We start from the raw sequence: 71,259 nt of genomic DNA on the forward strand, positions 1-71,259 counted from the left end.
CTGCGCCGCCTCCCCGGCCCCCTGGAGTCGCCCTCCCGGCTCCGGCCAGGTGTGGGGCCTCCTTTCAGCCGCGAGCGGCCAGGTGTGGACACCCTGAGTGACTGCTCGCCCCTTGCACGATTACTTGCGTTAAGTCTTTGTTTTCTGCGGAGCTCGTTTAGAGTCAAAACAAGTGGAGAGCAAACCTGATTTTATCTTCCCAGAGATTTGGTGTGGGCCAATAAACCTTTTCAGACCTCATTCTCCCTGGTGCTGATTATATTTTAATGATCTTCACAAAGCTTTGATGAGAGATTCTGAACAGCCAGCCCCGGAGACATTCAGAAGTGGATTCCAAACAGCTTGTCGCACCCTGAAGAGTGAACTGAGGTGTCTCAGCGTCTGTGCTCTCTCTATAGTGCCTTGATTTTTCCTGGTACAGTGAGAAAAAGACTTTGTAAACCTACGACAATATATTTTATATATTACCGTCTGGGCATGTCGTGCATCAGGTAGTCGACATACCATCATCGTACATGCACATATTTCATATATAACAAACCTGTAGGATTTAGGAGCAAACTGCTTTAAAGTAATAGGCCACTCTGCGAGCAGTTTGGTAATTCAGTTTTCTGCAAGTTCGAGCACTGGAGCCAGCTGAATTCTTCTGTGACCTGGAGGGAAGAGTTCCTGGGGAAGGGTGGAAGCAGAGGAGAGGATACAGAAGTGAGAGTGAAAATTCAAATGCCAGGCTCCAGGCGGGTGTGGGCGGGAGTGCAGGGACTGGAGCGGCTGAGGCCAGACCATGGCCGTGAATTGAGCCCCGTCTGGGCTGCACGGTGAGTTCAAGGCCAGCCTGGGCTGCACAGTGAGATGCTGTCTCAAAAACCCAGGGGCCCAAAATCGTCCTGGGAGTCCTAAACCTTCGGTTAGGATGATTCCATTTGGAAATAATTGTTGAGGCCGCACGGTTTGTGAAAAGCAACTCTGAAGTTATAATCCAGCCCACAGAGGAGGAACTTGGAGAAGGGGGAATTGAAGACACCAAAGGGAGACCTTTGGGCCTCCTCCAATGATGAAAGGATCCAGATCCCGGGCAGCCTGGAGACTCAAGGGGTTACAACAGACAGCTAAGGGTCACACCAGTCCTGCCAGACTCAGCCAGCTGAATTCTCCTGTTACTGGGGATTGAACCCAAGGTCTTCACGCTGAGCCACATCCCCACCCCTTTGTACATTTTATGCATTTTTAAATTTTTTAATGTATTTTTTAGTCTCGCTAAATCCCCTTACCAGCTTTCCATCAACCAATTTTTTATTCTTACAAACCCTGTGATGGTCCCAAAGGAGGAGGAGGAGGAGGGAAAGCTCCTCGAAGACAGTGAGGCCCTGTGTATCTGGTGTTCAGCCCAGGACCTTGATAAATTCTGTAGAGAAAATAAAATCAGACTCTCATCCAAGTGAGTCTAGGGGACAGCAGTGCCAAATACAGTCGCTTTGCGGGGAGCTTTAGCACATGAGTGCGGGACACAATCCAGTTCATCCCAGGTGTTTAACAGGTGTTGGTAGGTTTGCTGGAGAAAGAGAGAGGAGCGCGGCGAAGTGGTTTACATTCTGGGAAGCAGACTTTGAGGAAGCACTGCCAAGGTTTAACATATTGACAATTGCTAACATTTGTTCATTGCTTCCCACGGGCCAAGTACTGCCGCAAGGACTTTCCATTCTATTGTAACTAAGTCTCTAGACAGCACTCCAAAGTAGACACGACTGTTATTGTCATTTTACAGCTCAGGAAACTTAGACCCAGAGAGATGAACTGGCTTACCCAAGATTGCCGAGGAAAAAATTGTATTTTTACCCAGGAATCAAACCTTAGTAATCAGATCTAGAGTCAATATACTTAACTACAACACTGCAGTAGGGGCAAAGACAGGAAAAAGTTCAAAGACACAGGCTGGCCCCGTGTTTAGGAGGTTCGTAGAGATCACAATTAGTAAGAAACTTAGCCTAATTCCCAGTGATGGTTCAAGGAATGCAGAATTGACCTAACATTAATTTTGTATTATCCAGAGGCCCTGCTCTCTATTTCAGTTCTACTTATACAGACAAGATAGTAAGTTTTTCTTTTTCATTGCATCTCCAAATGCCTCAGAGGACTGGGAAAGATTTACTGATGTCTACTGACCCTAGAGCTTTGACTTCTTTCCATTTAGACAAACAAATAAAAAGTAGTATGCACATCTGTTTTCTCTCTTCTTATATAAATGTGACAGAATCAAAACTCTTCAGCAGTAATTAGAATGTATTTCCTAGAAGCCCTTTCCAAGATGGTCCTTCTTGTGTACTCTTTGGACATGCCAGTCAGGTCCTCCTTCTCCTCTGTAAGGCAGAAGGCAGTATCCATTGGGATTCTTTTCCTGGTAGAGCTGTTGGCACATCTTGCAGTGCCTCCTGGGAGACAGACTTCTAAGTAAGCGGAATGTAGCCAGAATGGGAAACTCAAGTTCCATGAATCAACTATTGGATTTAACACTGACCCATGCTATTTCCATCCCTTGATTCCTGGACTCATCTGTTTTGCCCAAGAAACAGGTAACGCTATTCTCTCTTCCAAAGAATGGATGGTGTCCTTCAAGACATCACCATCATTTCAGGGTGCTGACTGCCAACTGATACTATACTGAATCTTCCTCTGTACCTTTAAAACTTGCCCACTTGCTCCAAGATAGTGGAGCCATGAGGAGAGCAGTTAATTCTGTGGCCCTGAGCCCTTTGCTTTACTTCATGCCACATTTTGAGCATTGCTGGTGTGCCGTGAGAAATTCCATGCTGTGGACGAGCTATTCTGGGAGTCTATAGATAGCGCTACTGGCAAAAACATTAAAGGTGGGGGAGGCAAATCTATATCCAGAAAGTATCTATTCCACTGAGAATAAATGCCCGCCCCTTCTGAGATGGAAGCTGCTACTGGATGGGGGCTGGTTTCACGATGAATGGGATAATATGGGGGTCAGGGTTGCTGCCTATTGTCGACGTGTTAGCCCTCAGTGGCAGAATTAATCAGACCAGCCTTGGTAGGATGAAGTGGGTGCGGTTCAGCCAATGAATAGTCTGCCTCCCACCACTGCCACTCTGATCCTGGGCTTGTAAACATGCTCTGAGTGATTGATGGACATCCACGCAGTACACAGTCTGCCCACCTAATTATGCTACTAAGGATTTCCTCTTCTGTGAATGCACTTTGATTAACACACGCAACACAAACGGTCATTCTAAGAGGTCCATTCATATCCCTTTCCCAGATGTCCCAGTCACCAATTTTCTTAATGTCAACTGTCAACTTCCCGTGAATTAGTATCATTTGAACTACCAGCCATTTCTTAGTCCTGCCATATCATATAACTAAGTGTACTGCTCAAAGTACTATCCACGAGGACAAATTTCCTATAACAGCACCCTTCACTGCAAATAATGCAGTATGATCAGCAAACTGGGTCTGGCTTCTTTCTCCCTTGGTGGCTGGTCTGTGATAGTTTGGATGTGCTTTGTCTCCCAAGGGTCCATGTGTTGGGTTCTAGGTCTCCAGTGTAGCAGTATTAGAAGGTAGAATCTTTGAGAGGCGGAGACTAGTGTGAGGTAGTTAGGTCACTGGAAGCATCACCCCAGGAAAGGATTAATGCTGGTCTGTGGATGAGCTCAGTCTTGTGAGAGTGAATTGCTATAAAAGAGTAAGACTGAGCCTTCCTTAGTGTCTGGTTTTTCTTGCTTGGCTGTGATCTTCAGCTCTCCATATGCTGGTGCCACGATGCTAACTGCCATTAGGCCCTCATCAGAAGCTAAACTGACAGAGCGTCTGATCTGGAAATTTTAGTCTCTGAAACTGTGAGGAAAGCAACCCTGTTTCCTTTGGAAAATTCTCAGTCCCTGGTGTTTTGTTATAGCAACAGAAAAGGGGCTAACACATGGCCATAAGGAACATCCCCAAGAAACCATTAACTGCAGGAGGGAGAAGGGGCAAAGTACCCTTAGAATCAAAGGAATCTAAGTCACTTGCCCAGGGAACTTACTTGCACCTCCTGTGCCTGCCCAAGCGCAGGCTATTGTATACCATTACCTTCCCCTCATAGAGTCCTGTTGCCCACACAACCTAATTATGGCTGGGTGGATCAGACAACACCCTGTTCATGAGGAGAAGCTCAGCTCACGTGGTCAGCCAACACACCACGTGCAGCTATTCAGCCTCTATCAAGGCCTAGTGGCAGGGTGAAAGCTATTTGTCAAGAGAAAAGTAGTGATACCCAGATTGAAGCATAGATGTGTGCCGGAATCCTACAGGCTGCTGCGGTGGTTATCTGTCCGTGCCCGTAAGACACTCCACACAGCATTCTGTCTCCCATAGACATTCCAAGTATCACTGGACTTGGCAGACAAAGAGACTTGAGTGCACATGACTTGATCCACACCCGAACCTGCTGCAGACACTTCTGATGCCCCCCCTACTTCAAATTAGCAGCCTCATGGGCGACTTCATAGATGGGTCCAAGTAGCGCATTCAAATGTGGCATATGTGACTTCCCCCAACATGAAAAAGCTGACCAGCCTGTCCCCCATTTTCCACTGTAGTGGTCTAAGGAGCAGCCACTTCACCATCCCCTCAGAGGAGTGACCATTGAGCCAGAGGATGTCCTGAAACAGCGGGCCCTTGAATTCGGGGGAACTTACCTCCCACCTTCCAGTTCACTTACTATCCCACTAAGCCCCCTAAAATACCTGATCCTTCGTAAACATTAGGTCCATGTATCATGTCATCGGTGAAGTGACCTAGTGTGATGTGTGACTGTCGGGACAGTCGAGATCTCTGCAGATGGTAGAGAGCAGGAGTCTGAGGCAGGGGTACAAAAGTATATCATTATCCCCAACAAGTGCAAGCAAACCATTTCTGGTACGGAGGAAAAGGCAGCTCAGTAGGTACAAAGCAAAAACAAACGGTGGTCCTGAGTTGCTCCAGGGAAGACACTACATCTGGGCATTGCCTGGCGCTAGCATTTGTTACCACCCCATTAGATTCACAGTAGACCTCATTCATTCTTTAAGATTCACCCTGGGCAAGAACCACTGAGCTAAATCCCTGGCCCTGGGCACTGCTACTTTTCTCTTGAACATGGACCATGCTGGTGAATCCACTGGAGATGTGATGAGCACCTATGATATCACCACCTGTCGTTCTTTCGATGCTTTGATGGCAGCATTAATTTTGCAGTCTTCTCAAAGCTCAAGATTTGCTTCTCATTGACCCTCTTGGTAGAAACAGAAGTTTTAGGACCTTCCACTTAACCCTTCCTATGATAGTGGCTCTCACTCGTGGGTTAGAGAGCAAATGTGAGGATTCATTGATTGCCATTTATGCCCGTTTTGGTTTCACCTTCAAAATCCAGGGAAACAACCCCTGGGTGAATCTCTGGACCAGCCTGCCCCAATGTGGGTCTTCTTTACACTAAAATTCATCTATCTCATCTGAACATTGTAAGATCTTACCTTGGCTTGGGGCCGCATTGGTATTTTGGGTCCCTGTGGAATCAATATCATTTCAAAGCCAGTACCTTGTAATCTCCAAGAGGTCTGGGCATTTCCTCTTCCCAATGCACAGGCTTCCCCAAAAATCAACTTTGATCCTTCTGGAGGAGACTCATGGGAGATTTATGATGTGTGCCTGTGTAATAACGTAGGGTCCTTCCTCAAGGGGACCTGACCTTCTTCAAAGTTCTGCGTGTCTATGGATTTACATCTGGAAAATGGGTAAAAGTCTCTAACTCTTCTCCAGGGCAATTTAACTCAGGCTTTCAGCCACCAGACTTAGTGTTTCCTGTTATACAGGTTTTTACATAGGCCAGGCATCCCCTTAGTAAGCTGCTTATATATTTAGTTCCGAATGACATGATGATTGACTATCCACTGGCAAATGTCTCTGTGAACAAAACACTCTGATTTCTACTTTGACCCTCTTGCCCTTTGTGGTAGACTCCATTCATCAGCAGTTAGGTACTGCCACTTGGCCCATTATCCCATTTGAAACCAGGGAAGCCATCTCAATGGTGGCACCTTCTCTACTCCTATTTTGCCTATGGATACATTTTTCACTGGCTTCATGAAGTGAATTTTCCTGGATATCTTGTGAAATGTAATTGGGAAGTGGCTATGCAGGTGCCTTAGTTACTTTTCTCATTGCTGAGACAAAATACTTGACACCTAAAGTTAAAGAAGGAAAAGTTTATTTGGCTTACAGTTTGCAGAGGTTTTGGTCCATAGTTGGCTGGCTCCAAGGCAGGGTGGCTTGGCAGAGGGCGTCACAGAGGAGAAACAGTCCAGGGCAGGGCAGGCAGAAGGCAGCGAGCCTGCCTCTCTGTCCCTATATATTCTATCAAGACTATAAGCCTACTGATTGGTGATATCAAGCCCCAGGATGGGCTTCCATTATCCACACCCTTAATCACAGAGTCACACTCTTCACCACATTCACACACCCTGAATTCAGCCACCTCTAAAAGCCACACCTATGAGCCATGATATTTACCAGGTCACGTGTGAAACATCATTTCAGCATTTTAAACTCCCTAAACCTCTGGAGTCCCCTCCTTTACATTATGTCAGGAAAGTTCTGGCATTTTAACCTCACTGAACAGATGCCACCATCAAATCCAAATTTTAGGCAACCCAACAAGAAAGCCAATGGAAACCACCTCCAAAAGTACATTCAATCTGGACTTTCTAATGAATGCATCAATGTCATAAATTGGGCTAAAACTAGTGTTATTCTTCCTACTGAAGATCTGCACAGGATCTGTTGTATATGTTGGCAAAGCCTGGACTTCACTCAACATGTAGGATATTTCCCCCTGGATCATGGTGCATACCCGAGCCCTGACCTTAATGATTGTAGCAGTTGACCTTCATTATGGCTGCACCTGCCTTGCATGAGACACTGCCATAATAGTAGAGTGAAATTTTCTGAAGATAGACCTAGTCCTGTCAAAATGGCATTCGCTCCCAAAATAACTTTCACCAAATCTAAGTCAAAAATACTCTTTTAAGTTTGATTTGAAGATTATTCTGTTAATTATTTTTAAAAAAGTAGATCATTGCTTCCTTTTCCCTCTCCTCTTCGTCTTATTTCCTAAAAATACACAGTCCTAAGTCTTTCATTGGGGCCAGGCAAATTAGGTCTCTAGGATGGGGCAGGAGGAGGGATGAAAGTGGTGAAACAAGACAAAGGGGGCTTCTTCATCGGATCGCCCGCTACAGGTACAAGCCCTGAGAGCTGAGGACATCCACAAAGGGGAGTGACGCAACGCAAGAGGTCAGATCCCAGGCTGGACAGCGGAGCCCTTGCACAGACAGGTGTAGCCTGTTACAGGACTGTGGCGCTGGTCAGGGGAAAAGGCTTCACCTGTGGGAGTGCAGCCTTTGCAGAGATTTAATGTCTCTGTAGGGAAAGAGGGGCTCACAGGGATGCACCCCAGGGTTCTGGGCATGGAAAGGAAGAAGTCTGGAAGGACCCTATGGGGCTGAAATATGAATTTATGGGTTGTAATATTAACAATTGTAGCTGTGTGTGAATTTGTATGTCAATTTGCATCAGTGTCTACCCCAAAAGTTTTAGTAGTTTTGAGTTTTGATAAATTTAGAAATATGTGCTTACAGAGAGAGATGGGGACAGGAAGGGGGGAGGGAGAGAGAGAGAGAGAGAGAGAGAGAGAGAGAGAGAGAGGGAGAGAAAGAGAGAATTTCACTGAAAACCCCTCAGCAAACTAGGCACAGAAGGGAACTTCCTCACCCTGATAAAAGGATTTATGATAAGTGTGCTGCTAACATCGTACTGAATAGGAAGCACTGAGTTCTTTCCACTAAGATCAGGAAGAAGACAGGGATGTCCACCCACCCTTACCACCCTTCTGTTCAACATAGTACATCCTGGAAGGTCCAGCTGGTACAGTGAGTCAGTAAAAAGCCCCCAGACTGAAAACAAAGAAGTGAAAACCTACTTGCAGGTGACACAGTCATCTCTCTAGACTATCCAAGTGAGTCTACAAGATAACGCTACCAGAACTATTAAGCAAGCTTAATAGGTACAGAATACAAAATCAACATAAAAAATCATTTGTACTACATATACTAATGACAAGCCATTGGAAAATGAAATTTGAAAAATAATACCATATACAATAGCATCAAAATATATTAATTATTTATAAATAAATCTAATAAAATATGTGAAAGACCCATGCATTGCAAACTACTATGTGTCACTGAGACAAATTAAAGGAGACTTTGGATAATAGAGACATACTTTTTTTTTAGGTCAGGATACTCAATTTTAAGGTATCAGTCCTCACCAAACTGCTCTACAAATATAGTGCAATCTCAATAAAAGTCTCAGTGGAATTTTGGTAGAACTTGATAAACATATTTAAAATTTTTTATGAAATGCAAGAAGCTTATAATATCCCAACAGCATATATAACAACTTAGGAAAAAGAACAAAATTAGATGACTAACATTACCTGATTTCAAGGCTTACCACAAAGCTATAATCAGTGAAGTGTGCCATGGAACAAACACGGACACATAAGGCAACAACAGAATGGAACCCAGAAACAAACCCATTTGTATGGAGAATTGATTTGCTATAGAGCTGCAGTGGCAATTCACCGGAAAAGGGATGATCCTTTAAAGAAACAAGGACAGAACAACTATAAAACATAATTACAAAGCAGATCTTGATTCCTGTACAAAAATTAGGTCAAGATATAACATCAAAAACTATAAAACTTCTAGGAGGAAACCTTCCCTAACTGGATTTCATAAATATTTAAAACTGCTCTTCCAAAGATATTTTAAAGAAATGAAATGCTAAGCCAGACACTAGAAGAAAATATTGGCAAAGCATACATCTGATGAAGGATACCTCTCCACAGAACTCTCAAAACTCTGACAAGAAAGCAGCCCAATATGAAAAGTAGACAAAAGATTTGAACAGACATTTCACCAAAGAAGATGTATGGGCGGCAAATAAGGACATGAAAAGGCACGCAGTGTCAACAGTTATTAGGAGATGCAAATTTAAACCGTGCCGAGGTGCCTCTAAACATGTGCAGAATGGGAAAAAATGAAAGACAAATGAGGACCCCTTGAAGTACTGTTGAGAATGTGAAGGAACTGGAGCTCTTGTTCACGGCTGGGCAGGAGGCTAAATGGTACGCTCACTTTGGAAAACAATACGACAATCACAGAAAAAGCTAAGCTGATGATCAAGCCATTCCACCCCTCGGCATTTACTCAGAAGAAAGAAAGCATATTTCACACAGGAAATTGTGTATGAGTGTCCATAACTTAATAGGCAATAGCCCAAAACTGAACATTGCCCAAAAGTCCATCCACAAATAAACAAGTAAACAGACTTATACTGTGCGATGAAATACTATTCAGCAACAAAAAGCAATGAGCTATTAATGCAAAACATAGGTGATGCTCAAATATTAGTTTTCAAAGTCCTTCATTGACTTCTTTGATGTTGGACTTGTAATTTTCCCATAAGTTTGAGAATATTTCAAAATAAGAGAAAGAAAATTAATAAATCAATGAAAGTAAGTAGTGTTTGAAAGAGGATTGATACAATTTGCCTTTTTGGATATTGAAAAAGATTGTATAACTATAACGCTTGAAATAGTGTGTGATTGTGTGAAAATCTATCAGGAAGGCAAAACAAGATCTTGGTTTGTAAGAATTTAATATAATGTGAAGTAAATTTAAATTGCCAACTTTTGGGGAGTGGTACATAATGGCAGTACATTCCTATATTTGAATAGCATACCACACTTTTACACATTCTGAATGACAGGCATGTTACATACCTCAGTGAGGTGTAAAATGATCTATGGAGACTGGACGGGCTTTGTGGTGCTGGCAATGTCACATGCCTGACCTTGGTGGTAGTTACATGGCTATTCATTTTCAAAACTACATTTTATACATTTTCCTGATATAGCTGGAATGCAAAAACTGAAGGACATAAAAGATTTCATCATTGTGGATTATATTCTAAAAATCGAGCTGTCAAGTACATTAAGTTCTACCACCTTCCTATGCATACAAGGAACTAAGTTCCAAAAGGGTTATATCACTGCTCTCCAGGAACAGATACGAAACAAGGCCACACATGTGTCCATCCATACTGTCGTCTTGGCACTGTCTTGGCTAGTCAGGCATTCGTGATTTAAGAGTTAACAACCATCCCAACAGTTACCATGGTTGTGTGTCCATGCTGGCACTTACACAACAGCCCTGTAAAAGTGATTCTCTTACCCATCTTACAATTCTTGCCTCCAGTCTACAAAAAAGAAAAGGGGACACAAGCTGATAAGAATGATACTGCTGTTCTGATCCAATTCAATGCACTCATTAACAAGATCAAACTCAGTAGCAGCTGTGTGTCAGGCACTGGGAAGACACTGGAGATACAAAGACCCATAGGACACTATTCTTCAACCCCAGGAGTTTAGAATCCTGATGAACTCCAGACTGAGAACTCTCCATCTCTGCCTGTTGCTATTCTTCAATGGAGGAACCTATCTGCTGCTGTCTAAACAGGACCCCAAATCAGGTACTTCTCCCAGTAGCAAGCAAGTTATCTCCCCCAGATTCCCTCTCCCCAAAGCGAACAATGAATAAGCAAACCTTCGAGCAGCTATGAGCAGAGTTGCCCTATATCTGTCTGCTATTTTAATATCACATACTAAGTAATGGGCCCACAAGCCCAAACAGAGTTGAACAACTCCAAAATAGAGATTCTTCCTATTATAGCAGAATACATTTTCTGAAGGGCCTCTTTTGGAGGCTCCCAAAGCGCAATGTAAACATGAACTCATTCTTCCTTTTGGTATCCTTGGGAGGCAGGAAGCCAGTGTTATTTCATAGATAAAGAAGCTGGAGTCCCCAGAGGTGGAATGCCTTGCTGGGGACAGGCAGCTGGGGATGCTGGGAATGAGGGGTTAGGACCCCCTGCCTGGGGTCCCCTGGCTCCCAAATGGGGCCTCCTTCCTAAGAGATAATGTATGTTAAGCCTCTGCTGGAGTCTTCTTATGGGAATGCTGCATTTCCTCCGCCTGCACAACAATGCAATGTACGCTTTTGGGGGTGGCTGAACATGTATGACACTGTCTGTAATAGAAGCTAACATGACCCTTCCAGTACTCAGTCCGTGACAATCTGTTCTGTCCAGAGAGAAAAGAACAAGGGGACGCATCACACTTCATTAGCTGCTATCAGGCACTTCAGTGAGGCAGTTTGGTTGTAGCTGTGAGGAAGACACTGCCAAAGCCATTTTCCCAGCTGGTATAGTGGAGACGGGAGGGGGGGTTGAGTTGATTTTTCAAGGAAGGGAGGTGGAGTTCTAAGAATATTTGATTTAATTTTAAGTCCAGCAAACCAAATTCCCAACATCTTCGTGTTCGAAGTTTTAGATACCAAATGGAAATGGTAGGCATGGATTGGGCGTTTTGACACTCTCATTCAGTGTTTATGCCTCAGTAATAACGTCAGTGTTTGCGCCTCATCTACAGTGTGCCAGGTGTTATTCTAAGCACCAGATGTAGCAATGGATAAGGAGAGATGCTGCCCCATACATCCAGTAGTCCAGTGGTATAATGGAGCAGGTAGGGAGAACAAACCAGGCTCTGAAGACAACCTTTGCCTGGGAAAGAATTGTTTGAAAATCTTTTTATTCAACACCTTCATTTAAATGCCCATATAATGAGCTAGGCATGACAGTGCAGAGCTGTAATCTCAGCTACTTGGGAGGCTGAGACAAGAGGATCACAAGATTGAGGCCAGCTGGGGAAATTTATGGAAAGCTGTAAAATAAAAAGAGCTTGGGTTATCGCTCAGGGCTAGAGTGCTTGCCTAGCACGTGTGAGGCCCTAGATTCAATTCCCAGCATCACAAAACAAAAACACCAAAGCAAACAAAAATGTGTGCAGCACAGACAAGGCCGAGCCTCTGAGAAGACCCTTTATAAGTTAGAGCATAATAATCACTCACTGAGCTTGACATGAAAACAGTAATAAGCCCAAGTGGGAAAGACTGAACAGAAACAGTGTACAGTTATCCTAAAGCTGCTCTGGGCGTCCTTGAGATCTTGTCAGTGAGGGCCTCTTTCCCACGGGAAGTGGGGTCCCCGGGAGATGGGCAAAAGGGGCAGCCGTGGAGGAGAGAGTGACGTTCTCAGAGGGAGAGCCTTCCTGCTGCAGGGCGGACCACAGCTGACCTGCTCCCTAGCCTGGAAATACACAGTACACCAACGGCTGCGCGCCAGGCCCACCACCGCCTCTGACACACAGCTTCACATCCCAGAGCATCAGGATCTGCTCAGGAAATGTGCGAGGATGGCCAAACAGCAAACATGGGAAAGCTTATAAAACTCCAAGCACTGCACGCTTTTAATTTGCTGGTACAATGTCTCTGCCAGCTGCCCAGAAAACTTAAGATCCTGTTGAAAAGTTTATTGGAGGACCCCTTCTCATTCCAGAGCAATGATCTCATGGGATTTCCAGCCTGTAGGACTGGGTGATGGGCTGCTGAGGAATGAACAGAAAGCAGGGAAGAAGCGGGCGTGTTCTCGTGTTTGCTGTAAGAATAAGACATTAGAGGGGCTAATCAAGAGTGCCCTGAGACATAAATACAACTAGGAAATGCTGATTTCAACCTTTTTTTGGCATCAAAAAAAAAAAAAAAATTCCAACTGGCTCATTCGTAATGAAGCCCAAAGCCCTCAGGATCAGGGTGGTTTTGCCCAAGTAATTTTTCACTTGCATTCTGCACGCATTAGCTTTTCTATCTGTGGTCTCATTGCAAAGGCATAACTCCATCCGTATTCCAGCAATTTCTGCCCCTCCGGAGAAGTCCTTTGTAGGAGACTATCCACTGTTTCCAAATTTTCCATTACTAATTTTGTTCTATTTTAAAATATCATAACTTGGTGCCGGTGATTCCACACTACACATTACAGCTCTTAAAAATGTTTTCCAAACCTGCGTTAATAATATGAATACTAGATATAAGGACTGGCCCTGAACAGGCACTCAGATATTTGTTGAATGGATCAATAAATGAATACTTCCTGTAACTATAAATGTACAGCCTTAGCCCTCGGACGTTAACTTAGCACTAAACTATGTATTTAAATGTTCTCTTATCTGTCAGCCAGGTACAAGTCCAGCTGGGACAAGTGCACCGCTCGCGTGTCTCAGGCCTAGCTCATGCGTTGAGCCTTGTCTATGTCCAGCTATGGCCTCACCCGTCCCCCCTAGTTGGATGCCTCCATCACCCTTCCAAGGACACTCGAATAACCAATCCTGTTAAGCCAAATATATTACTCCTCCTTCGCCACTCCCTCTTTCAGAACTTTGTAATTTCTGGCTGAACTTATTAAAAGCAGAAGCGTTCCAGAAACCTCCCTGGGGTCTGCTTGGTGATGCTGCACCTTACCCTCCCAGTCCGAGTTCCTGAACCTTGCTCCGCGAGCAGGTTTGTGGACAACAGCGGGCTCCTGAACAGGGACTCAAGTGTACTGGGTAAATATTGAAGCCTGGGTAAGGACCCCTACCATGGGCAATCTCTTCAGTCAGGAGCAGCCGGTACAGGCCGCCTTGGTAAAGGCGTTGTTAAAGACCAGAGGAATGAACTCTCCAAAGAGCGTCTTGTTACCTTTGGGGAGACTATCCTTAAACCCGCCCCTTGGATGGAGGGAAGATGTGGTAGACGCTGAGCTGTGGGAGCGCGCAATACACAATTCACAGCGCGCTGAGAGACATGGGGAAGTTCGTCTCCCTCTGGGCTTCTTCCCCATCGCCTCGACGGTTATTCAATGTCTTGACCCTCACGCCGTAAAGGCATCCGAGTCATTCCGAAGGAGGGTCTCGACACTGCCCCAAAGATGGCAAACAGGAGTCTCCCTGGAGAGATGGTACAGGTGGACTTTCTCTCCTGCCTTCTTCTTCCCCTGAAGCGTCAGCCCTGCCCCCCGATACCCCACTTCCTGCAGCTGACGCATCTCCACCAAAACCCCGGTGTCACTGGAAGCCACACCCTGAGGACCCTGCCTGTTCCGGTCCAAGATGGTGGCCCCCGGCAGGCGCGCCTCTGTCTTCTGGATCCCATGGCTCCTCCGGTCCTTCTGATAGCGAGTGTTCTAATGATGAGGAGTCTTCTTCCAACAAGGCTTTCTTTCAAAATATGTTAAAAAAAAAAAAAAAAGACAGGGCCGCAGCCCTTCGCTGTGTACCCGGCTACACTAGGTAGTCCTGGAGTCCCGCCGTGGGTTCCCCACACCCTAAGGTGTGGAAGGAATCCCCTCAGGTGGTTCAAGATCGTGGGCCTCAAAGCTCTTTTGCTTTACAATCGCTATAAAATTTTTCATATGTTGTTAACTGTCCAGAGGATTGTAGATGTTCTCATTATCCACCAAAATGTAGCTCTTGGCTGAGATAACTAAGCTTCTCCAATCCAAATGGAAATGTCTGGGAGGCTGAAGCAGAAGAATCGTGAGTTCGAGCCCAGCTTGGGCAATTTAGTGACTTAATGAGATCCTGCCTCAAAATAAAAAATTGCGAAAGGGCTGGGGATGAAGCTCAGTGTGAAGGCTTTGGGTTCATTCTCCAATATCACACACACACACACACACACACACACACACACACACAATGCTTCTGGAAAAAAACTTTGAAATTAACCAAATCAAAATGCCAACATTCCCCCTACACCTCTTCACTCTTATTAGTCACAGCTTGATCTGACTACGAGGCCCCGCTCTTCCCTCCACAGCTTCTCTGAGCACTTCAGTCCTTTCCTGAAGCCGACTCCCTCCGAGTTCTAGTACCTGTCTTTGGGCAGAGTTGGCTTCAAGGCCCCTGGCAGCTTTCCTCAGCATTAGCTCTGAGAGGTCCGATGAGTGGTCGTTCCTGCAACCTGCTTCTCTTAGCGGTTCTGCCCTGATGCAAGTGCCTGAGCTCAGTTCTCCTTCCCTCCTTGCACAGGACAGAATGAAGAGGAAACGCAGAGCGATCTGGCCTCAGAGTGCAACTCCTACCTCCTTTCCCTCTTTGCAGCGTCCCTACCTCCTGTCCTCCGATGGGCAGGCTCTCTCCGATAAATGGGTACAGTGGAGGCACAGTGTGATTGTCAGTCATCCTATGTCCACTTGAATGGGTTGCAAAACGCCTACTGCATCAGTAGAGCTCAGTTCTGGGCGAGTCTGCGGCTGACTGACATGTAGGCCTGCCAACCAGGGGTGAGGAGAGCGCCCACGTGTGATGTGACTGGTTTGTGGTGTGGACAGAATACGAGGGAGAGAAGGAGAAAGCGTCCACATTCTGCAGAGCTCCAGCCTGCCTGTGCAGCTTCATTTGCTGCCATTGCCTTCAGACACAGTCTCCAGCTCCTCCAGGCTCGCTACAGACCCACACCAGTGCCCTTCCAGGAGCTGCCAGACCTTCAACCTTAGACTGGTGCTGCAGCCTTGACCACTCTCGCTCTGCGGCTTCCATCTTGCTGACTGAGCAGCTACTGGATTCCCTGCCTCTGACCCTGCGGTGGCCATCGTGGACTCTCCTTCCTCCAGTCCTGGAAGCCTGTCTACATATATTTTCTGTTGATTCAGTTCCTCCAGCAAAGCCTAAATAATATGCGTGGGATTCTTCAGTCCCTTGTTCCTGCTCTCCCATCTGTCTACTGCTTGCCTTCCCCGCTTCCACAAGAGATGAACAGTGACTGCTTTTACCGACACTCACTGGGTCACATCCACCAATGAACAGACTCGGGGTTGAGACCTCCAAGGGTCACTCATGCGAGCCGTCGCTCTCCCCAGCCTCCTCTTATAGACCATGCAGAAGCTGTTTTCTTGGAGGGGGAACCTCACTCTCCTTCACCTCCTCCACTCCTGGAACAGAGCGCTGAGACAGCTCCTTCTCCAAGAATCCAGGTTCTCTCTGGCTCTCCTTCTCATCAAATTGTACTCAAGTGGGTTGGCACCAAGATTTAGATTCAGGGTAAAAGGCAGTCTCTCCTGGACATTGAGCCTAAATCACATGCTTTGGCCCAGTACCACCTGGTACTAGGACCTAGTCATGTATATGAGTAATACGGGGTCCTACTCTGAAAACCCAGTGTCTGAGTCATTTAATAGAAACAGAGCCATCATACATCAAACCATTTATTAATAAGCTAACTACTGATAAAATCCCTACCCAAGTGTTTCTCCTTTCAGATCAATACTATCTCATCAATATTGTAGATTTTAAAAATTCAAGTAGAGTGGAAGTCTGCTGCAGAAACTGTTAATATTGCAAATTTGTAGGATTTTATGTTGACAAAAGTGGTATTGTGAAAGTACTTGAAATATATGCTGAGCCATTCAATTAGGATATAAACAATTTGACTAGTGAATTAAGAGAAAATCAACAAGGAAATGGTGTGAAAGATACTTAAAAAGAAAGTGACACAAATATGAAAGGATGAACAAAATCTAAAGTTAAATGTAATTAAAATTCTTGGGAAAATTTAATAAAATCATTCACTACCTTTTGCAAAAATATATAGCCTTTTTGTGATTGTATGGCAAAAATCACATGTAAAATAACATATTTTATCCTGCTGTTATAGACTTGGATCTAAAATCATTAGCCCTCTGTCTGGCTCATCTATTGCTGTATAACAAACCACTCATATTTAATAATTGAAAATAGTAGCAATGTGGTACTTCTCACCATCCTGTCAGTTGACTCAGTAGTTTTTCTGCCTCACTTGTTGCCAGCCAATGCCAGCATGGCAAAAAAGCCCCAGTGGCCCCATTTACATCGCTGGAAGTTGGTGCGGGCCACTGGCTTGGAGCTTACTGGGAAGGGTTTTGGCGGGGCTCAGTTCCCCTCCCCATGGTTGCTTGGGCTTTCACCTAGCTTAGTGGCCAGAATTCAAGAAGGATGGATACAAGGGAACATGCCCTGCTGTGAGTGCTGTACTGTAAATCATGATGGGCAGGCCTAACTCGCCTCCTCCCAGGACGAGACAGGGCCCCACGTGAAATGAGGAACAGGCATCTTGTATGCTTCCTCCCGTGGTGAGGCAGGGCCCCACAGGAGGAGAACAGGCAGCAGAGGGCGTGGTGGAGCAAGCCCTGGCAGCAAAAAGGACCACTGCCCGAGGTCCATCAGGCATGATCTCCTGCTGATGCTGGCCACTCTCCCAGTGCCAATCACAGGCATCCCGCTCTGGCCTCCCCCGCGCTTCCCTTATCTACATTATAAACAAAGGCGCTGAGGTTGCCAGCTAGCCCTTTTATCCCATCAGGAAAAAAGGCTCCACCTGGTCCCAGCTTTTCTATCTCTTTTTCTTAATCTCCCACTGTCATTTCTCACTCTGTGGACCTTTCTGCTACACGGGCCGTGGCAATGTCCCAGTGTTCAAGTATGTTTCAGGTCTCTAGTTATACCACTCTTTCTAAAGTCCCTTTGTGCAAAGCTAGTTCTATGCTCAAGCTGAGTCCATGAAGGAGGGAAATGCACCCTAACAGGAGATGGGGTTCATCGAGGGCCACCAAACTTCAGCCCACCACAGAGCACTCTCTGGCCTCCAGCAGGCCGTGTCCTTCCCACGGGCGAAATACACCTAACTCCTCCAAGGCTCCCAAGATGTCAGCCCACTCCCGTTACAGCATCAAGGATAGAGCCTCATTGGCTTTCAGGAGAAATCCCTCTTGAGCTGAAGACGCGTAAACTAACAAAACAAGTTTTCTGCCCTTCACCCACCAAATGTACAACGAACCCACAAGGACAGGGAAAATGCAATGGGTCCCCATGCAAAAAGGTTGAAAATGAGAGGCCCATAGCAGTCACTGCCTTTTTCATTTTTAAAATACAACCAAGCACATCTGGCCATCTTTTTTTTTTTTTCCTTTTGGTACAGAGGATTGAACTCATGACCTTGTCCTTGTGAGGCAGGTGCAGTGCCACTGAGTTACATCCCTGGCACACATGTGGCCATCCTCTTGGGTTTGGCACAATTCTGCTCCCTGGGAGTTTCAGGCTGTGCTCTCCAAACTGTCCTCAACTCTAGATTAAAAATTCAGGTTTGTAGTTTAGTTTCTTGACTTGCTTCCTCCCCAGGGAAGTTTGGAAGTCTTGAAACATCTTTTCATTTTAAACTCTTTCTGTTTTGTTTGTCCAGGATGATTTAATATCATTTTTTTTTGTAGTTTTCTATGTATCAAACTATAATCTGCTCCATGAGCCAGAGCTACTATCACAGATTCCTTCAAGGCCATCCTCTGATTTTTAGGACTGGATATCAGGGTGAATACCCTTAAGATTCTTAGGAATATTTCGTCTACCTGAGAGGATCTTTGAGATACTCCTTAAATGTTCCTGACGTCTTAATAGACATTATCCCTCAGGCTATGTATTTCTCTGCCAGCACCCTGATTTCAACTTCAAACTAAAGTCATTTCTTTATTTTGGAAATATTTTCCAAAAGACTAGCAGTTTTACTTTCAAGCCCAGCACATTCTAGTTCCTGTTTAGTTCTTCTAAATTCTGTTTGAAATCTTAACAGTTCCTTCTTTAGCTTAACATCCCCCTATAGTTTTTCATAGGCAGCTGAAAAGAAGCCAAATTACTCTTTCAACATTCTGCCTGGAAATGTCCTTAGCCAGATCCACAGGTTCATTAGATATGTTTTCTATTTCCCGAATTACCACAGGCAACAGTTGTACTCATTGTTTTCTAACATATAACTTCAGTTCTCTCCTCTCCATCTGCCGATAGGAATTTTCTCATTGCCCTTCCAAACCCCAGTAACAGTCTTCTTCTTATTCCTCCAAATTTTCCTAATTCTCTGCCAGACTCAAATGCCACATATTACAGCAGCATCCTGCTTTTAGGTAACTTTTTTGTTTTAATTATCTATTGCTGCATTAAAAAGACACTCAAACTCTAATGGCTTGCAACAAGTTAGTTTGGCTTCTTTCAGTCTGTCAAGGTTACTGCGCTTCCTGTATTGTTGACTTGAAGCTGGGATGTCTAGAAGATCTCCAGTGGCCTCACACACACAGCACATTGGTGTTGGCTGCCTGCTGGTGGTGAGGGGACCTCAGCTCTCTTCTATGTGGGCTTCTCCATGGGGTTTGTCATAATACAGCACGTGGGTTCCAAGGAGACAAGCCTCAGTATGCAAGGACTTCCAAGCCTGCACTTGCCTCACTCGAGTTAATATTCTCCTTGGCCAGTGCGAATCAGATGGGTTGGTATCTGAGCAGACTGGTAAGTGTGTAAGAACCAAGGAGTATGGTTCATTAAGGATGACCAAAGTCATAGTCTATGACGCGCTTTGACTCAACGGTTGATTTAGTTTTTACTGATTAAGTGAATTAGGACACAACTGTTATAAAACTGCTTTCTTAAGTGTAAGGGAAAATAAACTCAGTTGAGAAGTTTTCATCTTAGTTTTCAGAAACTGTACAAATCTGTTTTGCGCTGTCTACTCACTCTGACATGTTGGCACTCATTTTAAATGGACTGAATGTGAGTGGCCTTTGTCTACTGTCAATTGTCCTCTGATATAAAGAGTTCCTGTATTTTGACTTCAGGTTAGCTTTTGCACCTTGAATCTCACTGTCAGGTCAAGAACCCTCTGCAGAGGAGAAATGAGTCATAAAACAGAACTGGGCAGTGCTGACCCTGGAAAGAACACCATCATAATGGCACCAAACATCAGCCCCTCTCCCTGATAGATATCTTTTCTTTTATTTTTCTGGCTTTACTCTTTAAGGTGAATTAAATGAAACATCTTTATAGTCAGACACTGACAACTATGTGTGGCTTGAAATTATATGCATTATTTCACACACACACACACACACACACACACACACACACACACATTCTTTCTTATTGTGCCTTAAAAGCCTATAGCTTTTATATATGACTTCAGCAGGAGCATTCCACCAAAATTAATTCTAAAAGGGATATCATTTTTACATAGAACATTTTGAACAAAGGTGTAGTTTTAAACAGAGGTTTAATTTTGTTCTCTGCTGCACATTTAAACTTTAAATGAAAGTTGAAAGGATAAGAGTACTTCATGCAGGCCACACTGAATACCTGCAAAATGTCTTTTTCACACAGTGATTAAACTAAAACCGGAAGTGAATGAATTCACTAAAACTTGGGTGACCCTGCTTTTTCATCAAATCCTTGATGAAACTACAAGTAATGTTGTTAAAGGGATTTAAAGTCCAGCCAAGAAGCCTATGTGCTGACCATTTTGTTTTTCTCCCCAGAGATTCTAATAGTCCACATAACACAAGCTTTGTCATCCCCACTCCAGCATGAATCTGAGAGGTTGTGTAAGTAAAACCCTCTGATCTGAATGCTTGCACGGAGCCAGTGATTTCCACCGCACTGTTCGGGGCCTCCCCGGGGGGTTGTTACCTATTCCTCCATTTCCTTTCCTTGAGCAGATCTATCTTTTACCAGACCTGAAATTTACTTTCCTTCCACATAACTTCATAAGCAATTAAACCAAGGATGCCGCTACTTGGGGGTTTACTCATTTTGCATTTTGTTTCCATGGCAATCTCAGTAATTTGTAAAGAAGCCACAAATGCTGCTTTAGCTTTAGTTCTGCTCCTGTCAGGTGTGGCAGTGAAAGCACTAAGGAACAGTTGATACGTCAGCCAGAGAGAGGGGCTCATGATGGGGATGGGCTTCGGAGAAGGGTCAGGGTAGGAGCCCGTCAATCCCTACGCTAGCAGGCACTCCGCAGAGCACAAATCCTAGTTCTGGAGGCCATGTCCTCTGCACAGAACTCCTGCAACAAAGACTCTGTCTTCATCTGAAAGTCTGATGAGAAAGAGGCTCAGCAGCTTCCCTCAGTAAAGGTCCCTGTTTGTCATCAGTTATCAGAAATTCCTGTACAATGAATAATCATACAAAGTCATCCTTTTCTTCCTTTGGCTTCTCACTTTACTAAGACCCTAATTAAGACACTAATCATCACTTCATTAATAGCCATCCTTTATACTTTACTGAGTCCCCACCAAGGCCCACATTATAAAGTAACAACCTACTGAGCATTTTCCATACCTCACCTCATTTAATCATTGCGACCTTACAAGGTGACTATTACTGGCCCCTTCCTGCTGATAATGAACCAAAGCAATACTTCAGAGAGGTTGTATTTGTTTGCTCAAATTCTCATGGCCACAAACACTAAGTTCTGGACCCAAATATAAACTCCACATCCTGCCTTCTCAATTCATGGTAGACACCAAGGTTAATGCTCCTCTCGGTGTGAGGGGGCACTGTTATCCGCTGTAGTGCACATCCACACGTTTGACCAAGTCCCTTTGGTTTACAAGGCTGACACCATACACAGGAGATCAAAATGCCAAAAATCCAGGGGCATGACACAGAACAGAATCTAGAAATGGACGTGAGCCAGACCACCAGGAGAGGCGTACAGCCTCCCCGGATTTCAAGTGAGTTTTTTCTACTGTGAGAACTACTCAATTTTCAGATCATACAGCACAACAGATGGCAGAACAAACAAAACTCTAAGCAATTTTGGTGGATTGTCCTATTTCGCCAGAAAAATGGTGTAAGAGTGAATTTGTAGACTCCACTACTCTCCCTTAGACCTGTGTGCTAAATAACTGCTTTAGGACAGTCCTGGGAGGATAAGACGACACTGTACAAATGTTTGTATTTAGGAAATAGAAGGGCTTCAGGGGCAGATCCAAAGGCTGCTACTTCTGTTTCTCATGGTCAAATCCACCACAGCCTAGGTTTGTTGCTGCTGTTTTGCTGCTGCTGCCACTGCTGTTGTTGTTTCAGAGCACAAGCTAGGCAGATGCGTTACCACTGAGCTACAGCACAGCCCGAGACCCAGGTTTCCCCTCTTTAGGAATAAGGTTCCAACATTTCTGGACTTTCAGCAACACAAGGACAGGATGCATGCGTCTCCATGCCCTTCACACCATGGCACCTGCCAAATGACAGCCCTATCACCAGCTCTCAACAGACACTGATTGGGGATGTCCATAGGCATCAGTGAATGGTGTAACCGCGCCTGAAACTTGTCTCTGAGTTCCAGAAACCTGTTTTACAACCGAACAGGGGAGCGGAGTATGGTCAGGGTGCAGCAGAAGCAGGGACCACCACTGCTCTGTGCTCCGCCACACCCTCTCGGAGCCCAGCACGGAGTCCCACACTGTCCCATCCTGTTGAAAGCTGCCTCCATTCTGCCTCGTGAACCGGCTACATTTTATCCAGTTTGGTTAGGAAACGCACTGGAGGAAGTCACCCCCAAACCCAGTCTTGGTGTCATTTCTGGATGCCCCACTCCAGAGCACTGTTTCCCTCTCCATTGCTAGGGGGCAGTCTTCCAGGCAGAGGCTTTCCTAGGGACAAGGGACCACTTCTTGGCCTTGGTGAGCTTTCCTGCCGTATCTGTTCACACGTCTTACACTATTTTTTTCTGCTAATTTCCCAAAAGCCACACAAAAGAAATTCTCTTTTATGTGTGAGTGCAGGGATAGGTCATGCAGCTTGGCAGTTATATAATAACAGAGAAGGGGAAAAAAAGAACACTGCCTAAAAAAAGAAGGTTAAGTCGCCACTTGTAGATGACAACATCCTTCAGAAATACTTTGCCAGGGCAGGACTGCTACACAATGCTTCCAGAATTTTCCATATTATCTTTTTGGTTAAACTTATGAACCAGTTAAGGACTGGAATCATATTCTGTTTATGTATGTTCCACTGAACCAAGCATGTTCTGCTTATGTGATTTATGTTAGAGAAAGGACCATATTATCCCAAGTTGATTTTTAAGTATCAAGAACATTCAGGTCCTATGGTCACCATTCATATTCAGTTCATGGTTCCTTCAATGGTTCCATGTACCTGGCACCAACTGGAAAGACATTTTGGAAAATGGATCGAATACACAGCCAGCAAGCAGAATCTTTTCCTCTAGAGGGAGAAGCCAAAAGGGGCTAATGTATCTAAAACCACAAAGCAGTGGTTGTCCACCTGTACAAAGTAAGAAGAGGAGAAAATGGAAGAAATATTACCTTGGAGGATAACAGTTATTGTCATTAATTCTGTTTTCAACCTGTTGATGTCACTGAACTTGGTAGTCTTTCCACAACTTTTTAACAATCCATCCAATATAGAGATTTTAGGCTTCAAATAAACCATATCACACTTTTATAAACAGAAACTCTTGTTTCCGAAGACCTTACATCAGACAAGTGAAGGGACTGGGGATTTAGCTCAGTGGTTGCACCGCCTGCCTCTCCAGCTCGAGGTCCTGAGTTCGATCCCTAGTACTTAAAAAAATACATCAGACAAGTGGAAAATTATGTTCTCTCTAAGATAGACAGAGTGCAAAGAACTTTTATCACACAACTAACTCCAAGATTTTAAAAGGTTTAATTTTCTTCCTTGTTAAGTTTTTAATAGAAATTTCCAAACATCCCCCAAAATAGAATACAATAAATCCCAAGATATCAACTGTCCAGTTTCAATAACTATCAATATTTTGCTCTCTAGGATTTTTTTTTCTTAACTAGGATATTTTAAAGCAGATCCAGTTTTTCCATTCACTTTACCACTAACACTTCCATCAGGTATCTCAAAAGAGGGGAATATTATACAACATCATTAATACACCCAATAAAATTACTCTTCTGATACCTAATACCTGATGGAAATTCCCCAATTATCTAAAATAACCTTTTGGCCATAGGTTTATTTAGATCCACCTCCCCATACCCCGTACCAGGGATTGAACTTAGGACCTCGCATTGGGAGGCAGGGACAGCACCACTGAGCTAAATCTCCAGCCTCCATAGGTTTATTTGAAACATTATATTAGTTACTATGTCTCATGTGTTCTTTATATCTCTTTCACACTAAAATTGCTAGAACATTTCTTTCCTGGCTCCCTTTTTCTTTCCATTTCATTGGGTACTTAAAGAAACTGGGTCTGTTAATCTTGAGGAACTCTTCATACTCAGAACTTGGTTGCAAAGTTGTTCCTAGGGTTTTGACCACCCTGCCATCTAAGATTTGCAGAGAGCCTCCTTGGAGCTCATGGTCTCTCTACATTGCCTCAGCTGTGAAACTGGAGCACATGTAATCTAAGCATCCACACTTCCCTCTTTTCCCGTAGCAGAGGAATGAAAGTCACAACTGAAAGCTCTGAGAGAGCCTCGCTCTGGGAGAGGTCTCCAAAGGATTTCAAAGGAGACTGGAGGACCTGGACAGTGCTCCCAAGGTTCAGTATGGTATTTCCTCCTTTCCAGGCTGGACAGTAACAGGAAGGAGATTTTATAGGCAGGAGACTTCAGAGTGAAATTCTGACTTCACTGTGGATTTTCATGATGGTTTCACGCAAGCTACCCCCACCCTTGGTCTAGGTGTCCAGCACTGTCAGCTGAAAGTTGTAGGATACTGACCGCATGCACTGAGTATTTGGAACTTCAGGGAAGAAAACTGGTGTTGGTTGTCACAATGTAACAATGGCAGATGTATTGTTGACGTGAGTGGCAGGACCCAGAATGCTTCGGTCCTGTTCAGAAAAGTTTTGTAAAAAATTTCTTGCTGCCTAAATTGCAGTTGTACCCTGGGTGGCCAGTGACCCTGGGAAATGATCTTTAACATCTTCATAGCTTGACAGTTATGACTACTGATTGAGCCGTGTTCAAAAAAAAAAAAAAAAAAAAAAGAAAGAAAATTCTCAGATATCCTGGAAAAGACAATGAAGCCAAAATGCCAATAAGTCAAAAAGAATAAACACACCTGGTGGGAAGAGCAGCTAAGAAAAGAGGGAGAAAAAAAGGAAATCATGCAATGACAGGAATAAATCAGTACCTCTCAGTATTAGGTCTCAGTATGAATGGTTAGAACTCCCCAATGAAAAGACACAGACTTCCAGAATGGACCAAGAAACAAAACCCAATAATGTGCATCCTACAAGAAATGCATTTAATTCAAAAAGAAACTCGCAGACTAAAAATCAAGAAATGCGAAACAATATTCCATGCAATGGAAACCCAGGGGAAAAAAAAGCAAGAGTTGCTATGCTAATTTCAGACAAAGCAGAATTCAAGCCAAGACTGACGAGAAGAGACAAAGAATGTTATTACATATTGGTTAACAGAGGAAATAACAACAGGAGGAAATAACAATTATAAATTGTACACACCAAATACCAGCACATCCAGTTTCATAAAACAAATACTAATGGACATAAAAAATCTGATAAACACCAATATAATTGTAATGTCACAAATGGCAGATCAACTAAAAAACAACAACAAAAATATCAAAATTGAACCAAACCTTTGAACTTAATAGACTCTATAGGTACAAAATGTGCCATCCAACATCAATAAAATACACATTCTTCCCAGCAGCACATGGGACTTTCTCCCTTCAGGACAGTATTAGCCCATAAAGCATTCTGAGGTGAATGCAAAAGAATCAAAACTATCCCATGTATATTATTGGATCACAGGGCAATAAAACTAGAAATCAATGGCAAAAGACGCCACAGAAACTACCCAAACGTAAGGAAATAATTAATACCCTCTTGAACAATCTATGAATCACAGGTGAAATTAAAGAAGAAAATAGACAGTTTGTAGAGTCACAGGCTAATGCCAGTGTGACATATTGGAACCTTGGCACACGATAAAAGCAATCCTAAGAAGAAAGTTTGTAGCAGTGAATTCCCACATCAGAAAAACAGAGTGAGCACAAATAACCTGATGATGCACCTCAAGGTCCTAGAAAAACAGGAACAATCCAAACCCAAAGCTAATAAGAGAAAGGAAATTATAAAGATCAGAGCAGAAATTAATGAATGAGATTTTTAAAAACAAAGAATCAGTCAATCAGAGAATTGGTTCTTTGTAAGGGTAAACAAAATAGATAAACCCTTGGCTAGTTTCACCAAAGGAAGAAAACAGGACTGAAATCGATGCAATTACAAATGAAAAAGGTGAAATCACAATGGATTCTGCCAAAATCCAGATCATCGGTGGCTACTTTGAGAACCTAATAAAATGGAAAATTAGAAAGAAATGAATACATTTCTAGATACATATGAACTACCAAAGCAGAACCAAGAATATACAAAAATCCTGAATAATACAGTATCAGTCAGTGAAATTGAAGAAGTGATATAAAACTACCAACTAAGAGAAGCCCACATCACAAGAGTCCCTGTAGAATTCTATAAGAACTTCAGAGAAAACCTAATGCCAACACTCCTCAAACTCTCCAATGAAATAAAAAGGAAAGCAATACCCCCAAACTCATTTCTAGAAGTAAGCATTACCCTGATTCCAAAACCAGAAAAGAACCCAACAAAATAAGAGAACTGTAGGCCAATCTTTTTTTTCCCATTTTTTCCTTTTTATTCAATATAATCTTAACTATACAAGAAATATTTAGAAAAACAACAGTGAAAAGAAATGGTTGCTGCTTATGGTTGATGTTTTAATCTTTTAATGAAGAGAGATACAAAAATCCTCAATAAGATACTGGTAAGTAGAATGCAACAAATCATAAAAAAGATCATACAACAGGACCAAGTATGATTCATTTCAGGGATGCAGGGACGGTTCAATATATGCAAATCAATAAATGTAATACACCATATAAACAAAAGCAAGGACAAAAAAAATGTCATTTCAATAGAGGCATAAAAAGCATTTAAAATATTAAGCATCAATTTATGATTTTTAAAATGAAGAAAATAAGAATAGAAGGTCCTTATCTCAATCTGATAAGAGCCATCTATAACTGACCAATCACCAACATCATACTACATGGAGAGAAGCTGAAAGTTTTTCTCTAAAATGAAGAACAAGACAAGAATGTTCACTATCACTACTCCTGTTCAACATAGTTCTTGAAACATTTGCTAGAGCAATTAGGCAAGAGAAAAAATAAAAGTGATAAGGTTAGGAAAGGAAGTTAAATTATCACTGTTGCAGATGATATGATACTCTACATGGAAGACCCAAAAACTTCATCAAGAGGCTCCTAGAATCAATAATCAAATTCAGGGTACATAGCAGGATACAAAGTCAACGCTCAAAAATCAACAGCATTTCTGTACAACAATAATAAACTCACTGAGAGAGAAATTAGGGAAACAACACCTTTTGCAATAGCATGAAGAAAAATGAGATAGTTAGGAATTAACCTAACCAAGGAAATGAAGGCCCTCCATGGTGAAAACTACAGTACTCTGGAAAAGAAGATGAAAGAGAGAACATCAGAAAATAGAAAGACAACCTCAGTTCCTAGATAGGCAGAACCAATATCGCTAAAATGATCTTACTTTTAAAGCTGTTATATAGATTTAATGCAGTTCCAATCAAAATACAGACATTCATCATTCAATGACCTACCTGTTTAATAGCTGTTGGGACTTACAACCGAGGCATGACGTTCAGACTCTGAGCCACATTCAGACTTATGACACAGGAAAGTGAGCAGCAATTCGGGCTTATGATGGCTTCTACAGCACAATTCTGTAATTTTTCCTGATTGTACTGCAGTTTTATGTTCTGATATACACAACAGTACTTCATGCAAGAGTTAAGGAAATAAGAGCAAAGTCAAGTTGGAGTTTCCGTTGACCGTTTTTTTGTTCTGAATATTGTAATGTACATCATGTATCCAATTCCTCATTTAGCAATCAGTGTATTTAATGACCAAGTCACAGGAACAGAGCTCAGTCATGAAGCGAGGAGTGTCTGTACCAACAGTATTCCTTACAGAACTAGAGAAATCAGTCCTAAAACTCATACAGAACTAGAAAAGATCTAGAATAGCAAAAGCAACTCTGGGCACCAAGGCAAGGCAGGAGGCATCACGATCCCATACTTCAAGTTATTCTACAAAGCTACAGTGACAAAAACAGCACAGTTTTGGCCAAAACAAGACTGTGAATCAGTGGAACAGAATACAGTGTGGCAGACTATGTTATCTTATCTTTGACCAAGAGGCCAAATACTTTTACACAGCCTCTTTAACAAGTCATGCTGAGAAAACTCACTATCCACATGCCAGAGATTGCACCTAGACAAGTGATGGCAAACGTTTTAGAGACGCGTGCCCAAACTGCAACCCAAAACCCACCTATTTATCGCAAAGCACCAACACTGCAGTGAAGGCTGAATACCAAGTTTCTAGTTTAGAGAAAACACCTCATACATTACCATCCTTTGTCTTAAAGGAAAACAACACATGTGCCATAGGTTCACCACCACTGCCCTAGAGCCACGTCTCTCTCCACGCACTGAACTGAAATTAAAATGGATCAAAAATCTAAACATTAAAATACAAGCAATCTACGGGATGACAAAATAGGTAAGACACCTGAAGGCACAGGTTAAGCAAAGACTTTCTGAACAGAACCCTGGTTGCACAAGAAATAATACTGAGTCAACAAATGGGATCAAAACAAATTTAAAAACTTCTGCACAACAAAGGACTAGTATCTAGAATATAGAAAGAACTCAAAACAATCTGACTCCCCAAGTTTAAAGTCCCAATCGAAAACTGGTCTTCTGAAATGAATAGACACCTCTCAAATGAAAAAGGGCAAACAGACAATAAGTACATGAAAAAATGTTCAGCATCACTGGCCACTCAAGAAATGCAGACCAAAACTGCACTGAGATTCCACCTCACTCCCCAAATAATGGGTGTCATCGAGAAACCAACAAATAACCAGTGCTGGCAGGGCTTTATTGTTGGTGGGAGTGTAAGTGGATACAATCACTATTGAAATCAGTACGGAAATTTCTCAAAACACAGAAAATAGAAATTCCATTTGGCCAAGCTATTCTCCTTGTAGTGACCTTCCCAAAAGAGTTAGAGACATCAGACCACCGTGGTGTATGCATTCTCTTGTTCATAGCAGCACAATTCATAATAGCTAACTCCTGGAAGAAGCCTCTACGTCCACCAATAGATGAATCAATAGATAAAGAAAATGTGATATTTATACACAGTGGAATACTCTACTCCCATAAAGAAAGATAAACTGAGTCATCTGTAGGAAAACGGATGCACTTTGACACCGTAATGTTAAGTGAAGTGAGTCAGCCACACAGACTTAAACACTGCATGGTGTCTTCTATATGAGAAACACAATATATAGATAAAGTACAGAATAAAACAGACAATAGGAAACAAAGAAAGAAAAGTTATTGTAATCCAGCACGGACAATGTATCTTACAGTGTACCTTGGTTTAGTGTAATTGCCTTATGTATTTTATATATGTTTTGGCTCTTGTCAGGTTGTAAATATTTATGTATGATAATTAACTTTATATGGATTATAAGCTAAATAAATCTGATGCTGGGAATAAAGGGGTAGAGGGGAAAGGGGAAAAAAGAATGGAAATGCGTATGTCCATGTATCAATTCCTCACAATGAATGTAATCATTACTGCAAACATTTATTAATAAAAGTATATAAAACGAAACAAAAGCAAATATCAAAGAACTGCTGTACTAGCTCAAAGCCTGATTTAGGCCAAATGTTGCCCTCTCCAAATCCCTATTTCTCACCACTTTGTAATTTTTCTCATGTGCTTTGAATGCTGATCAATATCTTGTTTGGTTAACCCCAAAAGAAGTTTTGAAATCAATATGGCTTCTTGGATCCTTTAAAGTTATCATGTAAAATATTTCTCCATAACTTCACATAGCTGCGAAGAATGTAACTTCTGATGAACTGGAAATACTGAATACTGAAACATAAAACTCATGTGACTTTTAAAAATGTTTCCTGTGAATCTAAATGACACAGTAGTTTGATATCAAACATGATTCTTTTAGATACACATGAACCAGCTCATCTTTAATAGGCCAAAAATTATTCCATTTACTCTTTCCTCTATATAATTTTATGTCAATAGGATATATTTTATGCCTAAAGCTCTTTTATTGGTCATCCATAATTATGTGAAAGTAAAAATGTGTGTTTAAATTGAAATTCACTTTAAATTTTTCCTATGACCTTGATGCCCAAGGTTATCAAAGAGATTTCTGGACTGAATTACCATTATAAGTATATTAATATGCACTTTATCAAAACAACACAGACAATCTTTATAAGTAATTCTTAAACATCTTTATGTTAAAAGTAAACTTGTACAGAAAAACCATTCTTCATCAGCCTTTTTTACCAAAATAGGACTCTTTATCAATGTTATTCCTGTTTTATAATTACTGTTGTTGGTATTATTTCAAGCACTATGAAACTTTATATAAATAAGTAAATTATAATAAAGGTATTTTGTCATAGCAATGTTAATTATTCAAACCCCTGATGTGATGTTCTATTATCAAAATTATTTAATGAGCTAATTCTCTGACGTCTCATTTATCTCTTCCCTTGATTTTCCTGAAAGTAAAAAATGAGGAATCACTTAAGTTGCAAAAGGATTTATTACCCCATCAATAGCAATCACTCACTATCTAGGAAAAGAAAGAAATTTGTGTGCCCTGGGGCAGTACATGGTGGGAAGATGAGAGAGGGGGTGAGGGGAGGTCTTACATCGAAGAAGGGACTATTTAAAAGGGGGAGGAGAGACTCTCCCTGCCTAGGGATGGCTCATTACCATCCAGGTCTTAGAAGAGCAACTTAAGGAAAGACTGCTCGTGGAAGTTACAGACCTAGAATTTAAATACAAAAACCCAGCCAGGCATAGTGATGCAGGTCTGTAATCCTAGGACTCTGGGAGGCTGAGGCAGGAAGATTCCAAATTCAAGTTCAGAATAGACAATTTAGCTACTTAGGAAGACCTTGTCTCAAAGTAAAAAATGTAAAGGAGCTAGAAATATAGCCCCTAGGTTCAGTCTCCAATACTACAAAAAAAAAAAAAAAGTGCCTGTGCACTCTTAGAAAGTTTCCGTGTACCCCTAAAGAGGTACCCCCAAGACACACAGAGGCACCCTCTGATCGCTGTAATCCACTGAAGATACACAAAGGTACCCACATTTAGAGTTCCTTGGCTTGGGTTCCCCCACTAGGCTGGGAGCTGACTTTCAATGGAGGTAGCCGGCTGGACGTTCCCCTGGCTGGACAATTCTCCCGGTCACAGTTCTTTGAAAAGGCAGAGATTTCCAGTGAAAAGGATTCTCAGAACAGAAAGGTTTAGAAAACACCCTCTATTGTTCCCCCTCCTCCACTCCCCCTTAGCGAGTCACAATATACTAAATTCGAAGGACATGTGCTTAATTCTGTGTAAAATTCCACAAGCTAGAGTGCTCCCCGGAAGGTTCTCCCTGTAGAACACCCGGCCAGTTAAAACGGGAGGCTATGACCATCTGCTCTGGAGCCTGGTTGGGTCCCAAAAGGTCACGCTGAACCTCCCGTGCCTTGAGCAGGGCCAGTCACAGCAAGTAAGGCCCCTCTCAACCTCAGCCTGGGACTTAGTCCCAAGATGGGTCCCCTTGCCCATCACACCAGGGGGACACCGCTTTCTGCTCCTACTGACCAAGGGATGCCATCCACCCATCTCCAGACGGAGACGCTCATGCAACAGGAAGGTTACTGCCCAGCCACGCACCTGAAGGTGCTTCCTGAGTATTAGGGTCAATTGTCAGCGGGCAGTTATCCCTGGTGACTCTGATTGCTTTCCTGGCCTTCAACAGCGTGGACCCAGCCAAGAGGACTACAAGTGAAATGCAGGTTAAAGTAAAAACGTGAACACAAGTGTGGAAGAATGTGTCCGACTTCTGTGTAAGGGAAGGAATCCGGGAGGGAGGGAGGGAAAGAGGGAGAGAGCTTCTATCCGAGAGTACACGCCTGTCTTTCACTACACTCAGAGCCACATGGGGTTTTTTTTAAATATTCATCTGGCATGAGTTTTCTATTGCAAAACTCTAAGAGTTGGCTATATAATCATGATGAAGATGAGCCTACAAATTTCAATGTCACAGTTGGAGAGAGAGACCTCCCGGGTTGTTTACTGCATGAGAATGAGGGTGCCCGACTCCGGACAGGGTTTGGGGTCTTAGACGCCCTCTGATCTCCCCAATCCACCGAAGATACACAAAACCAGCCGCTGTTACCTTTCCCTTCATTGGCCAGGAAGACTGACAGTTAGCAATGAATAGTGCATATACTGAATATTTTGGTTAGGAGGGAGTTCTGATTAGATTCGCCATCACAGACAGGCGCTCAGACTTCAAACAAGTCAGTGGGTACCGATTTTCCGAGTCAGGAGAACACCTTTCTTCCTTGGAATACAGCAGCAAGACGCATATCTGCCTGGGTCTTAGCTCTATTCGCCTATCCAGAATAAGTCAATTGATCAAGCCAACAGCTAACAGCATGGATTATTGGCTGTGCCTCAGCCAGCGTCTGCTTTGCTCTCTGGAAACCTCTGTTCTCATCTGTAAAGTTGGAAACGATTACTTTTTTTTTTTTTTGGCACCGGGGATCAAACTTGGGTCCTTGCGATTGTGAGGCAGGTGGTGGCACCACTGAGATAAACTCCTGGCAATGATTAATGAATTTTTATAAGCCTCCAGCACCCAGAGAGGGCAAAACAGCAAATAGCTGGGGAAAGGAGAGAGAAAGAATGAAAACTAGCTATTTATTTTAAAACAAATTGAGATTTCATGGAGAATATTTTTAAATCCCTTTTATGGAAAAACAAAAGCAGCAGAAATCTAATGGTGTACCTACTGCTGAAGGGAGTTTGATAAGTGAAATATGACTGAGGTAAATTCTCAGTGCTCCAGGTCACGGAGAAAGCTGCCTGGAGGTACCCAACGTAGAAACACCACAGACACTGGAAACCCCTGGTTTAGGGAGGCCTCACATTAAGTTCCGATCAAACTGCATCCCCGGTGTGAAAAAGAGCTACAGCTGACTGCAGCAGGCCTCTGCTGATCCCCGAAAGAAAGAAACTTTCCTTCCACATTGGCTCTTCTGGATCTAAATGCAGAAACCCGTCATTGTGATTCCCCAGGAGAGGCCTCTGCAACCCTGAAAAGTGGAAAAACGAAATTATTCCAGGGGTTTACCTGGGTTTGAGCCAGGATGAAGAGCCAACTTTTTCTTCATGGCCATGGGGGAGGATTTGCCATTTTCTGCTTTCAGCCTGTGAAAGAGGCTGAGTGGTCAGAAGGCACTCCTTTCCCCTTAGGTCTGTGAAGCTGTCGGGCTGCAGGAAATCGGACTGTGGAGGGTAGGTGCTGGTGTTAACCGCTTAAAAAGCTGCATCTGTACGAGGGGGCGGAACACATTCAGCAACTGTGGCTGGGCTCTGGGCTTGGAGAGAAGTCCTCACAGCCGTCACTGGGGTAGACAATGGCCTGGACACCAGAGTGCCTTTTAGTCTTTATTCTGATTCTGCCCTCAGTGAGCCTCAAGTACTTCCGACTGTCTTATTTCGTTACCTATTTTGGGCATACCCTGCACTTTAGCATTTTACCATGAGGAGGCAGATGGATCACTTCGCAACCAGGTAGGAGGATGGGAGGTGCTGAGAATCAGTGCCCCGGGCCCAGAGATGAAGGCTAGGGGCAAGTGCGACAGTGAAGCCGCCAGCTAGAAGGGACCATCCCTGACAGTAAGGGAACAGACTTCAGGACTAGACAGTTCTGCCTGAACAAGTCAAAGCTGAAGTGGGTCAGAGCCAGGGAGCATGCTGGGTGTTGGGGTCGGGGGAGCCCACATTCCTGGTTCTTCCTGCAGAAGATGTGCATGGGGCGACTCACCTAAGGCTGCGGACAGGATGATGCTCCCAATGGGACTTCAGAGCTACCAACTGCTTACCTGATGGAGCCAGGCGCCCTCCAGGTGTATGCTTATCTAAAACTCATTCATACACTGTCCCTCGATAAAACATTAAATGTGGAGCTGTAGGTGGTAGAGCACTTGTCTAGGATGCATGAGGTCCTTTGTTCCATCCCCAGCATCACAACACACACACACACACACACACACACACACACACACACACAGAGGTTGAATTTTTTTTTCCTGCTTCCCAGTGGATATTTGTACCCAATTTTGGATGCTCCTTGCCCCCAAACAGGGCTTAGGGGCTCAGAAAAGGGTTTTCCCTCCAGCCTCAAATGGATAACAGAATTCATCTCTCCTCCTCTACTGTCAAGGCTCTGAAGAGCGCAAGTACAGTCATGTTTTCGTTAGTTTTGTAAGTAGGAGAATCAAAGCCAGGAAAGTGAAAACAGTGGCTGAAGTGCTGATTTGTGTAATAACAGCACCCAGAGCCCGATTAAGGCTCTTTTTTAATTTTTTACAAAGATCAGAGGTGCTGCTGACATAAAAAGCACCACTTCGCCAGGTGAGAAATGTTGACAGGGCTGGAGGGTACTTTTGACTCATTTACCACCTGCAAACTTGAATCCGACCCTGCGGCTCGCACACCGATCGGCCCACCACAAGAGCTGCCTCCTCTGACTCAGGTGAGCCCCGGGAGCAGGCATGACGGCCACAACTCATGTGGTCAGCCCGCGGAGTAGGGGCAGAGAGCCCGGCCCGGCAGCATGGCTGTCAGGAGCAAGGACACCGTAAGGGTGTGAGTCACTGACTGCCTGCCCCAGCCCAGCCCTGCGCACTGCTCTGTTCCCTCCTGGCACCATCTCAGTCCCCTCATTTCCTTTGCATACCCTCTCCCTCTCCAGCATTGCTTTGGCTCCTTCCCTGCAATTCCCTTCAGTAATTCAGCAAATGCTATTCATCTTATGAACTCGACTTAAGCTTTTAAAAATGGATCGCTTCCCTTTTTTGGACCCCAGCTCAGTTAGTAATTTCGATAACTACCTATTTGTATTTCTGTCTCCCTCTGCTTTGCTATGAGAGCTGCAAGGGCAGGAATTTTATCTCCGTGATCTTTGGTTCCTCCTGGCCTAACAGACTGAGTCATAAGGAAATTCTGTAATTTACTGTCCAATGATGTTTTTCTTGGCCTTACCACGTCTGAATCCCTCACCACACCCTCGGTGCATCCACCTCTCACTTAAAAGCACTTATCACTCATCCTGTTATCTATTGCCATAAGGATAAACCTGATTTATTACTTTTTTCTATTCTGTGGTTGGCTGATCTATAGCAGTGGTCAAGAACCCATGGCACGTGTGCTGCAGCAAGCTGTTTATACCACTGAAAGTTCTAAATGCTTCGCCATCACTGCCTTAGAGGCACAATTCTGTTCCACGTGGCGTGGACCATGGTCTCCACCAGTAGCTGCCCTCAGCTGGGTGCTCTGCTGGGGCCAGAACAGCAATGACTTCGTTCAGAAGACCAGGTGCGGGCTTGTGGCTGGGGCCTCAGAGTTCCTTGTGTGTGGCCTCTCTTCCTCCACAGTCTAAAGGGGCTTCCTCACAGCATGGCGGCTGGGTTCCGGGGCGAGCAGAAACTCCCTGTGACGGCTGATCTTGATTGTCAGTGTGACTGCGTTAAGAGATCCCTAGGAAATTAGTAAAGCTCGCTTCCGGGTTTGCCTGCAGGGGCGGTTCCAGAGATGATTGGCACAAAGGCCAGCAGACTGAGGGGGCATCCTGTCCGGATGGTGGGCAGCACTGTCCAATAGTCTTGCACCTTGGATGGAATGAAACAGAGGAGGAGGGGAAGTTGACTTGTGCTTAGGAGCTCCATCGTGACCCGTGTTGCTGCTGCCACTGCCTGTGGACGTCAAACTCCAGCTTTATTAACTTTCCAGCCGGGACCGGCGATTCTCCATGGGCTTCTAGGCCTTCAGCCTCTGGTGGGGGCTACACCTTTGACGCCTCTTGTTCTGCAGCTGCCAGCTTCTTGGTCTGAGGAGCCACTGGATCCTCTGGCTCTCCAACCCGCAGAAGGCCATTGGGGACCCTCCTGCCTTGGGTCCGTGAGGCTGTGTAACAAATCCTCTTGCAAAACTGACTCTCTTCCTCTGGAGAACTCACACCAATATTCTCCGTAAGCTCAGAACCACAGCAGCATCGTTCCCACAGCGTTCTCCTGGCCAGGGCAAGGCACATGTCAGGCCATGTTCAAGGGGATGGCAGAAAATTTGTGAGTACAGGGAAGGGAGAAATTGTTAGTGACCAGCTTTAAAGACAATCTCCACACAGTGAGTGATGCTTATTACAGTATCTTTGTTTTCACTGAAGAATTTCCTCTATGCCAAAATGTTTGGCAACTTACTAGCTTTACTCATAGACCAACTTGACCAGATGATACAATCTCTCTCTGCCTTCATCCAGTGCTAATTTGCATTCTCCCTGCCTTCTGGTCTACAGATAAGTCCTTTGCGCACTCAAACAACTAGGGTGGGAAAGCCTTCAAAATTCCCACTGACACGGGGTAGGGAATAGTCTCTTCCTGTTTGGAGTCTACTGTGGAAAATAAGATCCCTGCTGTGCCAAAATATGAATACTTCCTACAAACATCTTCCCCAGGATACCACGTGAGCACTAGAGTTTCATCAGTTAATTTTTATTGTTGCTAATTACAGCAAGAACAAACCTTAAAATTTCAATGGCCAAACACCTCAGCATTTAATGCTTCTTCCTGCAACAGCCCAATGTCTGTCCATGGCTACAGGGTTAGTTGTCCCTGCCGTTGTCCCTGGTGGCAATGCCACCACATTCACCCCATGTCCTCTGGGGTCTTCCTGGGCATTGACATCCAGCCTGTGGAGAGGAAAGAGCAGGTACATTTTTCTAGGCCCGGCCTGGAAATAGCACATACCATTTCTTTTTGTATTTCAGTGGCCACAGTTTGGTCATATGGCCAAATCTAACAGTTGGAAACTAAAATACAGTCCCGCTGTGTAGAGGAAACAAGTCCAGTGAGGAACAGCCATCTGTGTCATCATTAATGGCACATATACAGACAGTGTTACTTGTGCCTGGTACCACGTAGCTCATGCTCATTGGGAGCACTCACATTTGGGAAGAGAAAAGTGAGGGTGGCTGTGAAATTAAAGGAGTGCTTGGCAGACAGCATGAGCACGGTCCCCCTCCAACTTTTCTGGAGCATAGAAAAGCTCTCTTCTGGCGTGTACACAGTGCCATCTGCTGCTCAGAAGAAGAAGTGGGTGGGGAGGATCAGAGTAAGCCAGGGTAGAAGAATCACAGTGTAGTCGTCTAGAATCTCAGTTGATTTGGTAACCATAGAAAATTAGAAAAAACTCATGCAGCCATCATTTTCCTTTAGCAGATATCAGCCAAAAATGAGGATTGGGAGAGGACTTGTTCGCTTGGTTTTTCTTAGGTTAGCTCTCTGTGCAGTTAAACTACATAGGACTGGGACTCGGGAGGAGAATGTGAACACTCGGCCGTAGGGTAGGAGGGCAGCTGTGTAAAGTGGAGCCTTTGAGCGGACTGGAAAGACCTGGATTCTAGTTCTGGCTTTGCCTTCGTTTTAGAATGAAAGGAAAACAAGAGTTCTCAAGATCTTTCCAGTTCAGAGCTGTAATCCAATGTATCTGACCCATTTTCAAGATGGCACTGGAAGCCAAGTGAATATAAAAGATCCCTTAAATAGAATTTTTTTGTTTTCCTTTAAAAATTCAGATCTATATTCTCTGATTTCCATGGCAGAAACAGCTAAATATGTTTATATTTTTAATTTAAATGAGTAGGACTTGGTGACTGATTAAAAATTAGTGATGAAGCTGGGCATGGTGGCTCACGCCTGTAATCCCAGCACTCGGAAGGCTGAGGCAGGAGGATCGCTGTGAGTTCGAGCCTGAGCTACATAGTGAGTTCCAATCAGTCTCAACTACATAGTGAGACCCTGTCTCAAAAAACCAAAAACAACAACAAAAAAATTAGTGATGAGGAGAATCTCCCACTTGGTGTTATGGGGTGGCTGATGAAGTCCTATAACTAATGGATGATAATTTTAATTGTCAGTCAACTAATAGCACCAGCTGTGAGTCAGGCACCTTCTAATTGCTTTACAGAGATTATGTCAGTGGGTCTGGTCTGAATGCTTGTCTCCCGTAAAGCTCATTTATTGAAATCCAATCTCAACTTTGATGGTGTAAGAAGGTGAGACCTATGAAGTGATGACATCATGAAGACAGGAGCTCAAAAATGAAAATCAGCATTCATAAGAGGGGCCCAGGGAGCTCATTTCCCCTTCTACCACGTGAAGATGTGGGGAGAAGGCACCACCTGTGATGCAGAAAGGGGGCTCTTACCGGAGGCCAATGTCTTAGTCTGGGGTCCCCTGCCTCCAGAGCCATGAGAAACAAGGTGCTGATGTTTAATAGCTGTCAGGTCTGTGGTGTCGCGTTCCAGCTGCCCAAAGAGAGCAGACAGCAGTTTTCACAACCACCTATTACAAAGTTCTGTAGTTACTCCACTTCGTAGACGAGGAAACCAAGACACAAGAAACAGAGGTAGGAGAACAAGTTGGAGATGGGGAGGGGAGGAGAGTGTGACGGTGCATAGCCGTCTGCTGAGCTTCGTTCCCTCACGCGGTGTAGGCTTACGGCTGGGACACGGACACTTCCCTGTCGGTGACACCAGAGCTTAGATGCCCCTTCCGCTCCCTCTCCTGTCTCAACGTTGACATCAAGACAACATTAGAAGCTGCACACTGAAGATGGCAGAGCCTTCCTCCGTCTGGACCTTTTCATGTCTTTGAGGGACAGATCCTCTGCACCCCACTTTACCCCTCAGCACCTACTTTGGATGCAATGCATGTGAGAAACAAATTTTTGTTGGCTAAGTCCCTAAGACTTGGAGGTATTTTTGTTACATCAGTAATGTAGAGTGCTCTATCTAATTAAAACTAGGTGAAAAGTAAAGACGAATTAAATATTAGACATGTTGAGCTTGAAACACGTTGGACAACCAAATAGAAATGTGCAGTAGATGGTGGAAGTTTAGGTGGAGAAACGTGGGGTCATCGTAATACAAGTTCATCTGTCTGTGCTTGGTCCTACATTTTAAAATAATGTAAAGATAGGAGAGAATGTTAAATCTTGCCTTCCTGCCAGCTCACTCCATGGCTATCCACTAAATGGACTGTGAAACAGGAGGTGAGAAGCTGCTGTCCCTCCAAATGGTTTTATTTCCCTTTTACAGCCTCACGGTGTGAAAAACTCCTCCCTGAGCATGATCCAGTCTTTCGAGAGACAGTTTTCAATATAACGACCTCAGATCTGAGCCATCTCTTACTGAACAATAAAAACAGAACAAAACAAAAACAGTGAATAATCTCATGGGGAGGAAATGCCATTTTTTCCTTGGGTCTGACTGTGGGCTTCTGACCCCACGGAAGACATGTGTGTTTGGGAAATCCTGGTTTCAAGGTGGCAGCTAAATTTGTGAGATGGGGTGGGCTCCCCTAAGGAGATCCCCAAAGTTTGGGAGGTAGGCAGGAGAGCAGTGGCTTATAAAGCCTGATAAGCAGAAGTAGTAGGAGAGGCAGATGAGAACTGAAATAGTGTCCCAAAAGCCAAAGGAGAGCAGAATGATGCCGAAGAGTGAAAAATTGCTTCACAGTTAAGAAAAAAGGAGTCACTGGATTTGACAATGAACATATCATTGGGACATTGGCCATAGCAATTTTGATAGCAATGCAGATATAAAAGTCAGGTTGTAATGAGGGGGAAAGGAGAATGAGAAGTGAGGAAGGAAGAAAGGGACCTGCAATAGTCACCTTCCTATTACTGGGACAAAGTACCCGATACCCACATTTTTAAGGTGAAAAGGATTATACGGGTTCACCATTTCTTAGAGTTCAGTGCATGTTTGGCTGGCTCCAGGCAGAAATATCATGGAAGAAGGGTGTTGGGAGGAAAGCTGCTCAACCCATGGCAGGCAGGAAGAGCCAGAGAGAAGGATTCACCCTCCTGAGACGTACTTCCGTGACCAGTGGCCTCCTCCAGCCAGGTCCCACCCCCAAGCAGCACAGTCAGCTATGAGCACATCAATGGCTAAATCCACTGATAAGTCCTGCGTCCCCAGATCTAGTCGCCTTCTGCGAGTGCCACCTTCAAACACGTGAGACTTTGGGGGAACATTTTAGACCATAACAAGGCTCTAAGAGGTTAGTAAATACAAGCATGGCCAAAGATGAGAAAAAGAGCAAAAGAGAAAGAGAGCGTGTTGGGTACTCTGCAGGGTCCACAAAATTGCTCCACAATTGTCTGGGGTCCAACTGCTCTGATTCAGGTTCTTAATCTATAAAATGGGTTTAGTGACCTTGTCTCAGAGGGGCTTTTGAGGATGAGAGGACAGGTGCGACTGTCCCTTAAGAACCTAAAGCTCTAGGAATGAGGCTGAGTCATGGTATCTCCAGGCACTCTGAAGCCATCTTCCCCATTATGCAGAATCAGCAAGAGGTGAATTCCAGGGCCATGCGGTTCCTTTCCTCATAGAACCGCCGTTACTCAATGCGCTTCAGGTGAGGGCTTGACGAATATTCTGGGAAGCTTCCTCGTGAAACCCCTCACTTCATTTGTTGAAAGATACTGCAGGTGCTTATATGCCATGCACCTGACCCCAAAGGCAGTGTTTAAAAGTTTCTTCTCATCTTAATATAAGCAGTAATTGTGCATATGCTGGACAATTGGCCTGCATTTAACGTCATGAGTGAACAGACAGATTTCCATATTTTCACTGGTTGCTAGAAAACCAAGGGCCCACCCATTACATTAACCTAGGATACCGTGCTGTGTATTTTTATACCAGTGTAATCACCAGTCCTCTTTTATGTCCTTGCTCTTGTTTTCTCCTATTTTAAATCCGTGCCACAAAATTTTACAAGGAATGGCCAAAATGTGGAGTTAATGTTTAAATAAAAACATGTATTACAGTAATATGTAAACTGCCATTAATTTCCATCAAAATACTCCCTCTTGCTTCACATACATGTATCCCATCGTGTTGGGAGTGACGTGTTGCAGATCACTGTGGCCAGGCCTAACTTGCCTCTTTTTTTTTTTTGCAGATGAGGCGGGGCCCCGCATGGAACAAGAAAAATGCATGTTGTTGGTTTCCTCCTGTGGATGAGACAGGACCCTGCTGTGATGGGTACCTTTCATCATGCCAATCTCAGCCTAGATCTCCAAAAGCTTCATCAACATCTCATCCATTCAGCGTGCTCATGTCAGTTTCCTCACCCCAAGGACATGGCAAAATCTGTTCTTGATTCGCTGAATGAATTAAATCCTTCAACCGGGCCCAACATAGCATTGCTATGACCGTAGGAATTCTGATTTTGCTGTTGCTACTACTCACGTTTGCTAGTCATCTTCAGAGTCTTCCTAGGACAACTCACTGAACTTGCCTTAAGCCATCATCTCGAGCTGCAGATTTAAAGTAGAAAAGGGGGAGATGCTGGGATCACTGTGCTGTAGATCACTGTGGACGCACCTAACTCACCTCCTCCCATGGATGAGGCAGGATCCCGCGGGAGGAGAACAGGCAACAAGAGGGCGCAGGGGAGCAAGGCCTGGCGGAGAAGAAAACTGTCTTCCGCCCTGCCCATTCTCCAGAAAACTAAGCCCAATGTCCCACAGACTTAGACTTAGCTACTCTCCTGGCCCCAGTTACAGAACCAGCCCCTAACCTCCACTATAAACAAACGTGTGGTCCTTTGCTTGGGGTCTTTTCTTCCCATTGAGTTAGAGCCCCACCCGGCCCGCCTGTACCTTATTATATCTCTTTGTCTGTCTCTGTTAATCTCTCACCATTGTTTCCCACTCCAGGAACCATTCAGCCACATGGGTCCTGGCACCATCACTCCTGCCACTTTCTGAGGCAGTTTTAGAATTTTTCTTGTGTTTTTACGATCAAAAATTTGGTGAATGCTGCTGCCAAGTGCCATCCAGTGGAAAGGCGGGCTTGTAAAAACATGACAGTGTGTCCTTATGCTCCTGGTTCACTGGATCTGGCACTGTGCAACTTCTGGCTCTTCTCCAAAGTCGAAATGACCATGAAAGGTAAGAATTTTGAATCAGTTCAGGCCATTGAGGCAGCTGCAATGTGAAAAAAAGAGGACTTTAAGAAATGCTTCAGAAAGTTGCAAGAACAGTGGGATACGTGTGTTTAAAGTGGGGGGTATTCTGAGGGGCAATGTGTCTTTCACTGTAATGCATTTTGAAAAGCAAACATTTGACATATTTTTCATTCATACCTCATATAATGCATTTTAATAAAGCCTTAAATGTTTTTATTACAAAGGAAGATAAAAATAATATGGGGGTGATCATTTTCAGCCACGTATTAGATTGGATTTTCAAGTATATATTAATGTGTCTTCATTCTACTTACATATTTCATCATGATGAGACTGCCATGTCTTTGTGTGCCTTTCTTAAGAAACAGAGCTCATACAGAGCCATGGTGGCAAATGCCTTCCATCCCAGAACTCTGGGAGGCTGAGGCAGGAGGGCTACACGTTTGAGCTCAATCTGGACAATTTAGTGGGAACCCCTAGTCGCAAACACAAAACAGAACAAAAAGCCCACTTAAACAAACTCACGACAATAAACAGCATCAGCATTATTGGAGCCCTTACCATAGCTGACTAGTGGTTCATGTGTGTGAATGCACATTGACCCGCTTACTCATCATAACCCTTCCATGTGCACTTTGCACATCAAGGTTAAATAACTGTACAGATAATAAGCGAAGGATTAAGATTGAACACAAGTAATCATCGACAGGTTCCATGCCTTACCCACATATTATACCACCTCTCTCAGGCCTGATGACAACTCTGGGACATAATCACTTCAATATTTAGCTTTGACGCTTTGTAGAATATTGTCCAAAAGAACTAGGGGAGGAGAACAAGATAGACAGACTGAAATCCCTTTCATATAATGGGCAAAATACAGCCAAGGAAATGAGTCTGCCCGAGCAGACGTCCTAAGGGATACAGATCTCTTTGTTAAATGAGAAGTGATTCAGGGCCAGGGATGTAGCTCAGTGGCACTGTGCCTGCCTGGCAAGTGCAAGGTCCTGAGTTCAGTTTCTGGTACTGAAAATCTGCCTCCCTTGACCACAAAAGTCCTAATTCTCTTCTTCCAGTGCTGTTTATATTGGATATGATTTTTAACTTGGTCAGAGTTTTACCCTTCTGGAAGCAGCTGGATGGAATTCAGATGGGATTGTGAGAAACAGAACAATGATAAATGTGTTCTATTGAAAGGTCCTCCTATCTATCACCTTATTAAGGTAAAACACAGTGGCATCAGCACGTTGGCTGCCTGAGCAGATGCCACTGCTGAGACTGGGGCTTCCGGGTTCCCACCCTCTCTTCCTCCTCTGACAGCAGTTAACGAGCTCAGAGCCGTAATCCCCGCCATGCTCTGCTGTCCTGTCTTTAGTGCAGGCTAAGGAAATTCATAATGCTCCTGCTTAGTAAGTATGAAAGCTCCAGTGACCTCCTGCTCGCCCCTCACAGTCAGGCCCAGATGGTGAGTGCCCGCCTCCTCCTCCCAGCCCCTCGGCCCCGGGTCGTGCAGCTTCCAAGGCCCTGCTGCACTCCTAGCATCGCTTCCATTATTCAGTACTCGCCTTGCGTTGTCAGTCACTGATGCAGACAGATGGACGCAAGTGTCAGCCACTACACATCGGTCCCCTTCAGACCGGAACCGCGTCTCCGTGTCTTCACATCTGCCAGAAATGTCTGTTGAACGACTGAGTCCAGGAGAGAATGAGTGAATGAATGGGAAGTTAATCTGCCAGCCTCCCTGATGGACCAACTCTAGCCTTGCTTCCCTCAGGTTTTTGGATCTTCTGCATCTAACTTCCTTGAAGCAGTTAAGGTACAAAGTCTAAGTTCCATGTCAGTCTCTTTCATCAAGAAGTTTCTAGTCATTGGAGTCAGACTTGAGAATTTGCTTTTTGCTTCTCACACGTGAGGCCAGTACTCTACCACTGAGGTATATCCCCGGCCCTGGGAACTTGCTTTTTTTTGGAGACAGGGTCTTTCCATGTAGTCCAGACTGGCCTTGAACTACTATGTGGCCCAGGCTGACCTTGAACTCACAAGGAGATCCTCCTGCCTCAGTCTCCCAAAGGCTGGGATTACAGGTATGTGCCACTCCCAGCTGGGAATTTGCATCTTAACAAGCACCCCAGGTGGGTGGTTACCACATAAATCTGTGAGGCACTGGTTTATCAGAGTATATTTAGTGGATTTTAAAAAATGACTAATTGGAATCAGAGTGAGCACAGTCCCTTCTATACTAATGACAAAGCATAACACTTTTTGTAAGAAATCAACTTCAAGGAAGACAGGGACTTTGAGTGCTGGGGTAACTTACTTACAAAGCTCACTGTATTTTACATTCTGAGGTTGTAAAAGCACTTCTGCCTGCAGCACCATTTCCCCAAGGAGTTTACAGCTTGCAAGAGATCCTGGGAGCAGCAGGCTTTAACGGGCCAACTATGGTTGACCCTTAGCTTCTCCAGTGGTGGCCTGTGTGACCTCTTTGGAAGGGTTCATGAACACTTTTCTGGTCTTTCTGAAACTTCTCAGGATAGGTGACATAGAACATTGCAGTTTTTTGTTTGTTTGCTTTTTGGTTTTTTTCCAGTGCTGGAGATGGAGCCGAGCAAGGGTCTTTGCACTGAGCTATATCCCCAGCCCTTTTTATCTTGAGACATAGCCTCATTAAATTGTGCCAGCTGGGCTCAAATTTGTGATCCTCCTGCCTCAGCCTCCCGGTGTGTGCTGGGATTACAGTTGTGCATCACCACACCCAGCTCCATTACTGTCTTTAAATCAAAGTTTCTGGTTCTCGCGCTCAGCTCAGCATTCTCCCCCCACCGCACCCCATCTTCTCCACCTTAATTCTCCTTTTGTGCTTTGTCTTTATCCCTTCTTAAGCCATCTTGAATCACTGCCATTATTTACCATTTGATAGTTCTCAGACACAAACACACACCCATGTGAGTTCTGTGGGCCGGCTCTGTGCCAAACTGTCTCCTGCTTCCCTAAGTTCCCATTATTCCACCACATACCACATTCTGGCAGGGACAGCTGTTTTCCTGTCTATTTCTTATTTTGATCTACATATTACATTAAAATGGAGCAAAGGAAAGGGTCTCAGCCAACACTGAGAGCTTTTCTTAGAACGCGGACCTACACACTTTCAGGGAAGAGCCAGAGCCACCCAGCTGCAACCCATCATTTGGCGCCATCTGCTGGACACAGGTGGCCTGGGACACTCAGATCTGACAACCTGGCGTGTGAACTGCACCCTGGAACTGTTAACAAACTGTTTCCTGCTGAACAATGCTTCATATCACTTTATGATCATTTTCTCTGAAAACAACTTTATCAACTTCCTCCTCTCCCTCCTTCCCTTTCTCCACCCCCTGCCGGCCTCCTCTCTCTCTTCTTTCTCCTTTTTTCCTCTTTTGGCTTTGGACAAACAGGGTCTCACTATGTAGCCCATGCTGGCCTCGAACCCATGATGGAACCCATGATGGAACCCTGGCTGGCCTCAAACTGTGCATCCTCCTGCCTCAGCCTCCAGGACAGAGTGCCATCTTGGCCAGCCTCTCCAACTTATTACAAATTCCTAACAAGCTAGGCAGTCTTGCCTACCACTTCCTTCCCCATTTCCTCTGCAGTTTCATGGGGTACCATTTTTTACATACTCAGACCTGTCCTGATGGATAAGGTATCTTGGTCAGCCAGGCCAAAATAGCAGGGTAGAAGCCACATCTTCCTTGTCATTGCATCCCTAGCAACCAACACAGTGACTGGTGAATGGCAGGAGCTCCAGAATTGGTTTGCTTCTCTGTTGTGACTTCTGAATAAAATAATAAATATCTGCAGTGGGGGGAGATGTCACACAGATACCCTTATTTTAAGGAGATGTTTGCTCTACACTTGGTGGCCAGTGTAAGTGGCTCATTAAGATCCTACATGGGAGCCTCTCTCCGGCTCTGAAGTACTGAGTCTACTAAGATCCAGAGAGGCTGCAGGTATGGGGGTGCGTGTCTGTAACCTCAGCACTCTGAAAGACTGAGTGAGGCAGGAAGATTACGAGTTTGAACTAAGGCTGGGTAATTCAGTGGCTTAGTGAGACTCTGTCTCCAAAATTTTTTTTAAAAGGGGCTGCAGATGGAATTCAGTGTGAAGATCCTGGATCCAATCCCTAGTACTGCAAAAAGAAAAAAAAAATCTAAAAAGTAGATCAGTAACAAACTCTTGTGAGGAGAGGAGGCAGGAAAGATTTTCTGTGAAGCTGGGCCCAGAAATGGAGGAAACACTAGGTGCTCAATACAATCCCCCCATCCCCATACTAAGGATTGAACCCAGGGAGCACTGAGCTACAGGGTCTCACCGAGTTGTCCAAACTGGCATCAAACTTGTGATGCTCCTGCCTTAGCTTCCTGAGTAAGTAGGAAGACAAGTGTGTGTCCCCACACCTACCTAGGTGCCATACACTTTTTTAATTTTTATTTTTTGGTACCGGTGATCTAACTCTGGACCCTGCGCTTGCAAGGCAGGTGGTAGCACCACTGAGCTACATCCCTGGCCCTGCTCCATAAACTTTTAAAAATTGGTAATTGACAGATGTTCCCAGTGTGACAGTTGGCTTTATGGCTAGGCCAAGGCACCTAGTATTTGGTTAAATGGAATTCACATTTGCAGCCAGTAGACTGAGCAAAGCAGATGAGCCTGCATATTGTGGGTGGGCCTCACCCAACTAGTTGACCACTTTAAGAGTAAAAGCTGAAGTTCCCTAATGTGGAAGAAATTCCCTTCAAGGCTGAGTCTTAGAAACCCTGCCTGAGTGTCTAGCTGCTGCCTTGCAGAATTTGGCTTGAGTGACTGCAACATCAGCTCTTAATTGAATTTCTAGCCTGCTGGGCTGAAGCACAAATCTCAGATCAACTTCTCTCCCCACTCCCTTTCTCCTGTTGGCTCCTTTTCTCTGGAAAACTCTGACAAATACACCTCATATTAAACTTTAACATGTCACTGGTTTGCAAACATTTATAGCCTTAGGATCCACATCATGTGACTCATTGCCTCCGGGAGCACAGTACTGGGCATCTGCCTTTGTGACAAGATTGAATGAAAGTTGAGAATTGCATGATGTACATCACATCCAATCTATGAGGAGCTGTTGGTTGCAGTTATGTGCTTTGTATGCACAGCCCAGAATGGGAGCAGGAAGGAACATGTGAGACTCCTGCCGGGTAAATAGAGCTGGCTCCCAAGTGCACTATCTCAGGCTTCATCCAACCCTAGGATGCGCTAACCTAGGTCTAGTGACCTCTGCAAGGGCAGGGAAATTGCTCATGACACACTTGCTTTTCTGTCCAATGTCCACCAACCACCTACTATGGGTCAAGTACTAGGTATGGTACTACAGCTGAAAGATGAATCAGAGTCATAGCCCCTGGTGGAACTAAAGTTCTAGGAAGAATACCAATGATGGTCAAGTAACAAAAAACAAATAACTCTCTACAGCATGTGAAATGTGCAAGGAAATGAGTAGGTTAAAGATAGGGAGAATGGACATGGGATGGGTCAGCAAAGCCAGGCAGAGAAAGTGAAATTTCAGCTCACTGAGACTGAAGGAAGCCAAATGAAGAACACAGGTGTGGGAGAAGAGGGGATCCCAGGTTTTGCTGTATAGAGATAATCAGAATCGCTCTGTACTGCCTATGAATCATCCCAGTGGTGATCTGAAGGAGGCGGGTGGTCATACCAGTGTGAAACTAAAGAAGGCATCTGAGATGGTTTGGTTTTAAGTGATCCCCCCAAAAGTGCATGTGTTAAATGCTTGGTCCCCAATGTGAAGTTATGTGGAGGTGGCAGGACCTTTAAGAGGTGGGGCCTAGTGGGAGAGGGATAGGTCATTGGGAGTGTGACCTCATGGAGGATTTGTGGGACATAAGACTTCTTCTTTCTCTTTTGTTTCCTGGCCATGAGGTAAGACGTTTGCTTAGCCATGTGCTCCCTACCATTATCATCTGGTATACCTATCAGAGGCCCACAGCAATGGCTCCACCAAGAATTGGACTGGAACCTTCAAAACTATGAGCCCAAATAAATCTTTTCTCTTTAGAAGTTAATTATCTCAGGTATTTCATTATAGTGACAGAAAACTGACACAGGGCCAACCTGTAGATATAAATTTGGAAGTGGTTCCAAATAGATGCTATTCAAAGGCACGGGAGTGATGAGATCAGCTAGAGAGAGATGCTGTAGAGAGATGAGAATCCTAGAATGAGATCTGAGGACTTTAGCTACAAGGAACCCTGAAAAAGAAGCCAAGTGGAAAGGGTCAATGGCAAAAGGACACCCAAGGGGAAGAAGGTCATAGATGCTAGCTAGTTATTGCTAGGTCTAGAATTCAGATCTGGATTACCTGGGTGTGGGAGCCCGGCCATGGCCCTCTAGGAGTTTGACATTTAAAAGGAAACTTCTTCACCTCTACACTCAAGGCATTGATACAATCTGTAACATTCTAGGACTCTGCTTGTTAAACTTGTTGCTGCAACGGAAGAAACTCAAAGAGACAGCCATAGATCTGATGTTATCAGTAAGAGTCAGGAAATTCGGTCTTTGAAAAACAATGATTTGGTGTTGTGTGCCCTTAAAAGCTTCCTGTTGCTGTGAACCTATAAAAGGAGCTCTTTCTGTGAAATAAATCAGACTTCTCTTCGTCTCCACTCAGGCTTGAGTGTTCTTTCCTTTCTCAATCCTCACTCCCCGACTCAGGCATGTTCGTGTTGTGACGGCTGGACCGCCACACCTGGATCCAGTACCCTGCTCACTGTGTACATCTGGAGCATAGCAAGCTAAATGATGTGTTGCATTTGTACTGCACTCTAAAAATCGGTTTGGCATATATTAGCTTAGTTAATTTTGTGATTTTAGAAAGCACACAAAAAAGCATTGTTATTATCTTTGTTTTCAATAAGGATATTGATAATCTGAAAGGCAAAGGAACTAGTTGATGCTGGAACCATATCTTGTCTGTTGGCTGTGTTCCCTTCCCACTTCGTTAAGATCCTTAAAGTTGGCAAACATTTTTTTTACAGCTGTGAAAATCATCACTAAAAGCTTTCTTTTTTATTTTAGTATCTATGATTTAAATTTCATGCCAAAGAATCATTCAGTTGTTGCAAATGACTGATGAAGGGGTTATTAGTGACAAGTAGAAAGAAAGTAAAAGAAGGACTCTTCCAAATGTCAGGATCTGGACATAGATATCCAAGAGATTAAAAATTCTATTGAAAATATATGCAGCCAAATGAACCAATGTGAGGAGAGAATATCAGATCTAGATGACAGGATTGTAATGAGACATCATGAAAACAAACATTTCTAAAGAATAGCAAAGGACCACAAAATGTCAATCCAACACTGCTAGATGACACAAAGGAGAATAATATAACTTTGAAGTCAATGAAAAAGCAGTAGAGAGATCAAATGACATGAAAAACTTGTTCACAGAAAGAATGACAGAAAACTTCCCAGGCAAAGGAAAAGAATTTGACATACAAATAAGTGATACATGTAGAATTCCAAATAGCCATGATAAAAAACAAAAACAAAAACAAAACAAAACACTACAAGACATATAACAGTCAAGATTCCAGAAAATCAACACAAGAACAGAATATTAAAAGCTGTTAGAGAAAATTAACAAATCAGCTATGAAAGGAAGCGCATCAAAATTACAGCATACTTCTCAACTCAAACCCTTAAGTCAAGGAAATCTTGGAATAAAGTATTTCAAGCCCTAAAAGTAAATAACCTCCAACCCAGACTGATGTACTCCAGAAAATTATCCTTCAAAATTAATGGGAAATAATAAGATACGTCCATGACAAAGAACACCTGAGTAAATTCATAATCACCAAATCAGTACTCCAAAATGTTCTGAAGGACATTCTATAAAGAGATAATGAGGATTACAACTCCATGGACCCCAACAGAATGAATCCACCAGGCATGGCAAGTAACTAAACAGAGAAAAGACCAGATATCAATTAAAGGAAAATAACATGACAAGGATAAGTCAGTACATGTCAGCAATAACCATCAATGGTCCCAATTCATTAACGAAAAGAAATGGCAGAACAGATCAAGAAATGAGATCAAACCATATGCTGCATATAAGAAACATGTTTAACTCAAAAAGAAACTCATAGACTGAAAGTTAAAGGATGAAAAGCAACACTTCATGCCACAGGAACCCAGAAAAGAACAGGGGTAGATATTCTATTTGCAGACAAATAGATTTCCAGCCAAGAATGATCAAAAGAGACAAAGAAGGTCACAACATGCTTGTTACGGGAATAATCCAAGAGGGAGAGATAACAATCATACATATATATACACATCCAACTATATAAAACAAATATGAAAAGACATGAAAAAACAAATAAGCACTAATACAATTGTAATGGGGGACTTCAATACTCCATCATCACAAATATTCAGATCAACTAGACAAAAATAAAGGAAATATTAGTAATGAACCAAGCTCTTAAACAAATGGATTTAGTAGATGTCTACAGAGTGTTCCATACAACATCAGAATACACATTCTTCACAGCTGCACATGGAACTTTCTTCAAAATGCACCACATTCTATCCCATAGAACATGCTTAAGTAAATGTAAAGGCATTGTTTCAAGCATATTATCAGACCATGGTGCAATGAAACTGGAAATCAATGGCAAAATAAACTACAAGAAATTCATAAACACATGGAAATTAAATAACATCCTCCTGAACAACCAATGGGTCACAGATGAAATTAAAGAAGAAATTAGACAGTTTCTACAATTAAATAATAATGCCAGTACAACATATCAAAACTTATGGGATACAATGAAAGCAATCCTACAAGGGAAATGTATAATAGTGAATTCACACATCAGAAAAAGCTAGACAGCCCCACCCCTCTTGGGCCTCAGCAGAGGAACAGTGAGAGACGCAGCCAGGCAAAATACCTGCAGCCCATTCTCCGCCCACCCGCCTCTAGCCTCCTGGCTGCGTTGTTACCTGGATTCACACCACAGAGGCACAGGGGGTCATAAAGTCCATTGTTCTGAGCTCCAGGCTCACTTTTGATTTAATTCACATGATTAAAGGTGATACATTAATAACTACCACAAACTGTCATTTGTCATCAAGTTTATGTGCTTGATGCTACTGTGTCACCGATTGTATTACTTGGGCTAAAGTGTTGTGACTAATTTCATCAACTGTCTTTCCTGGTATAATGAAAATGAGATTGCCTCAGAGTCATTAGAGACTTAAAACCTAAAGATAAGCTATAAGAGGAGGATCAAAGTATTAACCCAAGAATAATACCAACAACAAAAATAGAAATGAGAAGACATTCCAGCAAGGCACAAACACAAAAGGAAAAAAATGGAAACAAATTATTTGTAAGTAGGGATGGGTGGAGGGGATAAAAAGAGGTGAGGGGAATGGGGAAAAATAATAACCAAGATACATCATGTAAAAGTACAAGGTCCCAGTGATGAATGTAACCATATTATGTACATAAAATGTACCAATAAAGATAAATAAATAAATAATGACCAAGTGAGCTCAAATAAATAACCTAATGTTGAGCCTCAAGCTTCTAGCAAAAGAAAAGCAAGCCAAACCCAACTCTTTTATGAAAAGGGAAATTATAAGATCAGAGCAGAAATTAGTGCATTTAAGACTATGAAAACAATACCAAGAATCAAAGAATCTGAGATTCATTCTTTGAAAGACTATAAATAAAATAGGCAAATCCTAAGACAATCTTATCCAAAAAAGGAAAGAAAAGACCCAAATCCATGCAGTTAAGAATGAAAAGGGTGAAATTACACCAGATCCTACAGAAATCCATTAATACCTACAAAAGATCATCAATACCAACTTAGAGAACCTATATTCTAATAACATGGAAAATGCAGAAGAATTGGGCAGATTTCTAGATACAAATTAATTACCAAAGCTGAATCAAGAAGATATAAAAATTCTAAAGAACCCAATATCAGTCAATGAAACTGAAGATTTAAGTTAAAAAAAACCTAGCAAAAAAATTCTACAAGAAATTTAGAGAGGATCTAATGCTATTACTCCTCAAATTATTTAATGAAACTGAAAGGGAACAAATACTCATAAACTCATTCCTGGAAGCAGGTATTACCCAAATACCAAAATTAGAGAAGGATCCAACCAAAAAAAGAGAACCACAGGCCAGTCTCCCTAATGAACATAAATTCAAAAATCCTCACTAAGCTCCTAAAAAGAATGTAGGAGATCATCAAGAAGATTATGTTCCCTGACCAAGTAAGATTTATCCAGAGATTCAGGGATGGTTCAACATATGCAAATCAATAAAAGTAACATACCACATTAAAAAAAAAAGAACAAAAACCACATGAACATTTCAATACATGCAGAAAAAGCATACAAGGTCAAACACACTTTCATGATAAAAACTCTAGAGAAAACTGGAGCCTGGCAAGTGCAAGGTCCTGAGTTTGGAAAAAGAAAAAGAAAATGGAACTGAAAGTCTTTATCTCAATCAGATAAAAGCCATTTATAACAAACCAACAGCCAACATCATAATAGTGAAAAACAGAATGCTTTCACTCTAAAGTCTGGAACAACACAAAGATGTCCATTATCACCACTCTTACTTAATATAGTTCTGGAGACATTAGCCAGAGCAATTAGACAAGAGAAAGAAATAAAAGGAAGAATGATAGGAAAGAAAGAAGTTAAATTATCATTATTTGCAGATGATATGATACTCTACATAGAAGACCTCAAAACTCCACCAGAAGACATTTAGATTTCATAGCAAATTCAGTAGCATAGCTGCATACAAAGTTAACACTCAAAAATCAATAATATTCCTGTACACAAATAAACTTACTGAGAGAAAGAGATTATGGTAACCACACCTTTCAAACAGCATGAAGAAAAATGAAATACTTAGGAATCAATCTAACAAAGGAAGTAAAACATATTTACATTGAAAACTACAGTACTCTGAAAAAGGAGATCAAAGAGGATATCAGAAAATAGAAAGATATTCCTTCTTCTTGGATAAGAAGAACTAATATAGTGAAAATGGTCATACTTCCAAAATTATTACACAGATTTAATGCAATCTGGATCAAAATACCAATAGAATACCTTACAGAGTTAGAGAAAACAATTCATTTGAAACCAGAAGAGACCTAAAATAGCAAAGTAGTTCTGGGCAACAAAGGCAAGGCAGGGAGCATAATGATCCCTGAGTTGAAATTACACTACAAAACTACTGTGATAAAAACAGCATGGTAGTGCAAAAAAACAGACACAAGGATCAATAGAACAGATTAGATGATGCAGAAACAACTTCAAACACACTCAGCCATCTTATCTTTGACAAAGAAGCCAAACACCTTCACTGGAAGAAAGATAGCCTCCTTAATAAATGCTGGGGAAACAGGCTTAACACATGGCAAAAATTAAAACTAGACTCATATCTCTCTCCATGACTAAATTAAAATAAAAATGGATTAAGGATCTAAATTTTAAAACAGAAACACTAACTCTGCTGAAAGAACAGGTAGAATTCTTAAAAACGAAAGTGTCAGCAAAGACTTTACAAACAAACCACCTATAACACAGGAAATACCACAAAGAATCAACTAAACTACTGAGATCTCATTAAAAAGCATCTTAGGTGTTCACCTTGTATCCACCTACTCTATTGAATCTGTCAATTAAGTCTAGAAGTCTTTTGGTGGAGTTTTTGGGTCTTCAATGTAGAGTATCATAGCATCAGCAAATAATGACAGTTTAACTTCTTCCCTTCCTATCTTTATTGCTTTAATTTCTTTCTCTTGTCTAATTGCTATGCCTAATGTTTCCAGAACTATATCAAAGAGTAGTGGTGATAGTGGGCATCCTTGTCTTTTCCTGATTTTAACATGAAAGTTTTCTGTTTTGGGCCATTTAATATGATGTTGGCTGTTGGTTTTTCATAGATAACCTTTATATAGACCATCTATTCCAATTTTTTCAGGGTTTTTTATCATGAATGATATCAATAGCCTCCTTGTACACAAATAACAGACTCACTGAGAGAGAACTTAGGGAAACAATTCCTTTCACAGTAGCATCCAAAAAAATGAAGTATCTAGGAATCAATCTAACAAAATAAACAAAAGACCACCACACTGAATACTACAGCACTCTGAAAAAAGAAATCGAAGTGGATATAAGAAAATGGAAAGATATCCTCTGCTCCTGGGTAGGAAGAATCAACATAGTGAAAATGGCCATACTACCAAAACTACTATACAGATTCAATGCAATGCCAATTGAAATTCCAACACTATATTTCACAGAACTAGAAAAAAGAATCCAAAAATTCATTTGGAACCATAAGAGACCTAGAATAGAAAAAGCCATACTAGGCAACAAACACATGGTAGTGGGTATAACAATTCCCAATCTGAAGCCATACTACAAAGCCACTGTGATAAAAACAGCATGGTCCTGGCAAAGAAATAGGCCTTAGGATCAGTGGAATGGATTGGAAGACACAAAAACAATTGGAGCTGACCATCCTCAGTGGAGGAAAGATAGCCTCTTCAATAAATGGTGTTGGAAAAACTGGATTTCAACCTGTCACAGATTAAAACTGGACCCTTATCTTTCACCATGCACTAAATTAAAATCCAAGTTTATGAAAGATCTAAAATTAAAACAGAAACACTAAACTTGCTGGAAGATAAGTTAGGCAGAACTCTGGAAGACATTGGCATAGGAAGACTTTATGAATAAATCCTCAGTAGCATGGGAACTAGCAGAAAGAATCAACAACTGTGATCTCATCTTATTAAAAAGCTTCTGCACTGCAAAAGAAACCATCAACAGAACTAAGAGACAACCTACAACCTACAAAGAAAAATTTTTTACCATCTGCTCCTCAAAGGACTATTATCTAGAATATATAAAGAACATAAAACAATCAGCCCCCCAAATATAAGGACCCAATTCAAAAATGGGCATCTGAAATGAACAGACATTTCTCAGATAAAGAAGTAAAACAGCAAGTAAATATATGAAAAAATGTTCCACATCACTGCTCATTTGTGAGATGCAGATGAAAACAACACTGAGATTCCACCTCACCCCACAAAGAATGGCTGCTACCAAGAAATCAACCAATAACAAATGTTGGCAGGGTTGTGGGGAGAAAGGAACCCTTATCCATTGTTGGTGGGAGTGCAGACTGGTGCAACCACTATGGAAATCAATACGGAGAAACCTCAAAAATCTGGGACTACAGGTTCCATTTGACCCAGCCATCCCTCTTCTGGGTATCTTTCCAAAAGAACTAAAAGAATCATATCACAGTGATGTATGCACACCCACATTTATAGCGGCACAGTTTGTAATAGCTAAAACTTGGAAACAGCCCATTTGCCCGTCAGTTGGAAACTGGATAAAGAAGATGTGGTTTTTCTATAAAATGGAATATTACTCAGCCATAACGAATGAAAAATTAGATGCATTCATAGGAAAATGGATACATATTGAGGATATACTCCTAAGTGAAATAAATAAGTCACACATGTGCAAATACCAAATAGTTTCTCTGGTGTGAATAAACTGTAATAGTACATAAGATCCTAATGAGATAACTGACATTGAGAAATGGGAAGAAAAGGGCTAAAGGTGTAGGGAAGGTGGGATGGGTAGGGGAAGGGTAATAAGGGAAAAGAAAAAAATGTGAGAAAATGAAAAGATGGAAATAAAATGGTTGTAAATGGGGAAGGGAGGAGGGGTGAAGGGAGGGCAGGGACAAGGGGAAAAATGAGAACCAAGACCTGTCATGTAGAGGTACAAGATCCCAACAATGAATGTAACTGTACTGTATCCCTAAAATGTACCAATAAACTCAATTTTTAAAAAAACCTTCTTAGAGGAAAAGAAAAAATATGAGAAAAGGAAAAAATGTTAACAAAGTCTTTGTAAATAGGGAGGGGTGGAGGAGTTGAAGGGAGTGCAAGGGAATGGGGAAAAAATAAGAACCAAGAAACATCATTTAAAGGTACAAGTTCCCAATGAAATATGTAAATGTATACCTAAAATGTACCAATGAAAGAAGAAAAAAAAAGCTTAAGTACAGCAAAAGAAACCACCAACAGAGTGAAGAGACAACACACAATGTGGGAAAAAAATGTCTGCCAGTTGTTCCTCAGACAAAGGACTAATATCTAGAATATATAAAGAAGTCCAAAGAATCAGACCCCCCAAATATAAAGACCCAATCCAAAAATGAACATTTGAAATGAATAGACACTTCTCAGATAAAGAAGTTCAAATAGCAAATAAATATATGAAAAAATGTTCAACATCACTGTCATGTGTGAGATGAAAATTAAAACAACACTGAGATTCTATCTCATTCAAGAAAGAATGGCTATTATCAAGAAATCAACCAATAACAAATGCTGGTGGGCCCATGGAGAAAAGGAATTCTCCACTGTTGGTGGGAGTACAGACTGGTGTAACCACTCTGGAAATTAGTGTGGAGATTCCTCAAAAAACTAAAACTAGAGGTTCAATTTGACCCAGGTATTTTCCTTCTTGGTATCCTCCCAAAAGGATTAAAAGCATCATACCACAATGATATATGCACACCTGTTTATAGAGGTACAGTTTATAATAGCTAAATCTTGCAAACAGCTCAAATGCCCATCAAGTGACAAGTGGATAAATGTGTATTTTTTTTAATGCAATCAGTACTATTCAGCCATAAAGATAAATTTGAGACATTTATAGCTGAATGGATTCACCTTGAGACCATATTCTTAAGTGAAATAAATTGGACACACCTTTAAATATTGCATTGTTTCTCTGGTATGAGAAACTGAAAATGTAAAAAAGGACAAAAATTTATAGTAGATACCGTGAAACAGAAAGGAAATGTTCGATGGGGAGGGGTACGAGAGAGGGGTGAGGGGAAAGAAAAGGAAGGGAAATTGTATTGTAAAATCATTTTGATAAATATCATTTTGATTGGCTAACAACCTGAATGAAAACATGTCACTAAATTTATTTTTATTTAATGTAGTACATTGTACATATTGATAAAGAAAATATAGCATTATTCTACTAAAAAATAAAACAAAATTTAAAACCAAAGTAATTAGAGAATAACAACAGTTAATGAACTTAAAACAATGTCTAAAATGTTACCCAGAGTACAGGTCATAGACAAAAAAAACAAAGTTTTTTGTTTTTTTGTTTTTTTGTACCAGGTATCAAACTTGGGTTCTTCTGCTTGTGAGGCAGGCAATCACATCACTGAGCTAAATCCTTGGCCCAAGACTTTCTTGTACAAAAAAGAAACAAACAAATAAAAGGACAAAACTTTCTTTTTAATGAGCAAAGAGCAATTAGTAGATAAATTGCTACTGACCGTAGGGCAGCAAACACGGGATTTCACGAGGAGATACAGGTTCTCTGAAAGGTGGGAGCAGGTTCAGCGATGACAGTCAGACAAAAGCACTCAACACCGAGGTGAAGTTTGCAAATGTTGCTGCAAAATTTATTTTTCAAAGAGCTTCCTTTATACAGATTTCTATTTCCTTATAGCAAGTCAGGGGCAATGAGCTGATCTCTCTAGGCATCTATTTCCGCTTGCTGAGTTGGCGCCTGCCAAATACATCATTATAGAATACATTGTGAAAAGTTAGCAGGAGTTTAAGCTTTCTTTCCATCTTAGCTGATAATATGCCAGTGGCCATTTTTTCCCCAATGAATCATTGTTTCTCAGATGTTTGACAATATGTGGTAATTCTGATGAAGTATCAGTAAGTCTGTAACATTACATGCTATTTTCCTGAGAACTATTTCCTTAAAAGAAATATTCCCCTCAAATGCACTTTCTGTTCAGTTATTATTTGACTGAGAAGGCTGTGTCCAGTGACATTCTTATCCTCCATATCTTTGGGTACATCTAATCCTTCTCCTTCTTGAAAACCACTAGGCATTTTCAAAAAACACAAACACACAGAGATCAATAGAAAATAAATCAAAATTGTAACAGAACCCATTGTCCCCAAGCTGCAGGCGAAGAAACCAACGATTCCTTCTTTGGCTGACTTTTAATGCGGTGCATGCCAAGGACCTCCAGGAGGCTTGACCCCGAGGGGACGATACCTCAGATCCGGTTTCTGCCAGGTGGTCGGCATTGTCACGCAGATTCCACTGGAGTGGTCGTGGCAATAAATGAAACAAATTAGCATGTATCTTTAAAAAAATTTTTTTATGTGTGAGCTAGAGATCGAACTCAGGTCCTTGCATGTCTTAAAATAGTTTTGAGACAACAGAATAGGTAATTGAGGGAATTATTTGCAGGCTAAAGGTTTTGGTTTTGGTTTTTGGTACAGGGGATTGAACTCCAGTCCTTGCACTTATGAGTCATGTGGAGGCACCATTGTTGGGGAATTATTTGAACTTCTCCCTACTTCATATTTATCTATCTTCTATTTTGACATATAAATACACATATGCGCTTTTTAGTATTTCATATAAGAGAAACTATGCAACATTTAAGCTTGTGTGTCTGAATCATTTTGCTTAATACCATGTTCTCAAGTTGCAGCCATTTTCCTGTGAATGCCTCAAGGTTATCATTCTTTATGGCAGAGTGGTACTACATTGTGTAAAATACCAAATTTTCTTTATATATTCATCTATTGCATACATTTTTGTGGTATGATGTCTTTAACTCTTTGGGGAAGATACCTAGATGGGTAATAGCTGAGTCAAATGGAATTTCTATTTCAAGATTTTGATTTCCATGGTGGTTGTATAAGTTTACATTCCCATGAACAATGAAGAATGATTCTTTTTTCCTTGTAGCCTTGCCAGCATTTGTTATTAGTCTTGATGATAGCCATTCATTTTGGAATGAGATGGAATCTTAATGTTGTTTTAATTTTCAATTATCAAATGGCCAGTAATGTTGAACATTATTGGTCATCTGAGAAGTGCCTATTTATTTCAGATGCCCATTTTTTTATTAGATCTTCAACTTTGAAAGTCTAAATTTTTTGTTCTTTATAATGTTTTAAATATTAGTCCTTTGTCTGAGGAGTAGGTGACAAAAAGTTTTTTCCCATTCTATAGGTTGTCTCTCACTTTGTTAGTGGTTTCCTTTGCTGTGCAGATGCTTTTTAATTTGATGTGATTCCATTTGTTGATTCTTGCTATTATTTTTTGTACAACTTGGGTTCTGTGCAGAATGTCTTTGACCACGACTATGTCAAGAGTTTTACTTGTTTTGCCATCTAGATGACATATAAATGAGGTGTTTCTATTTTAACATTTAGATCTTTGATCCATTTTGATTTTAGTTCAGTGCGTGTGAGAGATACAGGTCTTGGTTCAAGCTTTAGCATGTGGACAGCCAGTATTCCCAGCATCTTTCCTTGAGTGGAAGTATTTGGCCCCTTTGTCAAAGACAAGATAACTCTGCAAGCCTGGAGGTGATTCTGCATACTTCTATTCTATTCTATTCTTCCACAAATTTATTGCTTTGCCAATACCACACTGTTTTTAAAATCACTGTAGGCTTTGTAGTATAATTTCAACTTCGGGATTGTTGTGCTCCCTGCTTTTCCCTTGCTGCCCACCACTGCTATTGGTATGCTACATCTTTTCTGGTTTCATATGAATTTTAGAATTATTTTCTGTAGTTCTGCAAGGAATATTATTGGTATTTTGACTGCTGTTTCATTGAAGCTGTATAAAAGTTTTGGAAGTACAGCCAAATCTATATTATCTATATTGGTTCTGCCTGTCCAGGAACAGGGGATATCTTTTCATTTTCTGATGTCCTCTTTGATTTTATAAGCACAGGCTCCCAAAGTAGCTACTGATAATCTTCTGCATTTTAGCAGAATGTTTATTGTGGTTTTGCCTTTTTCATTTCTAATGGCATGGATTTGTGTCTTTTCTTTCCTTAGTTTGGTAAGATTAGCTAAGAGTTTGTCTATTTTGTTTATTCTAAGAAGCAACACTTCACTGATTTTGCTTTGCATTTTTTAGTGTTCATTTTATTAATTTCTGCTCTGATATTTATAATTTCCTTCCTTGTACTAGCTTTGGATTTAGATTGTTCTTGTTTTTCAGGGATCTTAAGGTACATTGTTAGGTTATTTATTTGACTTACTCTGTTATTCTGTAAGCTTCCCTCTTAGGATTTGTGTTTCATGGGTTGTGGTATGTTATAGTGGTATCATTGTTTGATTGTAGGCACTAATTTCTTCCCTATTTCCTCTGTGACCCATTGACTATTCAAGTGGGCATTATTTAATTTCCATGTATTTGCATAGTTTTTTGTGGTTTATTTTGCCATTTATTTATGATTTCATTGATCTAATACTATGCATAGGATAATTTTGATTTAAGCATGCTTTATGGACTAGTATGTGGTGTGTTTTCGAGAAAGAGCCATGTACCTTTGAGAAGAATGTATCCTGTCATTGTGGGATGGAATACTTTGTAGATATCTGTTAAATCCATTTGTATGAAGGTTTAGTTCAACTCTGAAATTTGTTGATTTTTGTCAAGTCAATTTGTCCTTTTGAGACAATGGGGTACTGAAGTCCCCCATTAAAATTGTATTGGGGTTTATCTGATATTTCATGTCCATTGATGTTTATTTTATGAAGTTGGATGCGGTGGTATTTGGTGCATATATGTTCATAATTGTTATCTCTTCCTGTTGAATTTTTCCCTTAGCACAGTGGTGGCAAACCTGTGGCATACATGTTACAGCAAGTATGCAGAGCCCTCTCTGCAATGATGTCATGAAGTATATGAGTTGTTTTTTCTAAACTAAAACTTCAGTATTCAGGTTTAATTGCTGGGTTGGCACTTTGCAATAAACAAGTGGGTTTTGAGTTGCAGTTTGAGTACTCAGTCTCTAAATGGTTTTCCATAACTGCCTTAACCATTATGCAGTAATGTTCTTTTTCTCTTCTGATGTTTTGTTTTCTGATCAGTGTTGGATTAAATTCTACTGTGTGAATTTAGGATAGCTAAAATCGATTTTTCTGGATCCTATTGCATGCAATACTGTTTTCTATCATTTAGGAGTTTATTTTTCAATGAAACCTATTTCTTGTATACTGCACATTGCTGAGGTTTGTTTCTTGGCTCATTTTGCCAACGTATGTCTTTTGATAGGAAATGAGACCATTCACACTGAGGGTTGTCACTGTGAGGCATTGACTTATTCCTTTCATTGCATTATTTTTCTGCTAATACTGTTCTTATTTTTTTCCTTTTCCTTAGCTATTCATCTTTCCGGGTGTATTCATTTTGTTGTTATTACCTATTGGCAATGTTGGCTTCATTGTCACTTTCTAGAATGTAATCTTGAGAATTTTTGTAATGCAGTCTTGGTGACCATGAATTTCTTGAGGTGCTCTTTGTCATGGAAATATCTTATATTTCTGTCAATTCTTAAGGAAAGTTTTGCAGGATACATAAGTCATGGTTGGAAGTTGATATCTTTTAGGTCTCAAAACACTTTATTTACTTCAGGTCCTCCTGCCCTTTAAGGTTTGTGTAGTGAAGTCTGCTATAATTCAAATGGATTTTTGTTTATATGTAATTAATTGCCTTTCTCCAACAGCTTTTAAGATTTTGTCCCTGTAGTGGACTTCTAGTACTTTGAGTATAATTTGGCACAGAGAACTTCAGTTTCGCTCATGACTATATGGAGTTCTACATGACTTGGCTTATTGATATGTTTCTTTCCTTATATTTAGGAATTTTTCTGCCATTATTTCTAAGAACAGGTTTTTTATGCCACTTGTGTTCTTCTGATTTTTCACAAAGTCCAGTTATTCTTACATTTGTCTATTTACATCATCTAGCTGTTGTTGGATCCATTTTTCATGTTGGTTTTAAGGTGTCTTGGAGTAGTTGGTCATTGAAAGCATCATTCTCTTCTCATTCTCAAATGTTGTCCTCATAGTGGCTTCTTCTGCTCCCCATACATTCAATGTCATTTTTAATCTTCTGGATTTCTGCTTGAAATCTTTTCATAGACTGTAACTCTTTGCTAAACTGGTCATTCATGTTTTGAATCTTTTTTTTTTTCTTATCTAGCTTTTTTATTAGTGTCTCCTGAAAGTTCCTGGATCACTTTGGTGATTACTTACACTCTCTTTTTTTTTAATTGAGTTTATTGGTACATTTTAGGTATAGAGTACAGTACAGTTACATTCATTATTGGGATCTTGGCTATTGTCTCTTTAGTTATATCTTCTGTGATTACACTGAACATGTCCTTAGTCTGCTTTTCAAACTTCTCTATTGTTCTTTCATATAATTCAGGTATGTGCCTCATGCTATTCTGCCCTCAATGCCCACTGAATTGTCTTCAAGGAAGTTGGGAGTTTTTTGAGTCATTGTGTTGCCTTGTCCTCATGTGTTTTTAATTTCTGTTTCTTCGTTTCATTTTGTGCTGAGGTTTGTGACCCTTATAGTGATAATGACTTTTTTGCTAGTATAGAAATCCCTTTAGTTGTCTTTCAGTGATGCACTTTAGGCATAGTTTACCATAGTTTTGTTTCTTTTCTTTTCTCTCTCTTTTTCTTTCTTGCCTGAGCCCTAAGATCCAACTACATTGCTTAATTTGGAAAGTGACAATTCAGTATACTCAATCCAACAACCAAGTTCTCTGGGAAAGTTCTCTAGTATCATTAGTGTCATAAACATAATCAGTGTTGGTTTACACAGAAATAGTGACAATTATGTAACTCTTGTAATATCAAACAAACCAATACGGTAGTATCATCCAAAACAAACTGGATATTAATATACTATAAGAACCCATTATTTACTCCCCTTAACACTAGAAAAGAAATCCAGACTTATGACACAAACATTGAGACAACCCAGGTGTTCACTTATAGCTAGATTTCACAGCTATATCTTCACTAATGATAGAAAAAATTCAACAGTAATTTTAGAGAATTAACTAATTTTCAAATGATTAACAAAACTTTATGGTTACACTAGTATTAAATATAAAGATTTGGAAAATAGAGAAATATAAGAGGAAATTTTTGAAACATTAAACTCTATGATATGAGAAGTAGGAAGGAAAAATGTTTTGTACAAAGGATCTTATGGAAGGATCCAGGGATCTCGCTCAGAGGCACCATTCCTGCCTGGCAAGCACAAGGCCCTGAATTCAATTCCCAGTACTGGAAAAAAAAAAAGTCTTTGCAAAAGATCTTGTTGAGAAGTAGAAGGCTGTTTATAAAATTAGGTGAAGGTAAGAGAAAATACTTATGAGAAATAGAAGATTTAAAAAGAAAAGAAATTAAAGATGAGTGAAAAATTAAAGGGAGAAAATAAAGATGAGAAAGAGAAAAGAGCAGTTAAAAAAGGAGATAAGAAGCAAGAAAGGACAAAGCAAAACTCAAGCCCTAGGAAACTAGTGCAAAGGGGGGAAAGGAAGAAGAAAATCAAAAGCAAAGCAAAACAAAAACAAAACAATGCACACTTTCACAGAAACCAAAACAAAAAAACAAATAAGAAATAGACCTGCACCCCAGAAAACAAATTTCTCTCTGATTTTGAACATGTGTTTTCCCCGCCAGGACCTACAATTTTGGGACAATGTAATTCGAGACATGTCCCTGCTTGTGCTGGTTGATAAAGACACCAGATCTGTGCTGCATGCAGGCACCAGCAGGCAGTAAGGATAAGAATGAGGACACCAATGTCACGAAATTCAAATCCTGAGAAATTCAGGCTGAATCTGGCCTCTGGTCATGTGCGCAGGGTCAGCTTAAATCCATCAGAGGTTGTCTTTCCAGCCTGATGTTGACTTCCTGAATGCAGTTTCTATGGTGGCTCTCTATTACCCAGTCACTGTGGGAATGTAACACTGAGAGCCCTGAACTGAAGCTGTCCTACATCTGCTCTGAGTTCCAGGTTCAAACAACCACCTTTTCCCAGAATATCATGAAACCTAAGCACTTTCTCCAGGGGATATGGTGAGCACTTGGACTGGAGTCACTTAACTACTGTTGCCTCTCAAAGAACTCATATGGAAGCACAATCCCATGCTCTCCCTGCAGCTCTCAGCACCTACTGATGTGTTCCAGTACCACATTTCTTCCTCAACCCCTCTGAAGTCCCCAGCTTTCATGTTTTCTCTATAGATCTGGTCCTTTACCCAAAATTCACAAACTGGGAACTGGGGAGAAAGTTCAGATTGTCCTTTCCCTTCTCTGCATCGTGTTCTGTCCCTTTAATTACCATGTATGTTTTGATTTTCCTGTCAAATACTTCCTGGTTCCAGGGATCTACTGTTTTTTTTGTTGTTTTTTTTGTTTTGTTTTTTTGTTTTTGTTTTTGTTTTTTTCTTTTCTTCCTGAAGTTGTTATTTTCCTATTTTCCAGTGTCCGGATTCCAAATCTCTTAGAGATTGAACTGTTATTGCATATCACTCCACATTTTCTAGAAGTCCTTAAGATCTAGCTATTATAAATTATGCTCCTATTAATATGGGTATGCATGTATGCCTGTAATGTGATGCCTTTGACTCTTTTGGGGAAAGACCTAGATGGGGAATAACTAGTTCAAATGGAATTTTTTAGTTATTTGCCTGTTTGTTTTTGTTTTTTGAGACAGGGTCTCATTATGTAGCCCATGCTGGCCTTGAACTTGTAGCAATCCTTCTGCCTCAGCCTCCCAAGTGCTGGGATTACAGGCATGTACCACCACTGCCAGCAATTTTTTGTTTTTTGAGGAAGCTCCACAGTGATTTCTATAGTGTTTGTAGTATTTTTCATTCTCACCAACAAGGTAGGTTATTACTTTTTTCCTAACCAGAATATGTTATTATTTGACTTTTGATGATATTCATTCCTTCTGGGGTAAGATGGTATTTTTCTAGTGGCCAGAAATTTGAACATTTTCTCATATGTTTATTGGATGTTTGTACTTTTTTATTTGTTGTTCTTCTTCTGAGAAATGTCTGTTCATTTTGGTTTCTCATTTTCTTACTATTTTGGGAGGTCTAATTTTTTAGTTCTTTACATATTCTAGATGTTAGTCCTCTGTCTTAGGAATAGCTGGGAATTTATTTTTCCCATTCCATATGTGTCTGTTCACTCTCTTGGTTACTTCTTCTGCTATACAGAAATGGTTAATTTGATGTTATACAATTTCTTGACACTTGATACTACAGTATTTCTTCTGCCACTGGGTTCTATTCAGAAAGTCCTTGCCTATGCCTAAGTCTTGAAGATTTTTATCTATTTTATCTTCCAGAAGATTTTTTTAAATCTTTGACCCTTGATTTTAGTTTAGTAAATGGTGAGATATACACACCTACACAGAATCTTCTTTATGTGGCTATCCACTTTTCCTAGCATCATTTATTTAAAAGGTTGCCTTTTCTCTAGTGTATGTCTTTGGCACCTCTGCAAAGATCAAATCGCTGAATGTGCTTGGTATTGTTCCTGTTCCTCTATTCTGTCTCATAATGCCTATGTCTGTTTTTGTGCCAGTATCATGTTTTGATCATAGATTTGTAGCACATCTTCAAATCTGGAATTGTGATGCTTCCGGCTTTGCTTTTGTTACTCATGAATGTTTTTGCTATTCTGGTTCTCTTCTTGTTCCATATGAATTTTAGAATTGTTTTCTCCATATCTGTGAGAGATGCTGTTGGTATCTGATTGGGATTGCATTAAATATGTATATCAGTTTTGGAAGTATATAGTCATTTTGATTATATGTTCATAGCCCAATTTAAATGGAACTTTTATAGGATAATATATACCCAAACATTAACCAAATATTAACCACTAAACCAAAACATGCATAATCTTTACTAAACTTTAAGGCTTTTATTTTCAAGTCTCATGTAAGTCTTGAGCCTATTAGCCATCTTTATGGACATGTTTTGTATTTATCTATTGGCCTCAAATCTGTACACGTGGTTGTCACTGTTATTGTTGTTGTTGTTTGTAAAGCCCTTAAATAGAGCCACATGTGCAATGGGGAAAAATGAGAAAAATTGTTGATTTAAAAATATTTTTTTACATAAGACAGATGCACATACTTTAACCAAATATTAAAATAAATTAACAGGAAGACAAACAAACAAGATAACATATAGAACACATAAAACAACTATGCTAAATGAAAGCACATTCTAGGATGTATTAGCCATGATGAACTATAATAATCCTTTTCATAGTTGTAAGTTTATAAATAGTCAATTTAAAGAGTTTAGGGGTTATCACTTAGCTTTCTTTTTTCTTTTGTACATTATAACAGTATTTTTTTTTTGTACCTTAAGCTTTTTGTATCTTTCTTGTTAGGTCATATTACAGACTTAACAAGCAGTAAGAGTCAGAAGGTAGAAAGGGGCCAGGAATTTAGCGTGGTGGCACCAGGCAAGCCCCAGGTCTTAAATTCAATCCCCGATACAAAAAAAAAAAAGGTAGTTCAGATTTGAACTACCTCAATCTCTCCAGAGTGACAATGGACCTTCTTTTACCTCCCAAATGACTCAGGGAGAGGCAAAGGGTTTACAAATAAAGTATCACCTCCACTCCACTTGTCAGCCTCAATCTTCTGGAAAAGTAGAGAGCCAAGGTGATCCTAAAGAAAGCTCTGACAAAACTTTTCAGAGAAACGTGAGAGTCTTGTCTCCAATGCTATCAACAGCACTTGTGAGGGTTCATAACACATCCAAAACACTGTTTGAGCCCATGGGAGATGTTATACAGCAGGCCATTTCTATCCTCTGACACGACGGTAGACCCATAGACTATGCAACTCTTACAATATAACTCATCGATCTGGGCAAGTACAACAGGCTATCCAAATATTTGGGAACAGAGTCCTGCCAGCTTCTGGATCAGGGGGAGCGCCTAGCATCTTCCCTGGAGACAAACTGCTTGTGAGAATTTGAAGAGAGACCAACTAAAGCCAAACTAGAAAGGCCCCTTTTCTGTGATCCTTGTAACACCCACCGCAGTAAGGTAACAGAGATAGATAATTGGATTCGTCTTTCTAGATTAAAGCTAGTCCCAGCTGAACACTCTGAAGAACAAGATTATCCAAAAGGAAAAGGTATTCCTGTGAGCCTCTGGAAGACTTGAAATTTCTCCTCAAAAAATCAAGGCTCCAGTGCTGCTACAGATAAATAAACAGGATCTTGATAAGGCCATGGCTGTCAGACTCTCGATAATTTATCTAAAATATTTCTTTAGTATACATTCTTCTCTACAGAAAACATGGAAATCTGACCTGCTCCTTACATTTGTAAAGTAAAGTGCCTCTCTTCCATCAAACAGGCAATTTGATGGTCACTCTCTTCTTGTTATTTTCTGATAGGTTTTTCTTCCACCAGCTACAGCATCCCAAGCTATTTGGAGAGCACATAATCCCTAATAGGTAGGGCCTGTCCAGCTTTAAGAAGCCATAGAGATAGAGACAGAGACCTCCACTTCTCCAGCACACCATAAAGATTTATGGGATTTATGTTTCTTGGGGGAAATGATACAGGAGGTAGGGTGCAGCAAAACTGGCTGGGGAAATGAGGAGGAATGTCAATCAGAAGATCCCAGGACAGTCTCAGATAATTCCCAGGACTGCGAGCTCCCATGAGATATGGCAAAGTGTGAGGGCACAGATGCCCTGAGGAGCCCACTATCGTGACTCTTCACGGTGACCCATGCTGTGTCTCACAGACTTTTATTTTTGCTCTTTTTATCCTTTTTCTCTATGGTTTGGCCCAAATTTGCTCTACAGAGCCAGTTTTTCCCCATACCCCATGACCCCTCACTTCACAAATAAACATTTGGCCCCATTTTTGCATATCCCATCCAATTCTTTGTTAGAGGCAAGAAGGACCTGGAATAAGTTTGATTGGTGAGTCATTTCTAAAGGAACTACCTGATAACACCTTGACTTACCTACTCTCACCCCCATCTTTTATTCTACAGAAAAGAGACCCGTCCCCATCCCATTTCAAATTTTAGTTCATTCCAAATGAGCAATATAGCTCACCCCCTGCTGGCAGGTCTCAGCATCACCACAGCACTGCAAAACAGTGCAACTGTAGTGGGAGTTTCTGTTCACTGTTTTTCCACACTCTCTAAGCAGATGTCAGAAAATCTGAAGAAATTTCCACTGAACTCCCTAACCTGCAAGGTCAAATTGACTTTCTAGCTGCTGTTGTGCTCCAAAACCGCCATAGCCTGGACTTGCTCACTGTAGAAAAGGGTGGTCCTGGAGCTCCTGGCTCATTCCCCTTTTGGGGCCCATTGCTTCATTACTCCTCCTAATCACATTTGCTCAACTTTTCCAGTCCCTGTCCAGTTTCATCTAGACACAGATGTCTCAGTTCACTTCTCAAGTGGCCACCACTCTGTTTCTCACCAGTCATCCCTATTGCCCCCACAATTTCATCCCCACTCTCCTCAAAGCAGGTTAATGAGGGCTCTTGCCCCCATATCCAAAACCCTACCTTATTCTTTATTATCTTTAAAACTTGAGAAATGGTAGGCTTGGCCCCCCTTTGTCCTCAGGCACCTGAGTTCCCAGAGTAACTGCTGAACTCAGAATAATCATAGTCTGTTTCTATATCCTGTAGCCACCCCACCTGCACTTCTAAGTCAAGGCACACCTGGCATAGGAAAACATTAACTGTTTCTATGACAGCCAATTGGCATGTGTTATGGCTTGTATCTAGATGTCTATCCAAAGTCTTGTGTACTCATAGGTGGGGCTTTTGGGACATGGCTGGATCATGGGTTTGTGACACTAGGATAAAGGGCATGTGATAACTAAATGGGTTTAGTATAGTTCTAGGTGTGGATGGCAACAATCAATAGGCTTATATCCTGGGTGAAATATAAAGGCATAGAAAAAAGGCAGGCTACTTTGCTGCTGCTTCTTTCTGCCTGCCTTACCATGGACTGTTTCTGCTCTGAGATGCCCCTGTGCCATGCCTCCCTACCTGAGAATCAGCTGTGGACTGAAACTTTTACAAACTGTAAGCCAAAATTAACCTTTTCTGCCTTAACTTGTGGGTGTCAGGTAGTTTGTCCCAACAACAAGAAATCAACTAATACATTGGTAAATATTGCTACTCAGCTAGTGTTGCTTCACTGATCCCTCAGTCTCAGCCTGTCAATAAAAAGCTCAGTTCAATAAACTTGACTCAGACTTTCCTCTGAGTTATTCCAGCGAAGTCTCATCTGGAATCCCAAATTCAGGCTGTCTATGTTATTTATTGGGTCACCATTATTTATCTAACACTCATCAGTTTTTTTATCTTACCTTTACATAATTCCATAAATATCCTTCTACTCTTCAATAGGATCCTTTTGACCAGTTTTCTCCGCCTTCTCAAGACATGGAGTTTATGGTTTCAAAGTTTTCTTTGTGTATCCCTCCATTCCCCAAATCTGTATCTTTAATATAAATATAAAGCTTTGTTAATCTTTAGACAGTTAACTCTGTAAAATTATGTTTGAATTCTTTTATACCCTTACCAAAACTATAGCCATCGCAATTAGTAGATATTAGCTGTGAGTCAATACATGGATGGTCTTGCTGTCTTTTTTGGGGGGGGGGTACTGGGGATTGAACTCTGGACCTTGTACTTGCAAGGCAGGCAGCAGAGCCACTGAGTAAAATCCCCAGACCCATATGTGGGTGGTCTCAATGTTTACATCATAATTACATATTTCTTTTGTAGGATTAAGAGGGTAAATAATTTAATCTGAATGGTATCAATTTTTTTCTTGGAAAATAATGCTGTAGGTGATTTGCTTAATAGTAACAGGATCACATAATTTTGCTATTTCTCAGTAAGCAAAAATTCAGATTACTTTAGTGACATTATTGATACTAGAGTACATTTCTTTTTTTGTTGTTTTTTGTCTCTGATTTATTTTGCTTTTTCAGATGACAGAGTCTTGCTGTGTAAGTCAGGCTGACTTTGAACTCACTATGTAGTCTAGGCTAGACTCACGGCAGTCCTCCTGCATCAGCCTCCAGAGTGCTGGAATTATAGGTATGTGCCACCATACCTGGCAATAGAGTACATTTCCAGAGAACTTGGTTGTTGGGCCAATTACACTGTGCAGTAGTTAATTGATTGTGTTGACTTGAGTAAGAAACAGCCAACTAAATCGGACCAGCATAGTTCTGAGTGTGGCTTAGGTTGGCTTGTTGCCTGAACAGTGTAAAAGGGAATCAAAGAAGGAAGTCTTGCTTCTGTCTCTTCAGAGGAGCTCCAGTCTTCACCTTCACCTTGGTTGCCACCTCCCGGCTTCCAGCACACTCTTCAGCCTTCCCTTGCAAACCCATTTGCCTCTTGATACAGACTCCTGGGACACCACAGAGAGCTCCCGGCCTTCAACTGGATCCTTTGGATCTCCAGTGCACAGACTGCCCTTTTGCTCTCTTCTACACCTGACTCTGGGAAGCCATCTTAGGCCAATCTTATAGACTCTCATATGTTTGTACATCTTGCATTACTTCTGTTTCTCTGGTAAGCACTGACTGATCCTCTGTATCCTCTCCTCCCAGATTAGCCAAGGTGTTTGGATCTTGAGGTGTGGCAAAGGATTATCGTTAGCCATGCCCACAGTTCATCACTGAAAAGTAACTAAAGATATCTGTATATTCACAACAGTCTTTAGATTATAAGCACCCACAAACCTCAGCACAAAACAAGCAAACAAAAAATGAAAACATGAGAAGACAAGGCATCAAAATGCCTCCCCAGACTCCCAACTCCCTCAAAGCCGATCCAGGCGAGACTGATCGGCAGAACAGTATAAATCACACATTTAAATTGCTCAAAAGGATAACAGAGGAGGTAAAAATAGGTAAAAAAGGATCAGAGAAAATATTACTAAAGAGATAATGGAAATAATAACCCAAAAGATGTAGGAGCTTTCAGAAGATACTAATAAAAAATTGGACAAGTCAAACAATATGATTTGAAATATGCATGACCAGTTTACCAAAGATTTACAGTCCACAAAAAGGTTTCAATCAAAAATCCAGGAGATTAAAAATCATATTAAAAGGATTGGCAGCATAAGAGACCAATATGAGGACAGAATT

The 71,259-nt window shown here is 41.7% G+C and overlaps 1 long non-coding RNA gene across 1 annotated transcript; it reads right to left on the bottom strand.

Annotated features, from left to right (window-relative positions):
• Nucleotides 1-36,586: 36,586 nt before the first annotated feature.
• On the bottom strand, nucleotides 36,587-41,902 carry LOC104860198. The gene is made up of 4 exons (XR_779606.2): nucleotides 41,795-41,902; nucleotides 41,343-41,410; nucleotides 38,291-38,390; nucleotides 36,587-36,773 (listed from the first exon to the last, which is right to left on the bottom strand). It is a non-coding gene; the product is annotated as an uncharacterized LOC104860198 (long non-coding RNA).
• Nucleotides 41,903-71,259: the final 29,357 nt, after the last annotated feature.

This window comes from Fukomys damarensis, unplaced genomic scaffold, assembly GCF_012274545.1.
Source record: "Fukomys damarensis isolate Sample0158 unplaced genomic scaffold, DMR_v1.0_HiC HiC_scaffold_19, whole genome shotgun sequence".
NCBI lineage: Eukaryota > Metazoa > Chordata > Mammalia > Rodentia > Bathyergidae > Fukomys > Fukomys damarensis.